The sequence below is a fragment of the Scardinius erythrophthalmus genome, assembly GCF_964197995.2.
Source record: "Scardinius erythrophthalmus genome assembly, chromosome: 16".
Lineage (NCBI taxonomy): Eukaryota > Metazoa > Chordata > Actinopteri > Cypriniformes > Leuciscidae > Scardinius > Scardinius erythrophthalmus.
The window spans coordinates 27,466,745-27,532,483 of NC_138236.1; the positions used below are offsets into that span (position 1 = coordinate 27,466,745).

General features: G+C 42.4%; 1 protein-coding gene and 1 long non-coding RNA gene across 4 annotated transcripts; one reads left to right on the forward strand and one right to left on the reverse strand.

The window, feature by feature from the left end:
* The first annotated feature begins 49,645 nt into the window (after positions 1–49,645).
* LOC308704300 (uncharacterized protein) lies at positions 49,646–59,566 on the forward strand. Of its 3 annotated transcripts, XM_081388496.1 has the most exons (9): positions 49,646–51,653; positions 52,181–52,660; positions 53,573–53,738; positions 54,495–54,977; positions 55,856–55,900; positions 57,786–57,827; positions 58,733–58,800; positions 59,079–59,122; positions 59,378–59,566. In XM_081388496.1, the coding sequence occupies exons 2-9, from the start codon at positions 52,448–52,450 to the stop codon at positions 59,439–59,441; spliced, it is 1,125 nt and encodes a 374-aa protein (XP_081244622.1). In that variant the 5' UTR covers positions 49,646–51,653; positions 52,181–52,447; the 3' UTR covers positions 59,442–59,566. The 3 variants fall into 3 exon arrangements, with proteins under 3 accessions (XP_081244622.1, XP_081244621.1, XP_081244623.1); XM_081388495.1 differs by having other exon boundaries at positions 49,646–52,660; XM_081388497.1 differs by lacking the exon at positions 58,733–58,800 and having other exon boundaries at positions 59,378–59,460.
* Positions 59,567–63,811: 4,245 nt separating this feature from the next.
* On the reverse strand, positions 63,812–65,737 carry LOC308704075. Its single transcript, XR_014031764.1, has 2 exons — positions 65,609–65,737; positions 63,812–65,460 (listed from the first exon to the last, which is right to left on the reverse strand). It is a non-coding gene; the product is annotated as an uncharacterized lncRNA (long non-coding RNA).
* Positions 65,738–65,739: the final 2 nt, after the last annotated feature.

A 65,739-nucleotide genomic window follows, 5' to 3' on the forward strand; every position in this document is an offset into this window, starting at 1 on the left:
TTTACAGTGGTCTTGAATATATTTTGAATATATTAACTTCAATAATCGACATGGATTAAATAAACATCAAAATACTGATGAAAATTAAATAAATTACACAAACCTTAATCAAAATCAAACTTTGCATAAAATATGCTTCTTTCACTTCTTCTACCTGTAGATGTCTTCACCAGTAGATACGTTGATCCTCAATCCCTTGGAAAATGAGTAATGAATTTCTTTGTGTATACATTTTAAATAGAAGTCAGAGCCCACATAACCGGATTGGAAATGAGCACACCCCATTGAATGAAAGTGAAAGTGACATGTTAAGGTCAAGTATGGCCATACTCGGAATTGGTCCTCTGCAAATTCGCCAGCAGCCATATCAGACTGTAGCCCAAGACTGGTTGCCCACTGAAGCTAAGCAGGGTTGAGCCTGGTTAGTACCTGGATGGGAGACCTCCTGGGAATGGCCCATGACCCCTCCAAGTCCCTATCCTGGGTCCTGATCACCTTGGGAAAAAACAAAGTAAACAGATCAGCAGGAGAGAGGGGAGGGGCCAAATGGAAAGAGAGACCAATGTTTTCACACTTCAAGACATCAATACCAAGTCTTGTTTACCTCTGAAATGGTTTACTGTTCTTTTTTATGTTTTTGTGAATAAGACCGGGAAGACTAGAATCTCTGACTTGAATGTTTTATTAAGTATAATGCTTCAATTAAAACAATAAAAAACAAGTAATGTAACAAATGTGTTTGCTCATATCTGTTTGAAGTATGAATGGATGCACTTTACAAATAAACTTGAGACTTTTAGTTACAATGTTTGCAAGATCGCTGAAAAAATATAAGAAACTATATTAGGCTACTTGAACAAAGTGTAATTTGCTCATATCTGAGATATTATTCACTCTATAGGCCCTATTCGCCCTGTAGGGAGCATGTAAAATGTACACATAAAAGGGCCTTAATGGAATTTTAGAAAAAGACTTTATCTTTGCCTTACTGGTAAGTAATTCAGCCTCTCTTATACTCAGTACAGTTTCATGTGACAGCCTTTACCTCTATCAAGTGGACAAATGGGGAAACAGCAGTGAGAGGAATCATACAGTATATTTGGAAACATTCTTTTTTTTTTCAACAATATATATCTATATATCAGAAATAAATAAACAACACAACAATAATAACAATAACACAGGTAACAAGGTAAACAGAATAGAATTAACATTAATTATTAGGTCATTTAGCAGAAAATATAGCAAAATATGTACTAATATGTTGGGTACATGCATGGGCACAGGTGCTGTTTTTGGTGGCTGCACAGCTGCTGTTTCAGTGAGAAGCTTTTCCCACACATGTTCCTTTGGACCAGGTTCCTGCTGAAAGAGGTGTTAGTGAGGCCAGTAGAGGACACTCTGTGGTCTGTGTGGGTCCTAACGCCCCAGTATAGTGATGGAGACACTATACTGTCAAAGAGCACCATCCTTCGGATGAGACGTTAAACCGAGGTCAAACTTGAACCAAGGATGTCCTTCGGAAATAGAGTAGGGGTTAACCCCGGCATCCTGGCCAAATCTGCCCATTGGCCTCTGTCCGGCAGGGTCAGGTCCTGCGGCTTCTCAACAAGAAACTAGAAGGGGCCGCACGACAGCAAAAGGCCAACCGCCTGCTAATCAGGGTAACAAAGATGGTGGCTCCTCAGCTGAACAGTCCAGTCTGGTACAGGCTGTGACTGATAATTTAAGCGCCTTCCTGTACGAGAAATTTGCTCGTTTCGAGTCGACGTTGGACACAATTACAACCTGATTAGAGGATAACACGAAGCGTATCACGGAGGCGGAGAGCTGTGTTTCCCAGACGGAGGACAAAGTGGCGGAACTTCACAACAAGATAGCGGTGTTGGAAAAAACTGTACAGTGCTTCGGATGAGACGTTAGACTCTCTCTGGTCATTAAAAATCCCTGGATGCCCTTCGAAAAAGAGTAGGGGCGTAACCCCGGCATCCTGGCCAAATTTGCCCCTTGGCCTCTGTCCATCATACATTCCTTCTCCGAGAGAACAGAGGATACTGAAAATCGCAGCCAGCGGGACAAAATTCATATTATTGGTCTGAAGGAGGGTGCGGAGGGTTGCCAACCTGTTAAGTTTTTTTCAAACCTGGCTGCCTAAGCTGCTGGAGATTGAAACAGATAGTTAAACTCAACGCTATCTCACGACCAATTCGTACGAATTCGTACGAATGATAAAAGTTGGCTAATTCGTACTAATTCGTACGACCTAGCTCGTACGAATTTGTACGATTTGTCTAAACCCACGTGATGGGTAGGTTTAGGGGCGGGGTCAGGGGTAGGTCATTCGTATGAATTCACACGAATTGGCCAATTCGTAAAATATGTACGATTTTGCAAAAATCGTACTAATTCATACGAATAAGCCACCTCGTAGAATTTGTACGTTTTCCCGTGAGATCGGGCTCGTTAAACTCCGTCTTTCGGTGTAATGTGGCTGCTTTTTTTCACATCCTGCACACTTTTGTTTTCAAGCTTGGTTGGGGGGAGGGATGTGCTTATCATGCAAGGTTTGCAATCTTTTTTGATAATGGGGCAGGGATGTTTGGGTTTTGTTTGGTGTGCTGTTTTGTTTATTATTATGACCATTCTTCGTGCTGTTTTAACACCCCAGAGCTCTTTTATACCTGGATTTTGGTTTTATCAAGACTATTTCAACGTTATGGTAAAATTTGTCTATGAGAAAATTAGTGATCTTAAAGGGGCATTACACCCATTTGAACATTGTTTTTTTATTTAAAGTGTGTCATATATGTAGTCGAAATGTAAAATAAATTTTGAATTTGGTGCCTTCGTGACCGAGGAAAGACAAAAAATAACTTCAGGATGCATTTGTATGAAAGACAACAACTCCCACAATGCACCACATTGCACAGCTCCGCAAGCCACTCCCACTACGCAAATCACTCTTCCGTCTACAAGGCTAGCTACCACCAGAGCTTGAAATTCATTTCACATTCACACAAAATGTGTAGTTAGTTGGCGAACTCATTAGTGCATTACTCCTCGTTTGTATTTCTTTCGAAAAGGTGAATTATTGCATGATACCTGGATGTTCAGTCAGAACATATGCGGTGGGAAACTAGGATAGTTCTCAACACAAACGTCTGTGTCCTCGTCTGATTCAGAGATTTCGTCCAGGAGAAATTGTCATCGTTGAAATTCTTTGCCGCAGACGGACTCTATCTCTATGTTCGTAGCGGTTCGTAGTTGCATAGTGAGATCACCGGCGCCACCAGTCCGCCCTAACTCGAGCCAGTCCGGGCTCCTCGTCCGCGGCAGGCAGGTCTTCTGCCTCGGCTGCTCTTCGCTATAATGCGGCTTGTAAAGGTAGCCACAAATACCTGATTCAAGCATCAGACTTCCGAAATCCTCTTCTTCTATATCATATTGAGTACTCTCCTCCGCTATTGTCATAACTTTACATCTGTCTCCACAGCGCCTGTTAGCTTAGCTTCAAACAAGATGGAGGATTTTGCTTTCAGTTTCAGAGAGTAAAGTCCCACCCACTGATCTGTAATAGGTCTGTAGCGTGAGCGGGTCCCGCCTCCTGGGTAAGATGAGTGTAACGGGGTTCAGATGTTACGGGAAGAAGGAGGCGGGAACCGGCGGACATTCAAACATATTTAATAAATAAATACACAAATACAAAAATGAAAGTAAAAGCCAGCAGCCCCTCACGGACGACTGCTGGCAACACAAACCAAAAACAAAACATCAACTAAAACACAGGCCTGTCCTCTCTCGCTCTTCACTGTCGTCGCTCCTCCTTTATGCCTCCGCTCCTCCGTGAGAGATGCGAGACCGGTGCGTCTCACAGGTGTAGCTCATCATAATTACGCCACCGGCCTCGCGCCGTCCTCCCACGGCCCTCGGCCTCGTCCTGCTCGCCACATACCCCCATCGCCCCTCGCAGGCCGGCGCCTACCCCCCCCCCCCCCCCCCTCCCCGGGGGGACCGATCACGGCGGCTGCGGTACCTGGGGGTATGGACAGACGAGGCGAGAGTACAGGAGACGGAAGCATGAGGAGCGACAGAGACGAGAGAGGGGAGAGAGAGAAAAAAAAAAAAAAAAAAAACCTTGATCCGGTTCCCACAACGCGCTGCCATCCGGCCCGCCACCCGCTGGGCGATCTTCTCCGCGGTGCCTGGCGGTGACGCTGGATAGACCTCGGTGGACGGCACGACACTCCTCTGCCGCCTGGTGGACGGCGACGGCTCCTCCAGGTTCGGGCAGTCGGCAGGAGTCCCCCGTTCCCTGCTCCTCCCCGTCATGGCGGATGGCAGCAGGCTCCGGCCCACGGCGAACGGCGACGACTCCTCCGCTCCCTACCGGACGGCAGCCGCCCCTCCAGCACCCAGGCGGCCAGCAGCGAGCTCGTCCGTCCCCCCGGCAACTCACTCCAGCGCACCGCCTCGAGCGTCCATGGCGACGGAAACTGCCCTCCATGCTCGATGGCACCGCGGATTCCCAACAGCGGCAAGGGCTCTTTGACAGCGCGTTCCTCCTCCTTCCCGGGTTTCGGCACCAATGTAACGGGGTTCAGATGTTACGGGAAGAAGGAGGCGGGAACCGGCGGACATTCAAACATATTTAATAAATAAATACACAAATACAAAAATGAAAGTAAAAGCCAGCAGCCCCTCACGGACGACTGCTGGCAACACAAACCAAAAACAAAACATCAACTAAAACACAGGCCTGTCCTCTCTCGCTCTTCACTGTCGTCGCTCCTCCTTTATGCCTCCGCTCCTCCGTGAGAGATGCGAGACCGGTGCGTCTCACAGGTGTAGCTCATCATAATTACGCCACCGGCCTCGCGCCGTCCTCCCACGGCCCTCGGCCTCGTCCTGCTCGCCACAATGAGGAACTAGTGTCTGTAGTCTCAACAGAAATCCCCCCCTCTTACACTTCCTCCGACAATGACGCAAAATTACGATTTTTACGTCATTGTAGGAGGAAGTGTAAGAGGTAAATAACGGATTTCTCCCGTCTCAGGGGAAAATGAGAGAGTGTTGCACGACCATTCAATAGTATGACTGGGTTTCTAACAATGCAAAGCTTAATGCAAATGGGTGGAGTGTCCCTTTAAATTAATTAGCCTCAATGTGAAAGGCATTAGCCATGTTGTCAAAAGGCAAAAACTTCTCTCTTTTTTTCAGATGGAGAAATGTCAGATTGTGTTGCTTCAAGAAACCCATCTTCCTGACATAGAGCACATGAAGCTGCATAGAAACTGCCTCTTATTAGTCCAATAGCAGGGGAGTTGCAAATTCTTCTTCATAAAAATCTCTCCTTTAAATTAGAAAAAGGTCGCTATGTACTTCTTTCGGGTTTTTTTTATATGGGGAACTGATTGGCTGCATTTACGCCCCCACAGCATATAAGCCTACATTTTTTCCCAAATTACTTGATGACATCTCTTCATTCTCATGCTCTCTCATACTCTTGGGAGGGGATTTTAACTACGAACTGAACCCATCCATAGACCAGTCTCCTCCAAGAGGTACCAAACCAAGCAAAAAGTCTATACTTTTAGATTTTTGCAAGGATCTGGAACTGTTTTATGTTTGGAGGTCAGTTCATATGAGGGGGGAAAGATTATCCTTTTTTCTCCCAGCCTCACCAAACGTTTCCGCGTATAGATATATTCTTGTCATCACAAAGGATATTGGACAGAACGATGGATTGCTCCATTGGAATATGGACTTAATCTGACCACTCTTCCATTACAATAATAGTTCAACCCCCGTATAGAGATCCGTACAGTAGACAGTGGCGACTGAATCCTTCATTACTGAGCTGTTCTAAATTTATGAAATATCTTAAACAGCAGTGGAAATACTTTATTGACATCAATAAATCTCCTGAAGGAATCTTATACCTCAGCTAAAAAAAAGAGGCTATGAGAATATAACAGAGCTCGAGAAGAACATTCAGACTTTGGAGATAGATTTTAAAGTGTCACCCTCCAGAGGCTTATCCCAGCAGTTTAATGCAGCCCGTTCTGCTTTAGGCTTGTTACTAGGAAGGCAGAATCTTCTTTTTTCTTTGCCAAACAAAGACTTTATGAATTAGGGAATAAACCAGGCCGTCTTCTTGCGCAGTTGGCAAGGGGGAGGGCAGAGGCCAATGTAATTTTATCTTTAAAGGATAACTCTGGGGCTAAAAGATTTGAAAACAAATACATTAATAAAATTTGGAAAGAATTTGATCAAAATCTTTATTCTTTCTAGTGGGGGTATCTGTTTGAGGCTTTGCAGAGATTTGGTATAGATGGTGACCTTCTGAAATGGATTCAAACTATCTACCATTCCCCTACATCCTACTACGGTTTACGGTCAGATCCCTTCCCACTTGCTAGGGGCACCAGACAGGGTTGCCCGCTGAGCCCGCTCTTGTTCACGCTGGTTCTGGAACCTCTAGTGGAGGCTGTCAGACAGCATAGAGGTATAAGGGCTATTTCAATAATGGTTGCAGAGCACAAAATAGCATTGTATGCAGATGACATTCTGTTGTTTATATCATCACCCAAATTATCTCTACCAACAATGCTGTCTTTATTTGATGAGTTTGGTTTAATCTCAGGGTACAAAATTAACTTTAGTAAATTGGAAACCTTTAGAATTAGGACTTTTAATACTGAATCTTTGATTAACTTCCCCTTTAAATGGTCTAAATCTGGATTTGTTTACCATGTGTCAACTGACCTGGGGCCCGTTCTTCGTACGTTGCTTATTACATCCGAGATCAAATGACACATCCAAGATGATATCATCGTGCGAATCATGATCTGGCTAACTCGGTTCTTCGAACACACTTGCCGGATATGATTAGTATCGCTGGATTGTGTTATCTGAGATAATTGCGCGTTCATGCGCTGGTTAAAAGGGGATATGTATCGATAGTAGCAACATTGATCAGCAACGCTGCTATTGGCTGCTCAGCGTGGCCAAAGAGCGCGCACAGTTTTTCTCCTCAGCAGAGCAAGAACTAATAGTCGGGGTTTATTCGGAATTTTAATGTTTAATCAAAACGCCAGGGAACACCTCAAAGTCTGCAAAAGCCAGGAGAGAGGGCTGGCAAAAAGTAGCAGACAATTGAAATCCGTTAGAAGTGGCCATGTTAGATGTTTTTATCACTTATTAGCCTATATTTTTGTATTTTAAAAATTGTATAATTACTTTGTTCATTGTAATGTCAGTCACCACACATGGGAACAAATAAAAGTGAAGTACAAATAATATATTTGTTATATTATCGTCTCTTTTATAAAAGGCACTGTTAAATAAATGGTTGTCTGTTTATAAAAGCAACCAAGAAAAAGGCTGAGAAAAAAATAGAAAAGATCTTAGTAGCCTACACTGTAAAATAATTTTTTCTGCGTTAAATTAAGGCTGTATAGTCATTTCAACTGTTAAATCTTGAGTAATGATGAATTGCTTTGACTTGTGAAAGTGAAAACTGATAAACTTATGTTAATGTAAAAATATTTTGCCACGAGTTCACATTTTTTCCCCAGTGTAGTTCATTGTAATGACATTGTGTTTTCCTCTTTTGTGCACTTTTACACAATACACCAACACTTTTATCTGTTCCCAAGGAAGTGGTGGCTGAAATATGTGCAGTAAGTGGACATTTTCTAACTTTCCAAAGGAAAGAAAGTAGGCTATAAGACTTTGTAATGTCCATTTGTTTCCATTGCACTGAACAGTGAATAAAGCCTCTCAGATAACTGTCATATGGAGGAACTAGCCTACCTGCAAGTGCATAAATAACTTTACTTAATTTTTACTTGTATGCTTTATGGCTGCAATATAAGTTGCAGGATTCCACATTTACAGAAAGGCCTACAGAAGAGTCTGCACAGACAGAGGAGACATACAGTAGGCCTACAGGTGGGCAGTGTGTATAGCCAACTTTTCCTTTTTATTTGTTGCATGAGGCATGTGTCTAATATCTCTTGTTGCAGGCACTTGACCACTGGCTTTTCTTTACAAAGAACAATTGAAGTAAAACTCAAGGCAACTAAGCATATTTGTCTTTTATTAAACATTTAATGAAAAGTGTTTTTTTTTGGGGCAATGTTGTGTAATATGGCACATGCAACAATGTCACAGGCCCTGTCAGGTGTGCAACCCCTCAGACTTTTCAGACACTGAAATCTTCTCTTTAGTTAGCCAAAGTTCATTTCATTGTGTGCCCTTGTCCTGGCTAGAGCTGGATTGTAACTGGTTTGGATCAGGGAATGGGGTCATAAAACACCTGTCTGCAGGCAGGAACATGTCATAATCACCTATGAAAAAATGCAGTTCTGTTAGGATCAGCATAAGTGTATGTAATACAGTGAGCTTGATATTTAATTGTGGAACTTTCCTTACCACTTTCAAATAATGTGCATAAATGTGAATCTCTGAAAATTCTCAAGTCATGCACAGATCCTGGCCATTTTGCTTTCACATTTGGAAGATTTTAGTCAACTGCCTTTTTTTTATTTGATATAATATTACTAATCTGGAATATTAAGAATCACAATAGTAACTGGGCTGCACATTTACATTGTGAACCCCCTTTCTGTTCACATAATCCCCTTCATTGAGGCCTTGATGGCAGTCTATTCTATGGTACCAATCACGTTAGTGAACCCTGAGTGACATATCTGTAATCGGCATGGTCATGATTGTATGATCTTCATAAAAAAATTATGATAGCCTAAAAAAAAAAAAATCTTTACAACATTGTGTCTTAAGTGGCTTGGAAATGACACAAAAAAACTAAAACTGTTTTTTAAACCTAAAAGCGACAAAAAACGACAATCTCACGAATCAAGAGAAAAAATATATATCTCAGAAAGTGCTCTATCGCACTGTGCTGGACTTCCCGTATCAGCTCCGCTTATGAAGCCGGGATCTAATCCTGTTAACGTGAAATAAGCCTGCTCACAAGCAGGTTTAAGTTTGCGCACATGTTGCTATGACAGCAAGTCCAGGATGAGCGTTGAAGAACCAAACAATCCAAGATCATGCCAAATCGCCAACAATCAAATCCAGCTAAGTGAGTTAGCGACGTACGAAGAACGGACCCCTGAATAAATTTTGGAAACTTAATTGTGCCCCAATTATTCATACTGTAAAAAAAAGATTTAAACCGCTGGCAAGCTCTTCCTCTTTCGCTGCTCGGTAGGATAAGTTTAATCAAAATGAATATATTTTTCCTCGATTATTGTACCCTCTTCAGATGCTGCCCTTATGGTTAAGCAGAAAAGTCTCTGCAGAGCTGGAAAGTGCTTTTTCTAGATTTGCATGGAATGGCAGGAAGCCTAGACAAAAGATTAAATCTTTGCAGTTGCTAGTAGAACTGGGTGGTTTAGCTATGCCTAATATTTTATATTATAATTAGGCCTGCCATGCCAGACTCATTTAGGAGTGGTACAGGTATTACTGTGATCTGTGTACTAGTGTGGATTCCTGCTTGTTTCCCATTCTCTATTTGGAGCCTATTTGCTTGCCCCTACAAGCGTGTTGATATAGTGAGGAAAAATCCAATACTTTACAATTCGGTTCAAGTTTGGCAACAGATCTAAAGGTTCTTTGGGAGAGGTGAAATTATGTTTATGCTGAGTCCAGTTTACTTGAATCAGGACTTTGCCGCGGGCTTAGGTTCGCCTATCTTTGAAGCATGGCACATGAAGGGGATTCGTGTACTGCGGGACTTGTTCCAGGATTGCTCCCTAATGTCCTTCCAACAACTGATCTCCCAAAGCAACACCACTTTGTTTTTTTTTACAAATTCAGCATTATGTTTTTTCAAAGAAAATATCTGTGCTGGATTCGCCAGCACTTAGCAATTTGGAGAGTTTCCTCTTCAACACAACTAATGCTGCTCATTTTTTATCTAGATTTTATTCTTTTATATGGCTCTGGGTTCTTGAATACAGTGGCTCACAAATGGGAGGAAGAACTGTGCAATGAATATATAGACATACATTGATCATGCTAACACTGAATAAACATCTTAAAAAAACAACAACAAACATCACACAGTCATAGTTAAAATAGGTTCATACGGTCAAGTATGGCCATACTCGGAATTTGTCCTCTGCATTTAACCCATGCAAGGGTATGTTTACACAACAACGATGTACCTACTAAAAACGGACACAATTTATCTGGTTACCATGAATATAGTGTCATGTGCTGGACGCTCACTGCACACGGTAGAAATGTCTAAATGACAGTCTCTGATACTGAGCCGCAGCTCTGGGAAAATGTGACCTTCATTATTTCTATTAGTTTTATTTCAATATTTTATTTATTTCAACACACGACTAACCAAATCAAATTCCTAGAAGTTTGTGTTTTGTTGTGGCTACGTGCAATATCTGCTAACTCGCATGCCGACAAACTTAGAGAGCTGTTCAGTTTTCTCCCTGAATGATGATGTGAGTTACAACGGCAAATCTGATACAGCATGAATGACCTACAATTGCAACATTTTTCACAATCATGACAGAAAATCAAAACACTGCCTTAAACTCACTAGCGGTAATCCAGCGTGATCTTCCTAAAATGCAGTCTAAACAAGACAGTTACTTTAGTGTATCTCTTGAAAAGTTTTCATTAAGATATGTTTTACAGTCTGTAGTGTAAAACTCAGGGAAGGCCTCAGGTCACATAGTTCACCATGTCTCACTTGAGCAGACACCAGCACAGCTATACCAACCACTATGGAACATCAGATGTTTTAATATGAAGATCCATATATCAAGCGCACTGATGCAAATTACAGTTTTCTATAAGTTGCTTTGATGATAAACCAGGTGACGGCTCTGCACTGATCCAGGCGAGAGATGATTTATTGGGGAGGATGGGTGAACAATAATTAAAAATGACCTAATGAATGCTTATTGGCTGAGCAAATTGGGGGCTGGGATGTAAGAAACTGTATAAAATTGAGGGTCTTGACTGAGGTTGTTAGATGTTCTGGAGGCATTTCAGCTTTATTGTCTCCACCAATAAAGACTGTGTTTTTGGCATCTGGAACTCTGTGACTCGAGTGATTTCTTAGAAAATGAGACGACTTTTTCCACGACATTACCCAGAACTCAACAGGGCGTGACATGCCATTCTGTGGCCTGAAATGGTGCAAAAGTTGATTCTTTCCCAAACATTGTGTCTTTCTGAGAATCATCTTCACTGAACTTATGAACTTACAAAAGAATGTTGTGCATTTATATACAAAATCTTCATTTTGGGTTAATTCCTGAGCTACTGAACCCCGGCAAGCAAGGTGAAAGTGTGTCTTCAGAGTGGTGAGCAGCGATAAGCAACAAGCATATGATCTATGTGATGTATTTATTTATTTATTTTTTTTCATAGAAGTCAAAGGTAACCAAAATGTTTTGGTTACCAACATTCTTCAAAATATCTTCTTTTGTGTTTCACAGAAGAAAAAGTTTTTTTTTTTCGGGGTTACGAAACTCTGCTCCCGAGCAGGGTAAGTACTGCTTTTACAGTGTTAACCCCACATTAGAGTGCCAAATCTTGTAAAGTGAGAAATGATGCAGTAAATGATACAGCTAAATGCTAATAGCAACCGGCAACCATATTCACATGCTTTGGACAGCCACAGAAACATTGTACATAACAGTATAGTTTCAGCATTTTAAGAAGAGACTATTTCATTCATACCTTTATAGTCCATTATGGATATACTTGTGTGATAAAAAGAGTGTTTGGGATATAAATTATTCAATTTGAAAACTACACAACACAAGATAAGTTTATTCATTGTTGTTTTTCCACAGATCAAAGTCACATGGAAGGTGCACATTCCAGTGTGACTAGTGTTTATTATTCTCTGTATCTGTGGTCTGTAAACAAGAAATCATCAATTGCAAGTAGACAAACAGTGCTTTGTTTAATAATAATGATTTTATTTTGTCTTACCTTCTCCTCTGAGATTTCTAATAGGAGCGGCCCGCAAACAGGAAGCCACATATATACTGTCCTGAGGTGGAGGAGTTGAATTGAGAATGTTTTTGCATGAGTTTTTAAATGCTTATGGGTTTTTGTAGTTGAAATAGAACATGATGAAGATGCTTGTATTGATGCTTGTAGAAAAAAGTGGAAATGTTCCTAATATCAATGTTAAACTAGAATATCCAGTTTGTGATTGACTGAGGGTTGTCATTTGACTGTTTGAAATAAGTGATGTATGTTGAGCGATGCATAGTTGTCAACAGAACTCAACTACTCGATCATAAGAGAAATAGTAAAGGTGAATGCATATACGGACAAGTTCTCCGTTTAGGATTAGAACTTGACAATACAGCGAACAAATCTTATTGCAACCCAAGCGTTCTTTGGTGACGTGGATAATTACGTTACTGTTGATCATCTGTCCAGCATCGTATAAAACCCGCCCTGACAATTTGATTGGTCCGAACAGCTCTGGTTCAAGCATAGTTGCTCTACAACAGATCAAGTCCAGACCGAACTTCCCGACCTCAAATGTTGTGGGCGGGGTTAAGTTCGGCTGGCATCCAGGCTAGGTGGCCATGGTCCCTGTTACCTAATTTTTTTTTGGAGCATGCCTTAACAGAAATTAAAGCCAATTCAAGATACTTAAGAGTTTTTGCTTTTCTTCCTGCCTGCCTAGCCACTTTCAAAACCTCCTTACAACAACTACAATTTGAATAACTCATATGCACGCACACATGACGTCGCATGCGTGTACAGTTGCGCAAGCGTAATTTTAGCACACGTGTGGCATTTTTTTTATTTCTTTTAAGGTAAAGGGCCCTATTTTAACGATCTGAAACGCAAGTGTCAAAGCGCAAAGCGCAAGTAAATTTGTGGGTGGGTCTTGGCGCTGTTGCTATTTTCCCGGCGGGATAAATGACTCTTGCGCCAGGCGCAAATCTAAAATGGGTTGGTCTAAAGTAGCTTCATTATTCATAGATGTGGTTTGGGCGTAACATGAAATAAACCAATCAGAGCGTCATCTCACATTCCCTTTAAGAGCAGGCGCGATCTATCTATCTATCTATCTATCTATCTATCTATCTATCTATCTATCTATCTATCTATCTATCTATCTATCTATCTATCTATCTATCTATCGTAATAATGTATGATTTGCAAAAATGAAAACTGCTGCTTCTGTGTAGATGAGAGAATCAAAGTGTATGCGCGTTAATTGTGCACATGCTACATTGATTATGACCAAGCATGCGCCCTTAAAATAGCATATGAATAACATGCGCACCGCGCCACTGACTTTAAACTATTTTTTCCTGGTTAGTGGCGCAATTGTTTTCTAAACCTGCAAAATAGCATGAAGGAACGTTTGCGCCGGAACACGCCTCCTTTTTTTGCGCTGAACCGCCCAGGGAGCGCAAGTTCATTCCCTAGTTTAGCGACGTGCTTCTGTGGAGGGAAAAGCGCGCTTTGCGTGGGTGCAAAATAGGAATGATACATGCGTCGGTGTACAAAGTCAATTGCGCTGGGTGCAAGATAGGGCCCAAAGTCTTTTTTTTTTCTTTTTTTAAGAATCATGTTCGCATTTGCCCAGAGTTAATTGCTTACTAGTCATGGCACATCACAACACAGCTAAAAGTATTCCTAATATCTTGGACATTTGAAAGTATTCTACTTTTACCTGTTGAGAAATCTAAGAAGTATCTGTATGAGGTGTATAAGTGGATGGCCACTCGTAGCTTCGCCACTCGTCCAATTTATCCTCCCTTTAGCCTTTTTGCTCACATTTTGGACAGAAACATTGACTGGGTTCCATTAGACTGTAAGTAAAAATTAGCCTTGTGAAGTGGATGCTTTTGCAATTAGCTTACGTGCTATGATGAATGATGAAAATTTTACATGAATAATTCCACGGATTGTAATAATAATTATAATAACTGTTCAGAAAGAATAAATCTTATATGTATTAAAGGTCCCATGACATGGATTATTTTATTATTTTATAATGTTTCCTGGGGTGCCCTTATAATGGTAGTACCGTATGTTTTTAAGATCAAAATTTTTAATAATTTAGACATAAAAGGCATTTTTCCTAGCCTGATTTTAGCCTCTGATTTGAACGCTCTGTTTGAAGGGGCGTGTCTGCTGTGAGACTTCAGTGTAAACATTCACTGCTGTGACTGGCTGACATGCTTGCATATTAAATAGCTAGCATTACATGTGGAACTCTCTTGAAAACTTTTACTATTACAGCTATTATACGTTTTTATCGAGATTAACAAATCGTGAGAAGTTTTTAAAGTATTTACATCTATTCCCATCACATAAAACACTGTTAGACTTTTCAAGGGTTTTTTACAGTAACTTACTGGCAACACTGTTATTCTGGACAAAGTTTGGCGCGTAATGCGCCCCGCACCGTTTGTCACAGACCCCTGAGTAAAGTGTCAAATCGACCGGCTCATTGAGGAGAGGTGTGCTATGACTTTTCTAAGCGATCGGGTGTACGATGTTCGCACAGCGGACGAAAAAGCGGCCAAAAAAGTCCCCATTGACTTTACATTGGGCATTCTAAAAATATTTGAATCCCAACCGACGTTTTCACACACACACCACTCCAAAGGGCCTGACAGCCCTGCGTCTCTCCCTCTCTCTCTCCCTCAGAGGATTTATATTATCAAGCAGCCAATAAGTAATGGCCTAAAATCTTCATAGCCACACCCTAGCAACCAGTTTTAGCACCCTAGCAACCACTAAGAGCTCCCTAGCAACCACCCTAAACCAAAAAAAAATTTTTTTTACATTTTTTTGTATTTTTTAACGCAATATTACACTCGTGGCCTTGCGATATTGCTCCATGCTTGTGCCTATTCAGCCATAGGCACGAGGCCGCAGGCCGAGTGCCGTACTGAAGGCACTCGTTATTAAAGATTTTAATAACTCTATAAAAACTCCATAGTAACCATCTTTGACAACTACCAACCACCTAGTAACAAAATAGCAACTACCAAAAATACCTTAGCAACCATCCTGAACACCCTAGCAACGTCTAGAAACGCTCTAGTAGATCATAGAAACACCAAGGTGGTCTCGTTTCACTCAGGGCATCAAATGGCCAATCATGAATCACCTCAACACTTCCTAGCCCCTCCCTAGCAACCATTGTCGAGCACCTTAGCAACCAAAATCCTAGAGGGATATCTTCTATTCTGAATGTCACAGAGGCATGGAAGTTGGTTTATATCATTCATAGTAACAAAAAGCCTTTGCAGTTTCATCAATGGCAGCTGTCAAGCAACTCCATAGCAACCAAACAGATTACCCTAGCAACCAAAATTCAAAGAGGGATATCTTCCATTCTGAATGTCACAGAGGCATGGGAGTTTGTTTATGTCATTCATACTGAAAAGCAGCCTTTGGAGTTCATCATTAGCAGCTGCCAAGCCACTCCATAGCAACCAAACAGAGTACCCTAGCAACTATTTAGCAAGGCCTATATCTCTGTATCAGAGCATCGTATAGAGATGGGGGAAGGTTTATATAATTCAATATTGACAAGAAGCCTTTGGAGTTTCATGATTGGCAGCTGCCAAGCCACTCCCTAGCAACCAATCATAGTACCCTAGCAACCAAAATCCAAAGAGGGATATCTTCCAGTCTGAATGTCACAGAGGCATGGGAGTTGGTTTATATCCTTCATAGTAACAAAAAGCCGTTGCAGTTTCATCAATGGCAGCTGTCAAGCAACTCCATAGCAACCAAACAGATTACCCTAGCAACCAAAATTCAAAGAGGGATATCTTCCATTCTGAATGTCACAGAGGCATGGGAGTTGGTTTATGTCATTCATACTGACAAGAAGCCTTTGGTGTTTCATGATTGGCAGCTGCCAAGCAACTCCATAACAACCAAACAGAGTACCCTAGCAACCAAAATCCAAACAGGGATCTCTTCCATTCTGAATGTCACAGAGGCATGGGAGTTGGTTTATATCATTCATACTGACAAGAAACCTTTGGAATTTCATCATTGGCAGCTGCCAAGTAACTCCATAGCAACCAAACAGAGTACCCTAGTAACCAAAATCCAAAGAGGGATATCTTCCATTCTGAAAGTCACACAGGCATGGGAGTTGGTTTATATCATTCATTATGACAAGCAGCCTTTGGAGTTTTATGATTGGCACCTGCCAAGTCACTCCCTTGCAACCAAACAGAGGACCCTAGCAACCAAATTCCAAAGAGGGATATCTTCCATTCTGAATGTCACAGAGGCATGGGAGTTGGTTTAAATCATTTATACTGACAATCAGCCTTTGGAGTTTCATCATTGGCACCTGCCAAGTCACTCCCTGGCAACCAAACAGAGGACCCTAGCAACCGTTTATCATGACCCATGTCTCTGCATCAGAACATCACATAGAGATGGGGGTTGGCTCTTTTGTTTTGGTTGGGAAACTGTCTGTAACTATCACCATGGTAACTGATTTCACACCCTAGCAACCGTTTAGAGCCACCTAGCAACCATATTGCAACATATAGAAGCCATATTTCAGCTCCACAACATTGTACAGACATGGTTGTTGGCTCGAATGCAATCATGTACAACACCCTAGCAACCAAGTGGAGAGTTTTGCCACTGCAAGCACCACTTCACATTTTCTTCAGGAAATGTACATTCTAGTTCTTATTATTAGTGGTGCTTGCTGAAAGCAAGGCATCACTATTGTTATTGCTCATACTTATTATTCTTATTATTATTATTATTATTATTATTATTATTATTATTCTGGACAAAGTTTGGCGCGTAATGCGCCCCGCACCGTTTGTCACAGACCCCTGAGTAAAGTGTCAAATCGACCGGCTCATTGAGGAGAGGTGTGCTATGACTTTTCTAAGCGATCGGGTGTACGATGTTCGCACAGCGGACGAAAAAGCGGCCAAAAAAGTCCCCATTGACTTTACATTGGGCATTCTAAAAATATTTGAATCCCAACCGACGTTTTCACACACACACCACTCCAAAGGGCCTGACAGCCCTGCGTCTCTCCCTCTCTCTCTCCCTCAGAGGATTTATATTATCAAGCAGCCAATAAGTAATGGCCTAAAATCTTCATAGCCACACCCTAGCAACCAGTTTTAGCACCCTAGCAACCACTAAGAGCTCCCTAGCAACCACCCTAAACCAAAAAAAAATTTTTTTTACATTTTTTTGTATTTTTTAACGCAATATTACACTCGTGGCCTTGCGATATTGCTCCATGCTTGTGCCTATTCAGCCATAGGCACGAGGCCGCAGGCCGAGTGCCGTACTGAAGGCACTCGTTATTAAAGATTTTAATAACTCTATAAAAACTCCATAGTAACCATCTTTGACAACTACCAACCACCTAGTAACAAAATAGCAACTACCAAAAATACCTTAGCAACCATCCTGAACACCCTAGCAACGTCTAGAAACGCTCTAGTAGATCATAGAAACACCAAGGTGGTCTCGTTTCACTCAGGGCATCAAATGGCCAATCATGAATCACCTCAACACTTCCTAGCCCCTCCCTAGCAACCATTGTCGAGCACCTTAGCAACCAAAATCCTAGAGGGATATCTTCTATTCTGAATGTCACAGAGGCATGGAAGTTGGTTTATATCATTCATAGTAACAAAAAGCCTTTGCAGTTTCATCAATGGCAGCTGTCAAGCAACTCCATAGCAACCAAACAGATTACCCTAGCAACCAAAATTCAAAGAGGGATATCTTCCATTCTGAATGTCACAGAGGCATGGGAGTTTGTTTATGTCATTCATACTGAAAAGCAGCCTTTGGAGTTCATCATTAGCAGCTGCCAAGCCACTCCATAGCAACCAAACAGAGTACCCTAGCAACTATTTAGCAAGGCCTATATCTCTGTATCAGAGCATCGTATAGAGATGGGGGAAGGTTTATATAATTCAATATTGACAAGAAGCCTTTGGAGTTTCATGATTGGCAGCTGCCAAGCCACTCCCTAGCAACCAATCATAGTACCCTAGCAACCAAAATCCAAAGAGGGATATCTTCCAGTCTGAATGTCACAGAGGCATGGGAGTTGGTTTATATCCTTCATAGTAACAAAAAGCCGTTGCAGTTTCATCAATGGCAGCTGTCAAGCAACTCCATAGCAACCAAACAGATTACCCTAGCAACCAAAATTCAAAGAGGGATATCTTCCATTCTGAATGTCACAGAGGCATGGGAGTTGGTTTATGTCATTCATACTGACAAGAAGCCTTTGGTGTTTCATGATTGGCAGCTGCCAAGCAACTCCATAACAACCAAACAGAGTACCCTAGCAACCAAAATCCAAACAGGGATCTCTTCCATTCTGAATGTCACAGAGGCATGGGAGTTGGTTTATATCATTCATACTGACAAGAAACCTTTGGAATTTCATCATTGGCAGCTGCCAAGTAACTCCATAGCAACCAAACAGAGTACCCTAGTAACCAAAATCCAAAGAGGGATATCTTCCATTCTGAAAGTCACACAGGCATGGGAGTTGGTTTATATCATTCATTATGACAAGCAGCCTTTGGAGTTTTATGATTGGCACCTGCCAAGTCACTCCCTTGCAACCAAACAGAGGACCCTAGCAACCAAATTCCAAAGAGGGATATCTTCCATTCTGAATGTCACAGAGGCATGGGAGTTGGTTTAAATCATTTATACTGACAATCAGCCTTTGGAGTTTCATCATTGGCACCTGCCAAGTCACTCCCTGGCAACCAAACAGAGGACCCTAGCAACCGTTTATCATGACCCATGTCTCTGCATCAGAACATCACATAGAGATGGGGGTTGGCTCTTTTGTTTTGGTTGGGAAACTGTCTGTAACTATCACCATGGTAACTGATTTCACACCCTAGCAACCGTTTAGAGCCACCTAGCAACCATATTGCAACATATAGAAGCCATATTTCAGCTCCACAACATTGTACAGACATGGTTGTTGGCTCGAATGCAATCATGTACAACACCCTAGCAACCAAGTGGAGAGTTTTGCCACTGCAAGCACCACTTCACATTTTCTTCAGGAAATGTACATTCTAGTTATTATTATTATTATTATTCTGGACAAAGTTTGGCGCGAAACTCGCCCCGCATCGTTTGTCACAGACCCCTGAGTGAAGTGTCAAATCGACCGGCTCATTGAGGAGAGGTGTGCTATGACTTTTCTAAGCGATCGGGTGTACGATGTTCGCACAGCGGACGAAAAAGCGGCCAAAAAAGTCCCCATTGACTTTACATTGGGCATTCTAAAAAAATTCAAATCCCAACCGACGTTTTCACACACACACCACTCCAAAGGGCCTGACACCCCTGCGTCTCTCCCTCTCTCTCTCCCTCAGAGGATTTATATTATCAAGCAGCCAATAAGTTATGGCCTAAAATCTTCATAGCCACACCCTAGCAACCAGTTTCAGCACCCTAGCAACCACTAAGAGCTCCCTAGCAACCACCCTAAACCAAAAAAAAACATTTTTTTATTTTTTTTATATTTTTTAAAGCAATTTTACTCTCGTGGCCTTGCGATATCGCTCCATGCTTGTGCCTATTCGGCCATAGGCACGAGGCCGCAGGCCGAGTGCCGTACTGAAGGCACTCGTTATTAAAGATTTTAATAACTCTATAAAAACTCCATAGTAACCATATTTGACAACTACCAACCACCTAGTAACACCATAGCAACTAACAAAAACACCTTAGCAACCACCCTGAACACCCTAGCAACGTCTAGAAATGCTCTAGTAACCACAAAAAACTCTAGCAAGCACCCAGAACACCCTAGCAACTGCCTAGCAACCACCTAGAACACCTAGCAACTGCCTAGCAACCACCCAGAACACCTAGCAACCACCCAGAACACCCTAGCAACTGCCTAGCAATGCCCTAGTATCCACCCAGAATACCATAGCAACTGCCTAGCAACACCATAGCAACCACCCAGAACACCCTAGCAACCATCTAGCAACTGCCTAGCAACCCCCCAGAATACCCTAGCAACCGCCTAGCAACACCATAGCAACCACCCAGAATACCCTAGCAACTGCCTAGCAACGCCCTAGCGACCACCCAGAATACCATAGCAACCGCCTAGCAACACCATAGCAACCACCCAGAATACCCTAGCAACTGCCTAGCAACGCCCTAGCAACCACCCAGAACACCCTAGCAACCACCTAGTAAAGCCCTAGCAACCACACAGAACACCCTAGCAAAACCCTAGCAACCACCTGAACAACATGAATAAGCCATATCTCAGCACCAGAACATCGTACAGACATGTTTGTTGGCTTGTATGCAATCATGTACCACACTCTAGCAACCGAGTGGCGAGTTTTGCCACTGCAAGCACCACTTCACATTTTCTTCAGGAAATGTACATTCTAGTTATTATTATTATTATTCTGGACAAAGTTTGGCGCGTAATGCGCCCCGCACCGTTTGTCACAGACCCCTGAGTAAAGTGTCAAATCGACCGGCTCATTGAGGAGAGGTGTGCTATGACTTTTCTAAGCGATCGGGTGTACGATGTTCGCACAGCGGACGAAAAAGCGGCCAAAAAAGTCCCCATTGACTTTACATTGGGCATTCTAAAAATATTTGAATCCCAACCGACGTTTTCACACACACACCACTCCAAAGGGCCTGACAGCCCTGCGTCTCTCCCTCTCTCTCTCCCTCAGAGGATTTATATTATCAAGCAGCCAATAAGTAATGGCCTAAAATCTTCATAGCCACACCCTAGCAACCAGTTTTAGCACCCTAGCAACCACTAAGAGCTCCCTAGCAACCACCCTAAACCAAAAAAAAATTTTTTTTACATTTTTTTGTATTTTTTAACGCAATATTACACTCGTGGCCTTGCGATATTGCTCCATGCTTGTGCCTATTCAGCCATAGGCACGAGGCCGCAGGCCGAGTGCCGTACTGAAGGCACTCGTTATTAAAGATTTTAATAACTCTATAAAAACTCCATAGTAACCATCTTTGACAACTACCAACCACCTAGTAACAAAATAGCAACTACCAAAAATACCTTAGCAACCATCCTGAACACCCTAGCAACGTCTAGAAACGCTCTAGTAGATCATAGAAACACCAAGGTGGTCTCGTTTCACTCAGGGCATCAAATGGCCAATCATGAATCACCTCAACACTTCCTAGCCCCTCCCTAGCAACCATTGTCGAGCACCTTAGCAACCAAAATCCTAGAGGGATATCTTCTATTCTGAATGTCACAGAGGCATGGAAGTTGGTTTATATCATTCATAGTAACAAAAAGCCTTTGCAGTTTCATCAATGGCAGCTGTCAAGCAACTCCATAGCAACCAAACAGATTACCCTAGCAACCAAAATTCAAAGAGGGATATCTTCCATTCTGAATGTCACAGAGGCATGGGAGTTTGTTTATGTCATTCATACTGAAAAGCAGCCTTTGGAGTTCATCATTAGCAGCTGCCAAGCCACTCCATAGCAACCAAACAGAGTACCCTAGCAACTATTTAGCAAGGCCTATATCTCTGTATCAGAGCATCGTATAGAGATGGGGGAAGGTTTATATAATTCAATATTGACAAGAAGCCTTTGGAGTTTCATGATTGGCAGCTGCCAAGCCACTCCCTAGCAACCAATCATAGTACCCTAGCAACCAAAATCCAAAGAGGGATATCTTCCAGTCTGAATGTCACAGAGGCATGGGAGTTGGTTTATATCCTTCATAGTAACAAAAAGCCGTTGCAGTTTCATCAATGGCAGCTGTCAAGCAACTCCATAGCAACCAAACAGATTACCCTAGCAACCAAAATTCAAAGAGGGATATCTTCCATTCTGAATGTCACAGAGGCATGGGAGTTGGTTTATGTCATTCATACTGACAAGAAGCCTTTGGTGTTTCATGATTGGCAGCTGCCAAGCAACTCCATAACAACCAAACAGAGTACCCTAGCAACCAAAATCCAAACAGGGATCTCTTCCATTCTGAATGTCACAGAGGCATGGGAGTTGGTTTATATCATTCATACTGACAAGAAACCTTTGGAATTTCATCATTGGCAGCTGCCAAGTAACTCCATAGCAACCAAACAGAGTACCCTAGTAACCAAAATCCAAAGAGGGATATCTTCCATTCTGAAAGTCACACAGGCATGGGAGTTGGTTTATATCATTCATTATGACAAGCAGCCTTTGGAGTTTTATGATTGGCACCTGCCAAGTCACTCCCTTGCAACCAAACAGAGGACCCTAGCAACCAAATTCCAAAGAGGGATATCTTCCATTCTGAATGTCACAGAGGCATGGGAGTTGGTTTAAATCATTTATACTGACAATCAGCCTTTGGAGTTTCATCATTGGCACCTGCCAAGTCACTCCCTGGCAACCAAACAGAGGACCCTAGCAACCGTTTATCATGACCCATGTCTCTGCATCAGAACATCACATAGAGATGGGGGTTGGCTCTTTTGTTTTGGTTGGGAAACTGTCTGTAACTATCACCATGGTAACTGATTTCACACCCTAGCAACCGTTTAGAGCCACCTAGCAACCATATTGCAACATATAGAAGCCATATTTCAGCTCCACAACATTGTACAGACATGGTTGTTGGCTCGAATGCAATCATGTACAACACCCTAGCAACCAAGTGGAGAGTTTTGCCACTGCAAGCACCACTTCACATTTTCTTCAGGAAATGTACATTCTAGTTCTTATTATTATTATTATTATTATTATTCTGGACAAAGTTTGGCGCGAAACTCGCCCCGCATCGTTTGTCACAGACCCCTGAGTGAAGTGTCAAATCGACCGGCTCATTGAGGAGAGGTGTGCTATGACTTTTCTAAGCGATCGGGTGTACGATGTTCGCACAGCGGACGAAAAAGCGGCCAAAAAAGTCCCCATTGACTTTACATTGGGCATTCTAAAAAAATTCAAATCCCAACCGACGTTTTCACACACACACCACTCCAAAGGGCCTGACACCCCTGCGTCTCTCCCTCTCTCTCTCCCTCAGAGGATTTATATTATCAAGCAGCCAATAAGTTATGGCCTAAAATCTTCATAGCCACACCCTAGCAACCAGTTTCAGCACCCTAGCAACCACTAAGAGCTCCCTAGCAACCACCCTAAACCAAAAAAAAACATTTTTTTATTTTTTTTATATTTTTTAAAGCAATTTTACTCTCGTGGCCTTGCGATATCGCTCCATGCTTGTGCCTATTCGGCCATAGGCACGAGGCCGCAGGCCGAGTGCCGTACTGAAGGCACTCGTTATTAAAGATTTTAATAACTCTATAAAAACTCCATAGTAACCATATTTGACAACTACCAACCACCTAGTAACACCATAGCAACTAACAAAAACACCTTAGCAACCACCCTGAACACCCTAGCAACGTCTAGAAATGCTCTAGTAACCACAAAAAACTCTAGCAAGCACCCAGAACACCCTAGCAACTGCCTAGCAACCACCTAGAACACCTAGCAACTGCCTAGCAACCACCCAGAACACCTAGCAACCACCCAGAACACCCTAGCAACTGCCTAGCAATGCCCTAGTATCCACCCAGAATACCATAGCAACTGCCTAGCAACACCATAGCAACCACCCAGAACACCCTAGCAACCATCTAGCAACTGCCTAGCAACCCCCCAGAATACCCTAGCAACCGCCTAGCAACACCATAGCAACCACCCAGAATACCCTAGCAACTGCCTAGCAACGCCCTAGCGACCACCCAGAATACCATAGCAACCGCCTAGCAACACCATAGCAACCACCCAGAATACCCTAGCAACTGCCTAGCAACGCCCTAGCAACCACCCAGAACACCCTAGCAACCACCTAGTAAAGCCCTAGCAACCACACAGAACACCCTAGCAAAACCCTAGCAACCACCTGAACAACATGAATAAGCCATATCTCAGCACCAGAACATCGTACAGACATGTTTGTTGGCTTGTATGCAATCATGTACCACACTCTAGCAACCGAGTGGCGAGTTTTGCCACTGCAAGCACCACTTCACATTTTCTTCAGGAAATGTACATTCTAGTTTGATATAAAGTTTATAGAGATTTTATAAGATATTGTAAGCTACCTAGTCTGCACCAGTGGCTCAAAGCAATTTTCACATAGCGTATGCTAATCATTTCAGCAAACTTATCTCAAAATATATCACAAATCTGGGCTGGCCTAACTTACCTCTGGAATCTTGCTAGAAGTCTGGCGCGAATTGGCGCTTTGTTGCAGTTGCCTTTAAACACAAAAATGGAAGTAAATATTAAATTCCATTAAAAAAAAACTATAATATGGTATAGTTTGAAAAATAATGCTAAAACTATAAAGGTTCTCATCAGTAGGCCAACATTAGGCTATAAACAGAATTTCACATTAGTTTATTCACATTTATTGTTTATGTAAACGCGTTGCTCGTTGGCATATTCACAATTCAATCTAACAAAGTGTGTAAAATTGAACGTTAGCTCAGTTTACCATGGTAAAGTTCGTTACCGCCATGTTGACGACGGGTAACGTTAGGCTAACGTTAACGTTATATCATAGGTTAAACTGGGCACAATCCTGTCAACACACACAGAAGGTTTTTTTTTTTTTTTTTTTTTACCTTGCTTGCTGATCTCTCTCTCGGTGAAGTGAATTCCGTCTCTTCCCCGGGCCAGACACGAACGTCGCGATCCAACAAAACACAGACCCCATTACCTACACTGGATGCTCTGACGCGACACGACAAATCCCAGACAGATGCGCCGCGGCCGTTATATTTCTGACGTAGTCCGATACGAGTCCAAGCGCTCGCGCTATTTCTGACAAGGGACAAACAGGTTTGCATTTAAAGGTCCAGTCGCTTCAATGTGTCCAATATAGACAGCCTCCGGCTATTAAAGCGTTGTAGACACGAGGTGTAAGGCAAAAATTAGGAAATAAAAAGCACGATGGAATGTTGCCAGCCAGAGAGGCAGTTACGTCAAATACAGTAGTATACAGCAAATTTAAAAAATACAGTAAGTCTCTGTATGTGGTGTTAGACGTCACAGAAAATTCCCATGATGCAATGGGAATCACAGTTATTTACTGTAAAGAGAAATAGCAGTATAATACTGGGGGATTTAAAGTAAATAACTGTAGAAATTACAGAAAAGTCTAACAGTGAAGGTTGCAGTGATGAGCATTGAGCAGATGAAAGTCTGTTGATTGCGTGAATGAAGATCGTATCATTGCAACGCAGTTTCTAAACTCTCACTAATGATTTCACCAATGCAAACATGAGGTAAGTACAGTAAGAGCTTCGTTGTGCAGCGTAACGGCGTCATTGATTTCATAACGAGTTTTGGCAAGTGTCCAGATAAACTCACGCTATGTGATTGACAGCTTGGGGATTGGAACGGGATTGTTCTTTGATCGCTTTCTGTATATATTTCTTATGTACAGTTTAAATAAGATTATTTTGAACCTACCAAGAGAAACAACGTGAAGTTGATATTTTAGTCACTGGCTTGATTTACTGATGCATAAACAGTATTGAACTATTTTGAGAGAAAGATTATCTGTCTGAACTTGAACAATTACACATCAGAAATTCACATAACCCACTGATTCTTCAGAGGCTCGGATGAAGGAACTAAAAAAATACTTTTGTGTTCATTTGTACATCCAAACACTGAGCGACTGTCACGCTTCGCTCGTTTGCAAGCCATGGTGTCTCTCGAGGAAAAACCAATATCGCGCTCGCGTAGCTCATTTTCTCATGGGCGGGCCAAATTATCTTTGCGGGCAAAGCAGAGAAAGGGGAGGTAACCTTTCCCCTTATGACGACATAAGGGGAAGATTCCAGATTCGCCCATCTGAGCTTTCATTTTCTCAAAAATACCCAGGGCTTGGTTTACACCTATCAAAATGTCTAGCCACTGGGGGACCGTAGGCAGGCTAGGGGAACTCATATTAATGTTAAAAAACCTCATAAAGTGAAATTCATCTTGACTTCAGGTGTGCCTGCGGTGCCAATGAGTGATTCGAATTTTAGTTGCTATAGTGAGTTACGAATTCTGACTGCTTATCTACAATCTAACCGATCGCCACCTGTTGGTTGAGAGACGAGGCGAATTAAGAGACTTTTGCAGAGTATTTTGAGATTTTGAAGCTGTTCGGAGGAGATCAGAGGATATTTTCATCACAGGGTTTTACTTTTGAAAGAGTTCATATTTTATTTGAAAATATCCAAAACTTTTATTTGATTGTTCTTTTCTCATTTTAAAAGGAGTTTTGAGTTTTATGTAATTTTTTTATTTATTTTATACTTTTTTTTTTTTTTGAGGAGTATTTCTGGCGAGATCTGTATTGTTTTTATTGTAGGTTGGAGGAGGAATATCATGGCTCACATTGGTGACAAATGAGGTGATTATTATTATTATTATTGGTATGATACAACGATAGACTAATTTAATGTTGAATAAACTTGTGTGTGAGAACCCATTTGATCCTTAAATGTTCCCAGCTAAGTGACCACATGTATTCAATTCCTTGCATATGAAATAAACTTTTCTATTTGAGTAACTAGTAACAATTTTTAATTGACCACTGATATTGATTATTGATTATAATTCAAACTACTATGTGATGTCTGAAATATTCCAGCCTCAGGCCGCTCCAGATCCAGGCAGAGCTGCTTCCACTCAGACGGCTGGTCAGGAGAGACTCGGTTCTGATGATCGCGATCAGGATCCGCTGCCAGACCCGACACAGACACTGAGCCAGGAGCTTCCTGGATATTTAGCACCTCTTTCTTCTGTGTCCAAACCGCTGGTCAAATGTGGCTACATCTTGATTATTAAATTGTTTAACTAAGGTTTATTGCTAGTTTCCATGACAGAGTTCAGGATAAATATTTTCAGTTGCCAGATTGCTAAGTTTAAAATGATTATTAAACAACAAACACTATGCAAAAGTGGCAGCCCTTCCAGTGCACTCAGTCATTTTCATTCAAGTGGACTATATTAGAGTAGTAATGTAGGGAATAGTAGCCACGGCTCGTCTGTATGGGCTGGTGGGGCAGAGCAAAGGGACATTGCACCCTCAGATCTGATTTGTGTCCCCTCAGGTTCAGTTTGTCTACTCTCCACCCCTGAAAGGCGATCGACCCATTTATGTCGGATCCCTCCGATGAACGTCTCCGTTCCCTCTTTCAGGGAACGTGGGTTACTGTACGTAACCGAGATGTTTTCTGTGTTTTTTTTTAAGTATGGAGGTGCTTTTGAAAGCACGTGTTAGAGGCACGGAACTACTTTTAGCTTTAGGTAAGTGTCTATTTCCAACGTGTGTGTGTGTGTGTGTGTGTGTTTGCGCACGTGATATCAGAAAGATTACAGGGTGGTGATGGTGGTGCATAAATCGAGTAACACCACCCACTTCTTCTAGTTTTACTGAGACTGCTTATCTCGTGTGAATTGGCCATTAATATTATAGACATCGTGTGGTAAAATTACATTACTACATCTACCCTATAGGGTGACCATATTTTATTTTTCAGAAAAGAGGACTTGGGCGTGGTTGATGGGTGGGGCGTGGTTTGGGGGTGAATGCATCAAAAAATACCTGACAAATGCATATAGGCTATAAAAAATAGTTTAGCTTTTAACACCTTTTACATGACACTGTTTCTTTTCATGGCCATAGGTTCAAATAAAATAAAAAATCTACTACACTAGATCAGAAAAAAATTATTTCAATCTTCCTGATGTTTTCTTGTATACTTTATGTGGGCTTCTAGGTCACTAGCACCTTTATTTGACACTGACACGTGCCAGCTTTGCAGGTGCATTCTGCTTTACACGGATCCCAACCGAAACGAAAACACGGAAATTTTCTCTGTAAATCATCTGTGAATTTACATTTGGGCTTTTTTTTTTATGCTGTTAGCTACTTACATCTTATCTCGCACTTGACCGTATGGTGCACTCCGCCTCCCACAGTATGTGGGAATTTTTTTTTTTGCAGGTCAACCGTGAAGCTGCACTTACGCTTCTGCATTTTGTCTGCTCTGCCTCCTGTGTATGTGCGCGTCGCAGAGCCACCCACAAGGCAGCCTCTCGGGAATTACGTCACGCAACAAAGTATCGTAATGTGTGCAAAGGCAAGCGCCAGTCAATTTAAAATACACGCTTAAAGCAACATCAAGGAACTTTTCCTCTGCGGTCGCCCTACAGGTTGGAAGCGGAATTGTCCATTACCGCTGTCGTAAATAATTTAGCCTACCACATCCTACTGTCGCACACACACGCTCGCTGTTTATCCAGCACCGGCTTTGGAATCTATTGTAACGCTTGCCATAAAGCAAGTCAAATTTGTAGTTCCCTTTCGTCAGCAGGGAACTCCGACGCCTCGTCGGGGGAGTTCCCCTGACGAATTGGGATCACGCTAGGGAGACCAATTGCCTTCGAGTGAATTAAAACGAGCCAATGAACATTGGCATGCAAGGTTTGCATTCCGCGGCCCGCCTACCAGTGCGGGTATAAGGCGGAATCAAGCGCATACACAAACGCTTTCTGCTTCGGAGCCGACCGGTTGTGTCCTCTCTGAGTGAATGAGTTTTAAGATTGTATTTATCTTACGCTCTACGAGTCTGCTGTTTCGGGAAGGGACCTCTCTGTGTTGGTGAGACGGCGTTTCAGCGACCGCACGATTTCCTGTCTGCCGGCTGCGTCTACACGCTGTTAATTCAAAAGCTGTTTTTACAGCTTGTAAACAGTTGAGTGCGCACAGCGGGCTTGCAGTTTCCCCGCTGTGTCGCCGCGTTGGGTCCCTGTGTGCTTCAGCACAATAAAGAGAGTAATTTCTTCCTGAAAGAGCAACACGAGTGAAGATCGCGTTTCAGGATGACGTTTCACTCGTGTGTTTCTGGATGCGATCGTTCCTGTCCTTATTTGACGGCCACGTTCATTGTTTCACGTGCCTAATCAGTGTGTGACACTGCGTTCGTGGGTGGTTCATGTTCTCTCATGAGTGCATGACCACGTCGGCACGTTGTTCGTCACCCCTTTTTAAAGGCTCGAGCCGCTCAGCATGCCGTGTGCCGTCGAGCGCCGGTTGACAGCGTGGGTTGTCACGGCAACCCAACGCGCGTCATTCGGCGCTCAAGATGCGTGGTCAAGATCAAGACTCGCGTGCCTCTATGAGGTGAGTCCCTTTGCTTGTTTCCCGATCTAGTTTCTCTTCTGGTGCACCAGGAGAGGGCTACTTTGGCAAATAACATTGGTTATCTGAGGGTTACAGTGCGGAATGTCTCGCCAGGTGAAAGACCCTCACGAGCTTCCCACTCCTCTAGCGCATCACAAACACGTTGTTCGTCTTGCCTGAGGGCTTGAACGCTCAGCGTGCCGTGTGCCAGCGATGGCCACGTTCACTGTCTTGCATGCCTGGTTGACGGCCATGATCGCTGTTTCACATGCCTAATCAGTGTGTTGAGACGGCGTTCATGGGTGGTTCATGTTCTCTCATGAGTGCATAACCACGTCGGCACGTTGTTCGCCTCCCCTTTCTCGTAAAGGCTTGAGCCGCTCAGCGTGCCGTGTGCCGTCGAGGCTTTGAGTGGGATTTTGGTCCTTATCATGAGGGACCAAGCATTTCATTCGGGGCCCCAGGGGAGGACAGATGTCGATTGCTACATCGGAGAGAGGGCTGTTATACTCTGAAAATGATGCTGAGTTCCTACTGTAATGGTGTGTTCTCATGCTGAAGGTTCAGACTTGACAGCCACACTTCCTGGGTCTAAAGTGCCTAGATGTGTGTGAAAAATTTTGGCAGTATGGAAGTATTTTGGTGCCAATATGGCAAGCCAAACATGCCTAAATCTGCAGAAGTTTTTCCTCTCTCACTACCCCTGCACATTCAGTGCACGTGGGTAGTTCTGACTCGGAGTAGAGCTGCGCTTTATGACTGACCGTGATTAGTCACTGCGCTGGCCTTCGGTCAGACGATGTCCACACTGTGGTCCAGAAGCGCCTTAAAACCAGCCCGCTCGGAGTTCGTTTCCCCCCCAGCAAAAGGAGGGGAAATGACCCTGAGAGGAGCGACCCAGAGAGTGTGACGAAAACTGCTCTTTGGGAGTGTGTGTCATCACCACTCCTTCTCCCGGAGGAGGGCCGGGTGGAGAATCCTTTGTTAAATTTTTCTAGTTTCTGTTCCGCCGCCGACCAGCTGGTCGGTGGTACCCAAAACCTAAAAAAGAGCAGTTTCTTCCCCCTCTGGGTCATTCACGGTTGGGACTGCCGAACATGCAGTCTCTCCCGCTCAAGAGTAGGACGTCAGTGTGCGCCACCCTCGGGTCTCGCCACTCTCAGTCCTCTCTCCCCAGCTCTCAGATAGCAGTGGCGCCACCTCGGTCACGCCACTCCTGTCTGTCGCTGGGCGGGAAGGCGAGCCGCCCTCGGGCCTTGCTCCTTGTCTCCTCCGCTTCCCTCGCCAGGCGACAGACCGCAGCAGAACACTCTCGGGTCTTCTCTGCCGTCTGTCCCCCGGTGGAGGCAGGTAGGTGTTGTTCAAATACACACCTAGACCCCGCTCTCGGCCGCCACAATGCCACCAGAGCCGTGTCCCTGCCCTCCACCTCGCTGCCCCTCCGCGGGTACGCCGGTCGTGCGGGTGGGCTCGTTGCGGCGGTTTCTCGGAGCCTGGTTAGAGCTCCCGAGTCCGTCTCGCTGGCTCATCCGCACCAACCGGCTCGGCTATGCAATTCAATTTGCACGCCGGCCTCCCAAGTTCAGGGGCGTCCACTTCACCCATGTGCGTCCAGTGGATGCCCCGGTCTTGCGGAAAGAGATCGACGTCCTACTGGCGAAGGACGCGATCGAGCCGGTCCCTCCAGCCGATATGAGGTCAGGGTTTTACAGCCCTTACTTCATTGTACCAAAGAAAGGCGGTGGGTTACGGCCAATCCTGGATCTGCGAGTATTGAATCGGGCCCTGCACAAGCTCCCGTTCAAGATGCTCATGCAGAAACGCATTTTCGAGTGCATCCGTCCCCAGGATTGGTTTGCAGCGATCGACCTGAAGGACGCGTACTTTCATGTCTCGATTCTTCCTCGACACAGACCGTTCCTTCGGTTTGCTTTCGAGGGTCGAGCATATCAGTACAAGGTCCTACCCTTCGGGCTGGCCCTGTCGCCCCGTGTCTTCACGAAAGTCGCGGAGGCGGCCATTGTTCCCATGAGAGAACAAGGCGTTCGCATTCTCAACTACCTCGACGACTGGCTCATTCTGGCACACTCGCGAGATGTGTTGTGCGATCACAGGGACATGGTGCTCCGGCACCTCAGTCAGTTGGGGCTTCAGGTCAACTTGGACAAGAGCAAACTCTCCCCTGTGCAGAGGATCTCTTATCTCGGTATGGAGCTGGACTCGGTCGCCCAGACTGCGCGCCTCACGGAGGAACGCGTCCAGTCAGTGCTCAACTGCCTCAAGTCTTTTCGAGGCAAGTCAGCGGTTCCACTGAAACAATTTCAGAGGCTCCTGGGGCATATGGCAGCCGCAGCCGCAGTAACGCCGCTCGGTCTGTTGCATATGAGACCGCTCCAGCACTGGCTTCGCGATCGAGTCCCGAGGTGGGCGTGGCAGAGCGGCAAGTTCCGGGTCAAAGTCACCCCGAGCTGTCGCCAAACCTTCTCCCCTTGGTTGGATCCTGGGTTTCTACGGGCCGGAGTGCCCCTAGTCCAGGTTTCCAGGCATGCTGTGGTTTTCACAGATGCTTCTGCCAAGGGCTGGGGGGCCACGTACAGAGGGCATGCAGTCTCGGGTCTGTGGACGGGGCCCCAGCTGCATTGGCACATCAACTGCCTAGAGTTGCAAGCAGTACACCTAGCTTTGTGTCGCCTCAAGGGGTTTCTCAGACACAAACACGTACTGGTCCGTACGGACAGCACTGCGACCGTTGCGTACATCAACAGACAAGGTGGTCTACACTCCCGTCGTATGTCGCGACTCGCCTCCCACCTCCTCCTATGGAGTCAGAAGCATCTGAGGTCGCTTCGTGCCGTTCATGTCCCCGGGGAGCTCAATCGTGTGGCCGACAAACTTTCACGTCGGTCCCCCCTTCCGGGAGAATGGCGACTTCATCCCCAGGTGGTCCAGCTGATCTGGCGAATCTTCGGAGCCGCACAGGTAGACCTGTTTGCCTCTCCGGACACGACCCATTGCCAGTGGTATTACTCCCTGACCGAAGGGACTCTCGGCACAGATGCCCTGGCACACAGCTGGCCCCGGGACCTACGCAAATATGCGTTTCCCCCAGTGAGCCTTCTTGCACAAACTCTGTGCAAGGTCAGGGAGGACGAGGAGCAAGTCCTTTTGGTGGCCCCGTATTGGCCAACCCGGACTTGGTTCCCAGAACTCATGCTCCTCGCGACAGCCTCTCCTTGGCCGATTCCTCTGAGGAACGACCTTCTTTCTCAGAGACGGGGCACCCTATGGCACCCGCGTCCAGACCTCTGGAAACTCCATGTCTGGTCCCTGGACGGGACGCGGAGGTCCTAGATGGCCTACCACAGGCAGTGGTAGATACCATCTCTTTAGCTAGAGCCCCCTCTACGAGGCGCCTCTATGCTCTGAAGTGGAACCTGTTCGTCGGCTGGTGTTCTTCCCACGGGGAGAAACCACGAACTTGCCCGATCGGTGTAGTGCTCTCCTTCCTACAACAGGGGTTGGAGCGAAGGCTGTCTCCCTCCACCCTCAAAGTGTATGTTTCCGCAATAGCCGCGCATCACGATGTAGTTGAAGGTAAGTCCGTGGGGAAGCACAACCTGGTCATCAGATTCCTCAAGGGTGCTAGGAGGCTAAATCCACCTCGCTACTTGCACCCGGTACCCTCTTGGGACTTAACTTTAGTGCTCAAAGCGCTCCAAAGTCCTCCTTTTGAGCCTTTGCTGACAGTCGAGCTTAATATCCTGTCCATTAAGACAGCACTCCTTTTTTTTCTTCATTTTATTATTTTGTTTCTCTCTTTTTTTTTTACTTTATGTGGGCTTCTAGGTCACTAGCACCTTTATTTGACACTGACACGTGCCAGCTTTGCAGGTGCATTCTGCTTTACACGGATCCCAACCGAAACGAAAACACGGAAATTTTCTCTGTAAATCATCTGTGAATTTACATTTGGGCTTTTTTTTTTATGCTGTTAGCTACTTACATCTTATCTCGCACTTGACCGTATGGTGCACTCCGCCTCCCACAGTATGTGGGAATTTTTTTTTTTGCAGGTCAACTGTGAAGCTGCACTTACGCTTCTGCATTTTGTCTGCTCTGCCTCCTGTGTATGTGCGCGTCGCAGAGCCACCCACAAGGCAGCCTCTCGGGAATTACGTCACGCAACAAAGTATCGTAATGTGTGCAAAGGCAAGCGCCAGTCAATTTAAAATACACGCTTAAAGCAACATCAAGGAACTTTTCCTCTGCGGTCGCCCTACAGGTTGGAAGCGGAATTGTCCATTACCGCTGTCGTAAATAATTTAGCCTACCACATCCTACTGTCGCACACACACGCTCGCTGTTTATCCAGCACCGGCTTTGGAATCTATTGTAACGCTTGCCATAAAGCAAGTCAAATTTGTAGTTCCCTTTCGTCAGCAGGGAACTCCGACGCCTCGTCGGGGGAGTTCCCCTGACGAATTGGGATCACGCTAGGGAGACCAATTGCCTTCGAGTGAATTAAAACGAGCCAATGAACATTGGCATGCAAGGTTTGCATTCCGCGGCCCGCCTACCAGTGCGGGTATAAGGCGGAATCAAGCGCATACACAAACGCTTTCTGCTTCGGAGCCGACCGGTTGTGTCCTCTCTGAGTGAATGAGTTTTAAGATTGTATTTATCTTACGCTCTACGAGTCTGCTGTTTCGGGAAGGGACCTCTCTGTGTTGGTGAGACGGCGTTTCAGCGACCGCACGATTTCCTGTCTGCCGGCTGCGTCTACACGCTGTTAATTCAAAAGCTGTTTTTACAGCTTGTAAACAGTTGAGTGCGCACAGCGGGCTTGCAGTTTCCCCGCTGTGTCGCCGCGTTGGGTCCCTGTGTGCTTCAGCACAATAAAGAGAGTAATTTCTTCCTGAAAGAGCAACACGAGTGAAGATCGCGTTTCAGGATGACGTTTCACTCGTGTGTTTCTGGATGCGATCGTTCCTGTCCTTATTTGACGGCCACGTTCATTGTTTCACGTGCCTAATCAGTGTGTGACACTGCGTTCGTGGGTGGTTCATGTTCTCTCATGAGTGCATGACCACGTCGGCACGTTGTTCGTCACCCCTTTTTAAAGGCTCGAGCCGCTCAGCATGCCGTGTGCCGTCGAGCGCCGGTTGACAGCGTGGGTTGTCACGGCAACCCAACGCGCGTCATTCGGCGCTCAAGATGCGTGGTCAAGATCAAGACTCGCGTGCCTCTATGAGGTGAGTCCCTTTGCTTGTTTCCCGATCTAGTTTCTCTTCTGGTGCACCAGGAGAGGGCTACTTTGGCAAATAACATTGGTTATCTGAGGGTTACAGTGCGGAATGTCTCGCCAGGTGAAAGACCCTCACGAGCTTCCCACTCCTCTAGCGCATCACAAACACGTTGTTCGTCTTGCCTGAGGGCTTGAACGCTCAGCGTGCCGTGTGCCAGCGATGGCCACGTTCACTGTCTTGCATGCCTGGTTGACGGCCATGATCGCTGTTTCACATGCCTAATCAGTGTGTTGAGACGGCGTTCATGGGTGGTTCATGTTCTCTCATGAGTGCATAACCACGTCGGCACGTTGTTCGCCTCCCCTTTCTCGTAAAGGCTTGAGCCGCTCAGCGTGCCGTGTGCCGTCGAGGCTTTGAGTGGGATTTTGGTCCTTATCATGAGGGACCAAGCATTTCATTCGGGGCCCCAGGGGAGGACAGATGTCGATTGCTACATCGGAGAGAGGGCTGTTATACTCTGAAAATGATGCTGAGTTCCTACTGTAATGGTGTGTTCTCATGCTGAAGGTTCAGACTTGACAGCCACACTTCCTGGGTCTAAAGTGCCTAGATGTGTGTGAAAAATTTTGGCAGTATGGAAGTATTTTGGTGCCAATATGGCAAGCCAAACATGCCTAAATCTGCAGAAGTTTTTCCTCTCTCACTACCCCTGCACATTCAGTGCACGTGGGTAGTTCTGACTCGGAGTAGAGCTGCGCTTTATGACTGACCGTGATTAGTCACTGCGCTGGCCTTCGGTCAGACGATGTCCACACTGTGGTCCAGAAGCGCCTTAAAACCAGCCCGCTCGGAGTTCGTTTCCCCCCCAGCAAAAGGAGGGGAAATGACCCTGAGAGGAGCGACCCAGAGAGTGTGACGAAAACTGCTCTTTGGGAGTGTGTGTCATCACCACTCCTTCTCCCGGAGGAGGGCCGGGTGGAGAATCCTTTGTTAAATTTTTCTAGTTTCTGTTCCGCCGCCGACCAGCTGGTCGGTGGTACCCAAAACCTAAAAAAGAGCAGTTTCTTCCCCCTCTGGGTCATTCACGGTTGGGACTGCCGAACATGCAGTCTCTCCCGCTCAAGAGTAGGACGTCAGTGTGCGCCACCCTCGGGTCTCGCCACTCTCAGTCCTCTCTCCCCAGCTCTCAGATAGCAGTGGCGCCACCTCGGTCACGCCACTCCTGTCTGTCGCTGGGCGGGAAGGCGAGCCGCCCTCGGGCCTTGCTCCTTGTCTCCTCCGCTTCCCTCGCCAGGCGACAGACCGCAGCAGAACACTCTCGGGTCTTCTCTGCCGTCTGTCCCCCGGTGGAGGCAGGTAGGTGTTGTTCAAATACACACCTAGACCCCGCTCTCGGCCGCCACAATGCCACCAGAGCCGTGTCCCTGCCCTCCACCTCGCTGCCCCTCCGCGGGTACGCCGGTCGTGCGGGTGGGCTCGTTGCGGCGGTTTCTCGGAGCCTGGTTAGAGCTCCCGAGTCCGTCTCGCTGGCTCATCCGCACCAACCGGCTCGGCTATGCAATTCAATTTGCACGCCGGCCTCCCAAGTTCAGGGGCGTCCACTTCACCCATGTGCGTCCAGTGGATGCCCCGGTCTTGCGGAAAGAGATCGACGTCCTACTGGCGAAGGACGCGATCGAGCCGGTCCCTCCAGCCGATATGAGGTCAGGGTTTTACAGCCCTTACTTCATTGTACCAAAGAAAGGCGGTGGGTTACGGCCAATCCTGGATCTGCGAGTATTGAATCGGGCCCTGCACAAGCTCCCGTTCAAGATGCTCATGCAGAAACGCATTTTCGAGTGCATCCGTCCCCAGGATTGGTTTGCAGCGATCGACCTGAAGGACGCGTACTTTCATGTCTCGATTCTTCCTCGACACAGACCGTTCCTTCGGTTTGCTTTCGAGGGTCGAGCATATCAGTACAAGGTCCTACCCTTCGGGCTGGCCCTGTCGCCCCGTGTCTTCACGAAAGTCGCGGAGGCGGCCATTGTTCCCATGAGAGAACAAGGCGTTCGCATTCTCAACTACCTCGACGACTGGCTCATTCTGACACACTCGCGAGATGTGTTGTGCGATCACAGGGACATGGTGCTCCGGCACCTCAGTCAGTTGGGGCTTCAGGTCAACTTGGACAAGAGCAAACTCTCCCCTGTGCAGAGGATCTCTTATCTCGGTATGGAGCTGGACTCGGTCGCCCAGACTGCGCGCCTCACGGAGGAACGCGTCCAGTCAGTGCTCAACTGCCTCAAGTCTTTTCGAGGCAAGTCAGCGGTTCCACTGAAACAATTTCAGAGGCTCCTGGGGCATATGGCAGCCGCAGCCGCAGTAACGCCGCTCGGTCTGTTGCATATGAGACCGCTCCAGCACTGGCTTCGCGATCGAGTCCCGAGGTGGGCGTGGCAGAGCGGCAAGTTCCGGGTCAAAGTCACCCCGAGCTGTCGCCAAACCTTCTCCCCTTGGTTGGATCCTGGGTTTCTACGGGCCGGAGTGCCCCTAGTCCAGGTTTCCAGGCATGCTGTGGTTTTCACAGATGCTTCTGCCAAGGGCTGGGGGGCCACGTACAGAGGGCATGCAGTCTCGGGTCTGTGGACGGGGCCCCAGCTGCATTGGCACATCAACTGCCTAGAGTTGCAAGCAGTACACCTAGCTTTGTGTCGCCTCAAGGGGTTTCTCAGACACAAACACGTACTGGTCCGTACGGACAGCACTGCGACCGTTGCGTACATCAACAGACAAGTCGGTCTACACTCCCGTCGTATGTCGCGACTCGCCTCCCACCTCCTCCTATGGAGTCAGAAGCATCTGAGGTCGCTTCGTGCCGTTCATGTCCCCGGGGAGCTCAATCGTGTGGCCGACAAACTTTCACGTCGGTCCCCCCTTCCGGGAGAATGGCGACTTCATCCCCAGGTGGTCCAGCTGATCTGGCGAATCTTCGGAGCCGCACAGGTAGACCTGTTTGCCTCTCCGGACACGACCCATTGCCAGTGGTATTACTCCCTGACCGAAGGGACTCTCGGCACAGATGCCCTGGCACACAGCTGGCCCCGGGACCTACGCAAATATGCGTTTCCCCCAGTGAGCCTTCTTGCACAAACTCTGTGCAAGGTCAGGGAGGACGAGGAGCAAGTCCTTTTGGTGGCCCCGTATTGGCCAACCCGGACTTGGTTCCCAGAACTCATGCTCCTCGCGACAGCCTCTCCTTGGCCGATTCCTCTGAGGAACGACCTTCTTTCTCAGAGACGGGGCACCCTATGGCACCCGCGTCCAGACCTCTGGAAACTCCATGTCTGGTCCCTGGACGGGACGCGGAGGTCCTAGATGGCCTACCACAGGCAGTGGTAGATACCATCTCTTTAGCTAGAGCCCCCTCTACGAGGCGCCTCTATGCTCTGAAGTGGAACCTGTTCGTCGGCTGGTGTTCTTCCCACGGGGAGAAACCACGAACTTGCCCGATCGGTGTTGTGCTCTCCTTCCTACAACAGGGGTTGGAGCGAAGGCTGTCTCCCTCCACCCTCAAAGTGTATGTTGCCGCAATAGCCGCGCATCACGATGTAGTTGAAGGTAAGTCCGTGGGGAAGCACAACCTGGTCATCAGATTCCTCAAGGGTGCTAGGAGGCTAAATCCACCTCGCTACTTGCACCCGGTACCCTCTTGGGACTTAACTTTAGTGCTCAAAGCGCTCCAAAGTCCTCCTTTTGAGCCTTTGCTGACAGTCGAGCTTAATATCCTGTCCATTAAGACAGCACTCCTTTTTTTTCTTCATTTTATTATTTTGTTTCTCTCTTTTTTTTTCTATATATATATATAATTTTTTTTTTCTCCCACACCTCTGTTAACCTACAAATCTGTTAACCCAGCGTCTAAGTTCTGTGCTCACACTCGCTTTTCTTATTTGCATATCTGCCCTTTCTACATTTTTTTTCTCTTATTTTTGTTCAGTAGTAGTAGTCTCTCTCTCTCTCTCTCTCTTTTTTTTTTTTTTTTTCTCTTCTCTTTTCCTTTTTTTAGCAATCTCTCTCTCTCTCTCTCTAGCTCTTTCTCTCTCTCTCTAGCTCTTTCTCTCTCTCTCTAGCTCTTTCTCTCTCTCTCTAGCTCTTTCTCTCGCTCTCTCTCTCTCACTGTCTCTCCCTCCCTTTCAATCTCTAATAAGGCATACATGTGCCTTTCCTTGTATATTGAGTATTTATGTCTTGACTTTCTGTTTGTCTTTGTCTATATGTGTAAAGTTCTCTGGTCCAGTATCTGTTTGTTAGTTTTGTATTCACGTTCAACACCACTACTCCATCTCAGCTTAATCATAAACAAAAATGTTGGAAAACATGGTATGCGAGAAATGACACACATTCACCTAATACTGAGGATAAAAAACACTCCATATTACATATTACATCAACTAAACCCCTCTATCCCTCTCTCTCGCTCAACACTCTTTCTTTCTCTTTATCACTTCATATGTCTCTTCTTAAACCATATATACGTGCTAGCCCACAACTCTGATATACCTGACATACACACATGCAACCACTTAAATTGATAACATGGAATGTACGCGGCTTCCGTAACCAAACCAAAAGACTCAAAGTAATTAATCATCTAATAAAATTGGGGGCTGATGTTTGCTTCCTTCAAGAAACACACTTAACAGACCCAGAATTGCAACATCTTAACTTTAAACAATTTGACAAAATTTATTCTTCAACATATAACAACAAACAAAGAGGTGTCTCTATTTTAATAAATAAAGACATTCATTTCTCACTAAATCAATCTATCATGGACCCAGACGGTAGATTCATCATCATTAATGCAACTCTAAATCATACAACATTTACATTGGCAAACATTTATGGCCCTAACAATGATGACCCATCTTTCTTCCACAATCTCTTCTCCATACTATCAAATTCAAATAATCTCATCATAGCAGGAGATTTCAATACAGTCATCAATCCTACAATTGACCGCTCGAGCACCTCTGGCAACTTAAGAAACTGGCACTCCACTGACATAATAAAGCAATATATGGAGGACTATGGCCTTAGCGACAGTTGGAGAATGAGGAACCCTTTTTTAAGAGAATATTCATATTTTTCCACCGTCCACCAATGTTCATCTAGAATTGACTTATTTATCATCAGCAACTCGCTAATAACCAAGATATCAGATAACACAATTCACCCAATTGTAATCAGTGATCATGCCCCTATCTCTCTGTCTATAAATACTCAAACATATGCTAAAACTTCAACTACATGGCGCTTCAATACCTCACTATTAGAAGACTCCAACTTTACAACCCTTATAAGGCAAGAGTGGGCATTCTTTTTGGAAATGAACGACTCTCCAGACACCTCACCTTCACTGCTATGGGAAACTGGGAAGGCCGTAATCAGAGGAAAAATTATATCATACTCTTCATATAGGAAAAAACAGCAACAAGAATTGGAAAATAGATTAGAACAAAAAATCAAATTCCTCACAAATGAAATATCTCACCACCCCAGTGAATCAAATCAGAAAGAATTAAAGGAACTTAAAACTCAAATTGATGACATCATACAAAAAAAAAACACAATTTCAAATTCAACAACTGAAACTTAATGGTCTTCAATATAGTAATAAAGCAAACAGTAAACATTTAGCAAATCTACTCCAATACAAGAAAGAGAAATCAATCATCCCAGCCATCCTAGATGCTGCAGGAAATATTAATCAAAACCCACAGGATATAAATAACATATTTCGGAATTTTTACAGCAACCTCTATTCCCCCACTCACCAACCTACTCAATCAGAAATCGACACCTTCTTGAACAGTCTGACATTGCCAAAATTAACTGCAGAACAAACCAACATCTTAGACACACCCCTTAGCCTTAATGAACTTACTAAAGCACTCAATAACATTCCTAGCAATAAATCTCCCGGGCCAGATGGATTACCAGCTGAATTTTACAGACACTTCTGGGACATATTATCACCACTATTCAACAGAGTAATTATAGAAATTAAAACGTCATCTACCTTACCCACACACATGAATACAGCAGCCATGACATTACTGCTAAAACCCAACAAAGATCCATCTAACCCTTCTAGTTACCGACCTCTCTCACTATTGAATACTGACTTGAAAATTATTACCAAAGCACTAGCAACCAGAATAGAAACAGTCACCCCCACACTCATTCATCCAGATCAGACAGGCTTCATAAAAAATAGACACGCCACAGATAATGTCCGCAGACTTTTCAATCTATTTAATATATCACAAGAAAGACAACAGAAAACCATTATCATTTCACTTGATGCAGAAAAAGCTTTTGATAAGGTAAACTGGTCTTTTTTATTCAATACACTTCACAAGTTCGGTTATGGAGAGTCGTTCATCCACTGGATTAAAATACTGTACACATCACCCAGGGCCACCATCACCACTAACGGAATCACTTCACAGAGTTTCACACTGCATCAGGGCACCAGACAGGGATGCCCACTCTCGCCTTCCCTCTTCGCAATTTTCATTGAACCACTCGCAGTAGCAATAAGACAAAACACCATAATCAAAGGAATTCAGGTAGACAACGCACAACACAAAATCAGTTTATATGCAGATGATCTTCTACTTTATTTACAGAACCCACGAGTATCACTTCAAGAAACGTTCAACATTATCAGCAGATTCTCCCTTGTCTCACATTACACTATCAACTGGAACAAGTCAATTTTACTACCACTCTCAGATGATGCATGGGATTCTGGAGCTCAGGACACATCCCTCCACCTTCACACAGGCAACATCAAGTACCTAGGGATTCAGATTTCCCCCAGGCTGTCAGAGCTTTTCACCCTCAACTATACTCCACTCCTAAAGAAAATTGAAGATGAATATAAACGCTGGTCTAAACACCCACTCACACTCATCGGAAGAATAGCTGCTGTCAAAATGAAAACCCTACCCCAAATAAATTACCTTTTTTCTATGATCCCTATCACTCCTACAGATAAATGGTTCAAAACTCTTAATTCATTAACAACACAATTTTATTGGAAAAACAAAAAACCCAGGATATCACTCTCAACACTACAAAATAAAAAATCACATGGGGGGCTTGAGGCACCAAACTTTCATCACTACTTCCTGGCTAATCAATTACAATACCTAGCTAAATGGATCAATATACACAAGCATAATTATCCTTGGCTAGAACTGGAACAAAACAAATGCACAAATATCTCAGTTGCAGATCTCCCCTTCCTTTCACAATCAATCAAAAAATCCAAACTCTGCCAACACATTACCATCCATTCAACTCTGACAGCCTGGTGGAAAACGAACCAAATCACAAAATCATCACTAGAATTAAACAGGTACACCCCACTCTGGCACAACCCAGAATTCATGATACAGAACAAACCTCTTTATTTCCCCACATGGGCACAAAAAGGAATCACACATCTTCACCACTTATTTGAGAACCAACATTTCATGTCATTTAACACACTCACACAGAAATATGGGGTTGGGAGAGAACAATTCCTTCAATATCAACAAATTAGACTTCAAATTAAAGATAAAACCACACTTACCAACAATACATTACAACCTTCCCAGCTTATAGAAGAAATTTTGAAAATTAATAACTTCAAAAAATTAACCTCCCAACTATATACACTAATCTCCAACCAAAACACAACAATAACACTCCCAACAACCAAGTGGGAAACCGACCTGGCCGTCTCTTCCAACCCTGAATACTGGGAACAAATCTGTAGGAATACATTTTCCATGACCGATAACACAAACCTGCAGCTTATACAATATAAAGTCATTCATAGAACTCACATCACCCAAAGTAAAATGTTCAAAATGGGCCTACACAACACCGAAATCTGTTCACAATGCACTTTGGGTAGCACAGACGACTATTTGCACGCCATGTGGCACTGCCAACCAGTTCACTCTTTTTGGATTACAGTCACTGAAACACTGTCCACTATCCTGAGCCACAGAATCCCATCGTCACCAACACTTTGTCTCATAGGCGACTCTTCCGAAATCCATATCCCACAAAAATACAGGAATCCGTTGCTCATCTCTCTAGCTGTCGCTAAGAAAGTAGTTCTCCAAAACTGGAAATCAAAAAAATCTTGCCACATCAAACACTGGACAAATTTAATCTCAGAATACATTTCAATGGAAAAACACAATGCACACAGAAGGAAGCAAACATCAGCCTTTGAAGACAACTGGTCACCATTTTTGACATTTCTTAATACCACACAAACATAACTACAAGCCGTGTACATTACCAACTTTTGTTCTTGCACCCATCACTTCATACATACACATAGGCATACACTTATGCATAACACGTTTCCAAACCCTTTTCCCTTTCAAACACCCTAGCCATGACCAACTAATATAAATCTTAGATTAACAAATAAAATTTGCTTAAGATCATTCTACTTAATCAATAATAATACGTTTTTGTGTTTGTCAACTGTCCTTTCCCTCTGTTGTCTGTCTATCACCTTGTCATGTCCTACAGTATATGTTATGTTACACTCTGTTCGTGGTGTTATAATCCCCCCCCACCCCTCATGTACCCAGGGTCCTACTAAATTGGTTGAATGATCACGCACTGTATATAAATCTGTTGTCAGTATTGTAATATATTGTGTATATGATTTGCTTTATTAAACAATAAAGTTGTCCTCCGAAGAGGGGGGGTGGTGGCGGGCCAAAAAAAAAAAAAAAAAAAAAAAAAAAGACAGCACTCCTGTTAGCATTGGCTTCTTTCAAGAGGGTGGGGGATCTGCAGGCTTTTTCGGTCGACGAATCGTGCCTAGAGTTCGGGCCCGGCCTTTCTCACGTTGTGTTGAGACCCCGGCTCGGATATGTGCCCAAGGTTCCTACCACTCCCTTCGTGGACCAGGTAGTGAACCTGCAAGCACTGCCCCAGGAGGAGGCAGACCTAGCCCTAGCTTTTCTCTGTCCCGTCCGGGCCCTCCGGGTTATATAGACAGAACGCAAAGCTTTAGGACCTCAGATCAGCTCTTTGTTTGTTATGGAGTACAGTAATTAGAGGGAATAGGTGTGTCGGCTTGCAACGCCATTCCGTGAGCGGATACGTGTGTCTTTTTGCTCCGTTGGTTACCCAACAAACGGCTAACCTCGTGAGTTCCTCCATCACCCCCTCCGGTGCCAGGCGTTGCGGACCGCCCGGCACCAGGTCTGCTACCTTCAGTAAGGAGTTGCTAGTAGACTGGGTGTTTTCCAGTGGTCCCTGCGGCGACCCATGATTGCCATGTGCAGTTCAGCCGTGTCTTCCCCTTGACAGACTCATTCTGTCGTCCTTGTTGAGTATGCTCCTCACTCCTCCGGACTGGGACTACCTTCAAGGACTGCCATATGTTTCACTACCCTACGTGGTTAGTACATATGTGTATTGAGGGCCTTCCTCTAGGCTGCCTCAGCTTCCGCAGCGTTCCCCCCCCCCTATTATATCCTTGGGGTCGGACACGCTTTCCCAGTGTTATCCAATATCCACTGATTGGGTCTTGCGGAACAGCAGTGTGATTCCCTAGCTAGCTCCCGCAAAATTTCTGGAAACTGCTGCAGGGCTGTAGCTTAGCTGGGCGCTGGAAGGGGCCAGCACCATGGCGTTTTGGTAGGGATCCCAATTCGTCAGGGGAACTCCCCCGACGAGGCGTCAGAGTTCCCTGCTGACGAAAGGGAACGTCTCGGTTACGTATGGTAACCCTCGTTCCCTGAGTCCAGGGAACGGAGACGCCTCGTCCCGTCGCCATGCTGCTGTACCTTCGCGGAGGACTGGACACTGTTCGGCTCCTCAGCGAAAAGCGTTTGTGTATGCGCTTGATTCCGCCTTATACCCGCACTGGTAGGCGGGCCGCGGAATGCAAACCTTGCATGCCAATGTTCATTGGCTCGTTTTAATTCACTCGAAGGCAATTGGTCTCCCTAGCGTGATCCCAATTCGTCAGGGGAACTCCCCCGACGAGGCGTCTCCGTTCCCTGGACTCAGGGAACGAGGGTTACCATACGTAACCGAGATGTTTTCTTATGTCTCATTAGAACTACTGAAACGCGACCCGATCTGGCAATCTTACATAGCGTGGATATACCAGATAAAGGACCGCAAAGCGGTGGCATAAGTGCCTTTCACCCTGTCACGACTTGATGAACCACTGAAACGATTTTGGAAACATTATTTGAAGGTAAAAAATCCTACTTAGTGTTGCTTTAATGGTCCCATGAAAAACAGTTTATAAAACCCCCGGACGCCTCGGACAGTACGTCAATAGTGGACATGTCCGGGCAAAAGAGGACGTTTGGTTACCCTGATCTACTCAACCCGTCTGAATAGGGCTTTATAAATATATTTTGTAACTAATTAAAATGTAACCATAACCACCATCTGTAATGTAGTCCACTGAAGGCAAGTTTGTAGAGAACCCAAGTGCAGTTTATTTACAAAATGTGATCAAACATAAAAGGCATGGCATGGCAATAAACGTGGACATGACACTTACCTACATTAGTAACAGGAAACAATACTTGACCAAGACACATGGCAAACATGAGGGCCAAATACACACAAGTCTAATGACTAGACAAGGTACATGAATGACATGAAACATGACTGACATGAAACAAAAACAAAACCAGACATGACATGACACCATCATCGTTTTACACCATCATGCTGATGATGATTCTTTAGTCATTCGTCAATCCTGTAGCCTGAAAAACTGTTGTGAAACCACCCTTACATTATATGAAAAACTATGATGTATATTTTAGAGCCATTACAATATGCATTTTTATTTCCCTAAGGATAGTAAATACACATTTACAATCAAAATTATTTTAATTTAACAACATTGTATTTTTATCGTATTTATAATTATTTATGTATTATTTTAACATATTATTTTTAATGTAACTTCAAATCTCTTTCAAAATACAAGTGTACATTTCAGTAAAAATCAGTAAATAAAGTTAGAAGATCATTAAAACACCACAATAAAAAGTAGGCTTTTTATATGTGTCCAACATACCTAACACCATATATATGTCAAACACACATGGGTTTCTTATATGTTTGTGAATAATCTTATAGAAAGAATCAGATAAAGAAAGAAGCCAGTGGAAATAAGAATATTTTTGGAAAACATGCCAACATACTACATATCCATAATCCATATACTAATCTAAAGCATGATTAGTCCTCTGGTCTCTCTCGGGTCTCATCAGATCAGATACAAGCAGATACTGAGAAGGCAAATTGCAGCTGTAAGTCATAACAAGAAATGAGAGAGTTATTTGAACTGTTTGCATTGAGAAAAGAACATAAATGTTATTGTTGAATACATTGTGATTAACACAACATTGGAGAACTTTTGAGAAATGTATTTACCATGACTCAGTAGGCTGGTGAGTGAGACGCTGGCATTTGATTTAGCTGTGGTGCCAGCTGTGGTGCCAGCTGTAGTTCCAGCTGTAGTGCCAGCTGTGGTACTTACAACATTAGTAGAATTGACATTAGCTAGATTAACCAGAACAGGGGACTGAAGTACACTTTTTGGTGCTCCCAGCTCAGGTCCTTCAAAACAAATGGCAAAATGGCAGTATAATCAGCTCAGAGTTTATGCATGTACAGTTGGGATCAAAAGTCTGAGGCCAAAATAAAAAATTTAGCATTTTTTCATATGTATTATACATTTTCCCCACTGCATTTTATATTATATAAAAACAATTTAAGTGAAAGGAGAATAGAAACATTTACATATTTCATAATTATTAGCATTTGGTATGTCCACCTTTTGCTTTATTGACAGCAGCACTAATGATGACATAGATTCCTTACTGTAAGTAAAACTTAATGATCCATGCAAAAAAAAAAAAAAAACATGGATGTGAGGTTCATAAGGTATGTTAAATCTGTCTATTTGATTCGTGTCCTAGAGCTAAATCTGCAATATTTGATCAATTTTTAATGGATTGTTTTACAAAAATAAGGGAATGTTATTTCTACATTTTTAGGGATAGTTCACTTTGAAATTAAATTTTGGTATGTTTTAGCTTACCTCAAGGGCATCCAAGATGTAGGTGTCTTTGTTTACGCAGTAGTTTCAATTTTGATATTTTTAGGTCAAACCGTTCTTGTCTGTCAGTCATATAATGCAGGTCTATGGTCACTGTCTCAAAGAGCATGAACAGAGTCCAAATTAAAACATTTCCCCATCGTAAGTACACATTGATGGCCTAAAACACGAAACGAGCGGTTTGTGTGAGAAAACGAACAGTATTTATATCGTTTTTACCTCTTGTAAACAAACACATTCAACTGATCTGAAGGCGCGCGCGCTTCTGGCGCTTTCTTCTTCTTGTTTTTTTTTACGGCAGATCGCAAACAAATATGCATTACCGCCACCTATCTCAGAAATGGACCATTGACACTTTCCTATACTTCTTTAACCTATCAACCGACATAAATTCCCCTTATTTACCCGCAGAGGCTTCATAGAATTCCATCCGGCGCTGCGTGTTCAGCTCCTCCGTCCACTCTCAGCCCCCATGACAGGAAAAAAAAAACCCCACGTCCAAGTGATCTGAGGGCGCGCGTGCTTGAGTGACGAAGGCGCCGGTGTGGTGAACCTGTATTAAATGAGGTTTTTTTTTCTGTCATGGGGGGGAAATGGTCATTTTTCCGCAACGCTGGATGAAATTCTATGAAGCCTCTATGCGGGTAAATAAGAGGAATTTATGTCGGTTGATAGATTAAAGAAGTATAGGAAAGTGTCAATGGTCCATTTCTGAGATAGGTGGCGGTAATGCACATATTTGTTTGCCATCCGCCATAAAAAAACAAGAAGAAGAAGAAAGCGCCAGAAGCGCGAGCGCCCTCAGATCAGTTGGATGTGTTTGTTTACAAGAGGTAAAAACGATATAAATACTGTTAGTTTTTTCACACAAACCGCTCATTTCGTGTCATAGGCCATCAATGTGTACTTACGATGGGGAATTGTTTAATTTGGACTCTGTGCATGCTCTTTGAGACAGTGACCATAGACATGCATTATATGACTGACAGACAAGAACGGTTTGACCTAAAAATATCAAAATTGAAACTACTGCGGAAACAAAGACACCTACATCTTGGATGCCCTTGAGATAAGCTAAAACATACCAAAATTTAGTTTCAAAGTAAACTATCCCTTTAAACTCAGCCTACATTGACCAAAGTTCTACAAAAAGGACATAAACGATACCAGGGACACCGAAACACCGGAGAACATGAAATTTGGTGGGCATGTAGCCCCACTAGACTTCTACGGAAAAATATCGTTTGGTCCCCGGGGGCCACTCCAAACCCAAAAATGCAGTTTTTCCTAAATAACTACCTGAACCGTGGCACAGAGGATGAAGAATTTTTTATGGTATGTTGGTCTTAAGGGCCCACATCAACCTAGCCCATAATCGATTGTCAAAGTTTTTTTTTTTTCTTTTTTCTCGTCATCTACTGAATTTTTTCGTCAACGATACCAGGGACACCGAAACACAGGGGAACATGAAATTTGGTGGGCATGTAGCCCCACTAGACTTTTACAGAAAAATTTAGTTTGGTCCCCGGGGGCCACTCCCCCCCCCGCACTGGGCTCCCCCAAACCCAAAAAATGCAGTTTTTCCTAAATAACTACCTGAACCGTGGCACCGAGGATGAAGAAATTTTTATGGTATGTTGTTCTTAAGGGCCCACATCAACCTAGCCCATAATCACTCATTTGTGATTTGCACCCCTCCCATAAAAAATGAAAATGCAATATTATTCTGCTTTAATCGCCCCTATCTTCAGTTGAGATGTTCAGAACTGCACCATATTTCATGTGTATGATTAACTTGACATCCTCTGGGGGTATGCTAAGTTTCGTAGAATTTCATCCATGGGGGGTATAAAATAAATTCATTTATGTGCACATTTAGTGACTTTACACTCATCGGCCTGTAGATGGTGTTGTTGAGCGAAGGGTTGCTGGTTTAGGATGATACTGTCACTAAGGTTGCCAACTGTCCTGAATTAGACGTCCCGTATTTTGGGCCTAATTTATTTGTCCCGTGCGTGACCTCCCGTGTCCCGTTTTTTGACAAGCTGATAAACCACTGACTGATACAACAGCAACAGCAGCAGTGCTGACCACGACACTTGAGAATGATCACCGACACCTGTCATCATCCAATCACAGCTTTTTTTAATCACTGTTTTGAGACAAATCATTGTTTGATTTGCGAACATCCTCTGCCGTCTGGTCGCTTCCGCTTCAAGCCGAACTCGTCTCGCGCTAATGGTAATTTCCTTTCACTGTCCACGTTTTGATTTCGGCTAATCAATTTTGGCGAATGCAATCAACGTGATTATTGTACATGAGTCTAACATCCATGTTAAAAAAGCTTGAAAAAAGCAAGAAAACATGTAATCTACCTGAGGGAATAATATGCTCAAAAAACATTTCTGATTATTATTAATGTTTTAAAGCTTTTAGAAAGTACATAGAAAGCTTTTGTAACATTATCTTAACTGTCACCTTTGATTAATGTAATGCATCCTTGCTGAATAAAAGTAGGCAATTACTTTCTTTATTTTTTTTCCCAAAAAATAATCTTACTAACCCCAAACTTTTGAACTGTAAGCCTAGTGTATAATGTTAAAAAAGCTTTCTATTTTAGATAAATGCTGTTATTTTGAACTATGGTTTGTTTGTAATGTGACTTTTTTCAGACATTAAAATTATTTTTAGAATTAAATGCATAAATAGGTTAAGCAATACAAATGTGTTTATGTCTGATAACCTTTTAAACACAAACTTAACTGCAGACACTGAAATGACGTACATTGTGTGATACAGTACAAATATTTTGAGTGTCCCTCATTTTCCTATAAATAACCACGATTGTCCCGCATTTTCCTTTTCTGAAGTTGGCAACCCTAACTGTCACAAACACACATGCAGGAATACAAACAAACGCAAGCATGCACACACACTGACATCCACATGCACAGACACCAACCCATACACCAACCCAGTCTCACGGCAGTTCGTGACATAGTCACGAAATTTAATCTATTGATTCGTGTTCGTGGACACGATTTTCCCCATTTTTTCGTGTCACTCAGCACGACTTTCAATCTAATGTATTTCAATGGGACGTATTTTTCGTGCCTGCACCACGTTTTTCTTTCGAGAGCACAGTATTGTTTTTTTTCTCAATTGTTATTCATTTTGCAAACTTTAAGAGCTACATTACTCAATATTTAATCAATAGATTTTAATCCTCGTTTTTATTGCTTTATATTCGGTAGGCTACTCAACATTAATCTATTTATTCGTGTCCAAGGGCACAAATATCCTTATTTTTTTCGTGTCACTCAGCACGACATTCAATGTATTTCAATGGGACGTATTTTTCGTGCTTGCACGTCTTTCTTTCGAGAACACACTATTTTTTTTCTCAAATGTTTGGCTATTCCTTTTGCAAAATTTAAGGGCTACATTGCTCAACATTTAATCAGGAGATTTTAATCCTCGTTGTATTGTAGCCTATTCGGTAGGCTACTCAACACGAATTTATTCGTGTCCAAAGGCATTTCATTTTTTTCGTGTCACTCAGCACGACTTTCAATCTAATGTATTTCAATGGGGCGTATTTTTCGTGCTTGCACCACGTTTTTCTTTCGAGAGTTGTTTTTTCTCAATTGGTATTCATTTTGCCAACTTTAAGGGCTACATTACACAACATTTAATCAGGAGATTTTAATCCTTGTTTTTATTGCTTTATATTCGGTATAGGCTACTCAACATGAATCTATTTATTAGTGTCCATGGGCTCAAATTTTCTTCTTTTTTTCGTGTCATTCAGCACGACTTTCAATCCAATGTATTTCAATGGGACGTATTTTTCGTGCCTGCACCACGTTTTTTTTTCGAGAGCACCGTATTGTTTTTTCTCAATTGTTATTAATTTTGCAGACTTTAAGGGCTACATTACACAACATTTAATCAGGTGATTTTAATCCTCGTTTTTATTGCTTTATATTCGGTATAGGCTACTCAACATGAATCTATTGATTCGTGTTCATAGGCACGAATTTCCTTCTTTTTTTCGTGTCACTCAGCACGACTTTCAATCTAATGTATTTCAATGGGACGTATTTTTCGTGCCTGCACCACGTTTTTTTTCGAGAGCACGGTAGGCTATTGTTTTTTCTCAATTGTTATTAATTTTGCAGACTTTAAGGGCTACATTACTCAACATTTAATCAGGTGATTTCAATCCTCGTTTTTATTACTTTATATTCGGTATAGGCTACTCAACACAAATTGATTCGTGTCCATGGGCACGAATTTCCTTCCTTTTTTCGTGTCACTCAGCACGACTTTCAATCTAATGTATTTCAATGGGACGTCTTTTTCGTGCCTGCACCACGTTTTTCTTTCAAAACACAGTATTGTTATTTTTATTTTTTTTTGTGATTCATTTAGAAAACTTTAGGGGCTACTTTGCCCATCATTTAATCAGGAGATTTTAATCCTTGTTTTATTGCTTTTTAAATTATAATCGGTAGGCTACTCAACATTGTAAACCATCGTCAGTGCTTCCTTACATTAAAAAAATATGTATATTATTCCTGAATGCGAGTGCAAAGTTGAGTTACGGCTATTGCTTCTAAATATTCCTGTTTCTTTGCTGAAAAATACCGGTTTTCCATCGGTTTGGCGTGTCAAATCTAACAGTAACTACATTTCCCACGAGCCTTATCGACCGTTACTATGGATGACGACAGATAAAACTGAGGACCCGCCACCGATTCTCTTTTAATGATATCCTCATCTTTTTTCAACACACACGCGAAAGTGTGCTTGATAATTCAACAATACTATGTGTTATGGCCATCAGTTTTATTTGTTTCCAGTATTACCCATGATCATCAGCTTCCGTTGCTATGGAGACGGAGCCAGCCCGCCCTGTAATTGGGTGATTTCTTCAGTGATTTCTCATTGCGCTCAAACCACTTTCCAGGTAAGTTGCTAGGCTCATTCGTACGTAACGATCACGTTTTGCTATAAATAATTGATGCATTTGCCATATTAGATTCACATGATTTACACGTTAGGGCAACGAATTAAAGCCCGTCCAAGGTTTGCTCATTATCAGAAAAAAATCCTGTGAAATTAGGCTTGCTAAATGGATAGCCAACTTCAACATGCTAACTCTAACGTTAGTTATCTAAAATATGTAATTTTCTCTCGATCATCGTGGTTCACCCACAGTGTCACTGTAATGTGTCAGTAATAACAATATTATCACTTGGTCTAAACTTATACTGCACATAACGCTGCCTTTTAATCTGGGATGTCGAACCCCAGGCACATGTTACGCGCGCGCGCCTTTAAAAAAAAATTACGCGCACAGGAAATAGGAGCAACGTGAATCTGTATTTATTTATTTTAAGTATTTATAAGAAAATGGGAATCACTCACTATTAGGGTCATTAATAGGGTACATAAACACTACATAATCAACATTTTCTGTTGTTCTCCATGCAGATCCTGTCAAACACATCACCTGTCCGAACCTATAGCCACACCTGATTTCAAAACCCAAAGGCACTTTTAAGAGCCAACCTCAATCTCTTCTTTATTTTCTATATCTCACATTCTCTCTGTTCTCAATATCTATATTTCTCTCTCCATCTATCTCACAGTCTTTATCTATTGCTCGTTCTTTTCTCTCTGTCTGTCTTTGTCTACTTGTCTCTTATCCATCTTTGTCTGTCTGTCTGTCTGTCTGTCTGTCTGTATCTGACTGTTATAATGCCGGGGGGGTCTACAAAAAAGAACTGCCCTTTTTGTCAGGGCATTTTATTTTGTGCACAAAAGGTCTGTTCACACTGTAAAAAGGAGCAACCTCAGAAGCAGCGCCTCAAGAAGAAGCTTCAGAGGTTTGATGAGAAGCGAGATGAATGGGTGGTTGGTCGTAAGAAAAACCACAACATTGCATCCATCAAGGATGAAGCCAATATCCTGGTACGTACAATTTCATACATGACATTAAACTTTCCAGATCATCTAGGAAGTACATTCAGTGGTACCATTTGTTATTAAGTGAGCATGCCAGCGCAAGGTCAGAAAGACAGTATTTTTTGCCAATATAGATAAAGTTAAATTATTTTTTTCTAATGATACTTTGTCCTCCCTGTGTCATCAGAACTAATTTAAAAGTACAATTTAACTATCAAATTTGAAGGTAGATGTAATTGTGATTTTTAGTTTTTATTTTAGTGGTAGGCTAATACCCTAAAGTAAACACATCTTCACCATAACACATCACAGACCTTAATGATCTACCAGAGCAAAATTTGAACACACAGCAAATATAATTGATACTCAGGAATTCTTGAGTTCATAACAAATACAGGCATGTATTGTGACAGAATTGCAATATAATAATCAAACTTTCTTATCGAGTGGATGAGAAATAACAAATGAACTGCATTCATACTGTACTACTCAAAACAACAATGTGCACGTGTCTACTGTAAATATGTGCAGCATTCACCCATTTGGTCATGTTATCACTAAGGTTCTGCCTTTTTAAAATAAATCTTTAGATTGTCATTGTCCAGTTGCACAATGGCTACATAATCTTATCAACGTAGGTGCAAAACCCAAGCTCCTAATATTACAAAAAGTTATATTTTAACCTTATTTTCTATATATATTTGTTTTTTTTGCTTCTACTGTATGAGCCTTCCTGTTTGCACATACTTGGTTTTACAAAAGCAAAACTCACTATTAGGTTAAAAATCCTGAATGGCAGTAACCTGGATGCTGTCATTAATAATGTTATATTTTCTTAATAATTAATATTCCTAGTTATTTTTTATGTTGTTTTTCTATTTCATTAAACAGCAAAAATACACAATGTTGTCATTGCAGCTTGAGAAACTCCATGCCATTGGATACAAGCCAGTTCTGCTTCTTGGAAAGGAGACCAAAAAAAAAGAAATGAAGTGTGAAATATTAACCCCTCGCTGCACCCTCTCCGCCTATGCCCAGGACTACCTTCAGAAGATAGGTTCATTTTATGAATACCTTTGTGAAGGTGAGATGCATGCACTGTATCTTAAAGTCACAGTTCACAATTTGTGTTGAGAGCGCAAAAGATTTTATTATCTTAAAGGAGATTTAACATTGAGCTTAATTTTTTGTAAATCACAAAAATCTGGACATACTAATTGAACACATGAAATTCGCAAAGACACGTTTTGGTTACTGGGTCAATGAATTAAATGATATATATATATATATATATATATATATATATATATATATATATATATATATATATATATATATATATATATATATATATATATATATATATATATATATATATATATATATTCAATAAAACAATATCAAGGACGGCGCTAAAATGTAGAGCATTACCAGAAATAACACAAAGAAAAAGAAAACAATCAAATGTTGGCTGGATACACCAAAAACTTACACTGCTACTAACTTTGAGGCATAACCCAGACTGTAAACAAACATTATACTTGTCATTTTTTGAATAGATATTATGAGCAGTTTGGGTTTTATTTTCCCGACTTAAAGATATATTGTATTGGTTATAGTCATTGGAAATCAATCAAATATATTGCAGATATCTAATACATCCAGTTGACACTCAATAGTTCTCCTGCAATCAAAAGTGCCTTCAAATCTGGTTGGGCAAAATTTGGACTAGGCCTATATGATTCAAACAGATTAAAACTTAAAACAGGTACAGATCAAGCTTATGGTTAACCTCTATGTTTTAAATAAGCAAAACACAACACTTGTTTAACTTGCACAGGTTGGACCCAGGATTCCAGTGGCAATGATGATCAGCTGATTACGCTGCATCTCACACCCTGTGACCCATTGGAGAACAAGCAACCGGAAGAAGGTGAGCAGGCGAGCCCCGTGGAGGGGCAGGTGGATCAGGCGAGCCCCGTGGAGGGGCAGGTGGAGCAGGCGAGCCCCGTGGAGGGGCAGGTGGAGCAGGCGAGCCCCGTGGAGGGGCAGGTGGAGCAGGCGAGCCCCGTGGAGGGGCAGGTGGAGCAGGCGAGCCCCGTGGAGGGGCAGGTGGAGCAGGCGAGCCCCGTGGAGGGGCAGGTGGAGCAGACGAGCCCCGTGGAGGGGCAGGTGGAGCAGACGAGCCCTGTGGAGGGGCAGGTGGAGCAGACGAGCCCTGTGGAGGGGCAGGTGGAGCAGACGAGCCCTGTGGAGGGGCAGGTGGAGCAGACGAGCCCTGTGGAGGGGCAGGTGGAGCAGACGAGCCCAATGGAGGGGCAAGGTAATTAGAACAAATTTAAAGAGTTACAGTTTATATTTGTAAAGGCCTAAAGTGTTTGACCAATGGGTTACCTTGAATTTACTTGACTTCCAGTTTATTTCCCCCATAGAGCTTGATGCAGGTTAGGGCTCTTTTCAGCATCGACATTGCAATGTGTGCATGTGAAATAGTCACAATGCAGGATGCATGATGTCAAGTAGGGGAAATGAACTCAAACACACCATGCTATAACTTTTTTGCTGGTTGATAAATTAAAACTCACAAGGTTCTCATTTTCCATGGATAATCTGCTAGAAAAGTTGATCTGATATTACATAATTAGATGGTCTATCCGATTCTGTACTAGGGCTTTTGGAAGGAATTTTGTGAGTCTATTATAAATCTAAAAGTAAAAAAAAATGCTACTAATCGAATGCTGAAATTACTTGGCCAAAATTAAAGATTAAAGATATTAGGATAATTTGAATATTCAAAATAATTGGGAATGTCAGTGTCCCATGCACACTAAACTTGAAGGCAACATATCTCAATTTATCAGATTGCTATGAAATTTGATGAGCACATTTCATGCTCACAACCACACCACCATTTTCCCACCCCTTGCGTTCCTTGATCAAGTCAGCGAAGGATCAGCTCTTGTTGAAACAAATTAGGATTATCACAAACAGGATGGACATAAGCGAGAAAGTGAAACACGTGGAGTAAATGGAGCAACCTTAATTCAATCGCAATAAGACTACATGTACTTTACACCTATTAATACATGTACTGCCACACTTGTGCGACGTTGTGGTCTTTCAGTATTTTAAATAATAAGTTAAAGATTTATTTGGTATATGAGTAATTTTCTTTCTCCAAACCCATTGCTGTCTTCACAGGGTCAGCCAGGGGCACAGTTGCAAGTCGCAAAAAGAAAAAGTCAGGTATGTAAATAATGTTTGTTGGGTAATTATTGGTGGTTCTGATAACTGTTACCATAGCTCATTAGTCAAGCAGATTCTCTTAAAGGGTTAGTTCACCCAAAAATGAAAATTCTGTCAGTAATTACTCTCCCTCATGTTGTTCCAACATTCATGTTTACCTCGAAGCTAATACTCCCGCTAGCATACAATAGCCACATTAGCAGTTAGCTGCTGTTTGTTACACACAGTAGAGCAATAAAAACACAGTCTTAAGGCCCGTTCACACCAAGGATGATAACTATAAAGATAACGATAAAGATATAATTCTAAAAATCGTTCTCCATATTAAAGAATAACAGAGTTCACACCACAACTATAACGATAAAGATATGAGGAACGATATCATAGGGATCACTTTCAGAACGATTTTTTTCCAGCTGTCGAACGATAAAACACTGACAGCCAATCAGAATCCATTCTAATTTAAAGGTCTCGCGCATTTAAAATGGATCTGGATCATCCGGGCGCGCGCGTGCTTAGAATAAAAAGTCCGTTATCGGTCGCTGGTGTGGACACATATATAGTTATCTTTATCGTTATCTTTATAGTTATCGTGCTTGGTGTGAACGGGCCTTTACCGTTTCAATTGCAGGCAAGTCTCTGATTGTTGAAAATGGCCCCTTTTTCCCGAGCTTCGATGCCAACTTCGCCTGATATTGCCCCAAATTTGTGAAGGATTCCGGCGTAAAATGTTTAGTTAGCACAGACACCAAACGTTAAGCCAGTGGGAAGGGTTGTAGGAACCGCGTCATTAAAAATGAATTTAATCCACTGGTCCCTGATAGCTAGGTCCGTTCTTGGTAGAGAAAACACATTTACATGTTGATTCTGGCAGTCAACAACAGAGCAACTCACGTGTGCACTACGTTTCTGCATCTTTCGCGACTGAATTGAATATGAGGGGGTAAGGGGCAGGGCAGGCTTCCCGCGGCATAGGTCTGCGGTGTCCATATATGGTATATCCTGCCCCGTCATGACGTCAAGTCGGGGCTGAAATTAAAATCTCGTATTTGAGTGCGCGTGCACGCTTGCTGGTTGATGAATCCTGGGGTAAACAAACGCTTCACTTTTAAATATCGGCTTCCCGGCCAGTGTATAATCGTTAGGCAATCATAACATACATTGATTCTCGTGGAAAAGTGAAAATTACAGGTTATGACTCCTTTAAGATTGAGCAACTGGAGTCACTTGGACTATATTAACAATCTCTTTAATACATTTTCTGGGCCAGCAAGTTTCAATCCCTTAGTAGCCTATGGAAATGTGATCCAGCTCTCAGATTTAATCAAAAATATCTTAATTTGTGATCCGAAGATGAACGAAGGTCTTACGGGGTTGGAAGAACAACATGAGGGTGAGTAATTACTGACAGAATTTTCATATTTGGGTGAACTAACCCTTTAAGTAAATAAATGAATTACGCAAATAGAATTTAAAGGGGACCTATTATGCTAATTTCCAGTTCTATATTTTTGTTCTGATAGTCCACTAGAGTAGCTTTGCATTATCCTTAAAAAAAAATCCTTATTTATCTTGAACTGGTCCTTTATGCAGACCCTGTCTGAAACGAGTCGTTTTAGATGGAGTATTCTATAAGCCTACTATGATTACTATTCTAATGAGCCTCAGCCTGCATGTCATGTAAAATGTGGAGCCAAATATAAACAGCGTGTTTGCAGACACATTAACTGAAATAGAGGATGGTCTTTTTCCATATTTCAGGGGTCTCTACTCTCTAGACACACCAGGGAGTCAGGGACACATATTTATGTTGAAAAGACATTACAAAGTGCATTTTGTCTAATTAATGTAAATGTGTTTTTTTGTTTTTTGTTTTTTCTCACAGGGGGACCAAGGCATATGCCGGAAAGGAAAAGGTCACAAAAGAGTAAGTGCATTGCATGTAAATGCAATGATTGATACTTTGCTATACATTGCAACTTTTACCCCGGTTTATTTGCTATAGTTCCATTGCTTTTTTTTAACTACTTAAAACAGACAATTAGTCAAAATTTTATTTATTTATTTAATCATTTAGCAAAAGCTTTTATCCAAAGCGACTTAGCGACCCGCAACAGGGCAACAATATGTAAATGTCTTGACCAGTCCAGCTAGTCCAGCGTAGCACACATAACCATGATTATTCATAATAGATATAGAATAGTAATAATAATAATAATAATAATAATAGTAGTACATAATAGTAATAGTGAGATTAGTACAATTGACAACCTATAAAATCCAACAGGCTTAATTAGTCTAATTTGACCAAAATGCATTGTAGTAGTAGAAGCAGCAGCAGTGGAGTATTCTCAGTTGTGAGCTGTGGCTTAGCAGTAGTATGGTTATTCAAGCAAGCATACCACATTGGAAATTAGTGATTTGGTTCCATGGTACATGTTTTGATTAGTGATAAACATCACTTGTTGTCATCCTTGCAAGTCTGCTCCCTACTTAAAGGGATACTCCACTTTTTTTGGAAATAGGCTCATTTTACAACTCCCCCATAGTTGTACAGTCAAAATACAGTAATATGTAGCAGCGCCTGAAAATGGTCGACCCTAGTCTACCGAGCTGGGGACTATTTTCAGGCGCTGCGTCATATCATTACGTCTGCTGGACTCATGGTACGGCAGCAAAGTTTCTTGATTATTACGCAGGAATGAGAGTATAGTTCCTAGCCATATCAGCCTAGAAAATCACAAAGTGATTCATAGTTGTAAGTCTTCATAGTTGTGTTTATTTTGTTCCTAAACTAACTAATAAGTATTTGAAACGTGTTTTTGTTCACAGATTGCTCCTACCACACTCGCCTAGAGGCTTTCCCCATCAGGAGTGTAGTAAGAGAAAGAGTGAGAAAGGTTAGACAGTCATAAAGGAACTGCAGAGTGTAGGCAGTATGCAGAGTGCAATATAGGATTTAGAAACTTCCTTGTGAGTTGGCAAATACATATTACAGTATACATACCATAATTGTTAGGTAGATGCTTTTTATGTGTTTGGTCTTTTTTGAATTACAGTTTAGAAAGGAGTGTCTACTGAAAATAATGACCCATTGTATCAATGAAACTCAGTGCCTATAACCAGACATAATAGCCTTATGCTAAGAATGGAATTATTTATTTATTTTTCTTGATAGGGCAAAGCAGAAATGTTGGTTGACTGGGAGCCCTGTCCAGTATGGTAAGTATTTCTCTGTTCTTCTGCTTTATGAATTAGAGATAGGGGGGTTGGCTACAATACTTTTTCTATTAATCCGTTCTGTTTCAGATTAAACAAGCATTATAACAAGTGTAAAGCACACATCATTACAGAACTATAACAGTTTCATTTTCCATCTATGAAGGACCACCACCATTAATGCATGCATGAAGGTGGTGGTCCTTCATAGATGGAAAATTAAACTGTTATTCCCTAAAAATTCCCTTCTGTTTTTAGTGGTGAGCAGTGGGCCCAGTCCTGGCAGCCAAAGGATTCTCTCCGAAATAATGAAAATAAATAAAATGTATGTTTTGAACTCCATTTTGGTTTCAGCGTATTTATTCAATTGTTTCTGTTTTGCATTTGAAGTCGTATCTCATCTTTCTGTAGTAATGAAAAGGTGAAAATCTCCAAGAATGTGACCTGGAGTTTAATCTCGAGAGGGCTGTACTAGAAATGTACTTAATCCAACTGAATTTTCTTCTTCAGATGTTATTCAAAAGCATGTTTTCATATTTCATGATTATACATTGCACTTTTATTTTATTACAGTTGACGCGTAACTTGATTTCATGTTCTGTTGTCTGTGCTTTTCAAAGTTCACTTAACCTCACTGTGCACTGTTAAGAAATACAGCCTTATGGCTTGTTTGACATGAAGCTTAAATATGAAGTTCAACAAATAAGACTGACCTTCTTTATACTCACTCATTACTTTATATCTTTTACATTCTCTCTCACTCTCTTCTACTCCAAACTCATCAGCTGACTGGGCGTTTTACGTCTTAAACCAAATGTATTTTCTTCTCAACCCTCTTGAGCCAATCGTGTCATAGGTCCCTCCGCTGTGCTCATCAGGAGAAGAGCTCCACATTCATCCAGATCTCAGCATTGCTACTCACCCCTTCACCACCACCAGTGTCGGCTCCATGTAGGGGATATCCCTCTTCATATCATGCATTTCTCTACAGTACACCTTTAAAAGAACGATGTTTCGATGTGTTCCAATTGCCAAAGACTATATAGTTTCTACTTGTCATGCACCTTGTCAATAAATTTGTTTGATCACCCTTTAAGCCTCTTGTGAGTAATAAAGCAATACATAAGCATTTGGTGTATTTTCACTTATATTTTTGTGAAAGACCACAAATACACTATGATAACACTTGCAAAAGATGATAATTTTTGTTTTTACTTTTCCATACATCAAATTCAAAACAATATGATGATGTGGTTGAGACAAAAGAAACAACCTTCATTGAGTATATTTATATGTGGAATTTGTTTAACTTTACAAGTGGATTCTTTTTAAATGAAAATGTAGCCTATATATAATTTAATCAGGGCCTTCAAGTTTTATAAAAAAATTGGAGTGAGGTTACATTTGTTTGGGGAGGAGCCCCTCAAATATTTGAAACAGTGACCCCTCGGCCCCAAGTTTTTGCTTGCAGTTCAGTTTTATCTATTGTTCATAATTGACCAGCACAAACAAATTATAACAATTGGTAAATCTGATGAAAAAAACATGCATATTTAATCCAAATAAAATAAATGGTTTTATATATTTCAAAAGATAAAGCATAGAACTGTGCGGAGCCGCTTGTTGGCTGAAGTACCAGTTCCATCTGTCACACTTTGATCTCTCTCACACACGTGATCTCTCTCTCTCTCTCTCTCTCTCTCTCTCTCTCTCTCTCTCTCTCTCTCTCTCTCTCTCTCTCTCACACACACACACACACACTGATTTAATTATAAAGATACATGGATCACCATGATTTTAGCTTCTAGAATAGAACAGTTTTTGTCACTAGTTAAAAGACAAATATTGATTTATTGTGAAGGTCTTGATCTGGACAGTATATCGCACATTTTGTCTCCTAATGCTGACATATTTATACACAGCAGTTTATTACATTCATCAGGGCAGGGGGCAAAACAAACACGTGGAGGCCATAATTAAATAATAATAATAAAAAATTAAAGGTCGCTCTTTGAAGGACTAAACTCCCGCCGACAAACTCGAATTCATTTCTACTGTAGGCTACAGCCTATAGCCTACCAGCTAAAACCACAGATGTTAAATCCTGGCGATTTTGTTTCACCCTGATCATCTAAATGCAGCATAATGTATGTTTTGGCTGTATAATGTATGTTTCTTGATATATATAATAGTAAAGACACATTTTTATAACCCTGGTCGGGAAACCAGAAGAACTACAAGTATGGTGGCTGATTTGTACACTTTGTAAGAAGTTCTATGGCGCGTCTCTTGTGGGAATTGTAGTTTATAAATAGCGTACATTGGAGATGGCCCTGATGGTTGTCCTACAACTACAATATCAGTTAAATATACTTAATGACCTGAGATCCTAGCGATTTTTTTTTATTTTGATCATTACTATCACTATATACACAAACTGTAGTTTTTTTAGGAGCCATGTAGAATCTCAAAAACAAACACACTCTACAATACACACTGGTGAGATAGGCTACATGCAAACCAATACTACAAAAACTAATGCGGTAATACGCAAGCGATGTTGGTTGTGGTTCTCTCCTTCAAAAACGTTTTCACATGATGAACACAACAAAAATTCAAAAATTCAAAAATTCAAACACAACAAAAATTTTTTTTTTTTCATTCCTTAATACAAAACAATACACCAAATAACACCAATAAAGATGATTCTGCTCCAGCATCCCATCTTTGGTCCTAACCAGTCATTGGGGGTAAAATCCCCTGGGACGCATGAAATGAAATGTGCAGGCAGACTTCTTCCAATCCATCGTGTCCTACAAAATTAGAAGCACTGATAATGCATCCTTTTTATAAAATGGAAGCATATATCTGTATGTGAGGCAATTTGATGCATTTCTTTTCATTAAAGTAGTATAGTGCAACAGCCACCATACATGTACAGTATGTGTAGTCACAGCACAGAGTACAGCACTCAAAAGTTACAGTAGAGAGCAGTCTGACCCCTACTGTACCTTTTTTCCTCCCTGAAGTTTCTGATACAGTTTTTCTTGATTGTTTACACACATTTTCTGAAAGCATGCCTCATATTCTCAGAACTCTACACACAAATCAAAAAACACACACACAATGGGCAAAACCCCTCAATTCTCCTGCAAAATGAAACTTTACATTCAAAACAATGTTATTTCTTCTCAAAATGGTATTTTGTTTTCAAATGACACACACAAACCATCATATGAATAGACATTTATAAGAACCAGTTGAACACTGATGTGTTCAGTGTAAAACACTATGATGAATGGAAAACACTTCTTCTCCATCCATCATAATGACTTAGGTATTTTCTTGTTCAGTGTTACACTTACTACAGACAGTACATACATAAATGTTGTAAAATATCTGAGAATATTGTTTTTATACTCAGAACACACAAATACACGGTAACAAATACATTTTATTGTTCCCACAAAAACAATGTACACAGTGTACATCCCAACCAATTAAAAAGTTGTACATAGAGTTGTCTACATACAAAACAACAGAAGAATTGCCTGTGTACATTTACAGTAAAAAATGTTGGCATCCATTGCCCCATTGAAGAGCTGACCTGTTGCTCTTTTATGCTAAAGCTCTGATTGTTAATTGTAAAACTGTGTGACGGGTGTTTGCCCATATGAAGAGTCAGTGTGCATATTTGAATGGCAGTGTGTTCCTTGTGAAAACAAGAGATTTTCTGCATGAAAATTGTGCCATAAGCAGAGAATTGTGTGTAGTGTTTTGAAAATGGTTTTAGAACTGCAATTTGAGTGTAAAGCAGGAATTGTCCTTGTAGTTTCGCAGAATTGGTTCAGGGGGTTCGTGAATGCGTTACATGTTGTGCTCATTGTGTCTCAAGTACCAGTATTTGTGTGTAAACAATTGAGAAAAACTGTAATGGAAGCGACGGTGAAGTGACTCTCAAGTTTGGCTGTACTCGTCGCCCAGCCTCCTTAGTCATAGCCTACCATGGACAAGAACATGGTCAACTAAAAAGGCACAAATCTCATCTGAGACTGCTTGTCTTTTTGCCCTCCCCCTTCTCCTCCCCCTCTCATCTTATCCCTTTCATCGATATATTGAAGGTTCTCGATTGCTGTGTGACCAGTTTTGACTCTTTGTGTTTCCTCCTGGGTGATTGTGTGCTAATTGAGCTGAAGCTGTGCTGAATGCTAGTGCTTTCTAAATTACAACATTGTGTACGGCAATGATAAATGAAGGGATATGTGTGTAAAGTTTTGCAGTGAAAGTTCAAGAAATCTTACTCATGTGTCAAAACTGGGGAATAGTGTTTATAGTTTGGGGAAAAGGGTGTGCTTTTTGATGAATGGTGTTATGGTTTTGAAATTTTAGGGTTAGGGTTAGTGTTTCAGCAATCGAGTAAAACTGTAACATGCCTTAACACACCTTAGATACACATTACTTATTATACTAGATCGATCTTGTTTAATTACAAGCCAGGTTGGTTTGAAAATAAGTAAAAAGACATGCATTAAAGTAATGAATTAATAATGCAGTGTGATGTTAAATTAAAAAAAATTCCACATATAAATACGTGATGTTTTTTTTCTCCAGCTATTGACTTTTATCAACCATAAAAATATAAAATCTTATTTTTCAATAATAATGGATGAAAAAGAAAAAAACATAAAATGCTCATCTTTGGAAATACTTTATTTCTTGTCTTTTACAACAATACTACTGAAAATACACCAAATGCATATTTGTCAAACAAGCCATAAGGCTGTATTTAAAAAACACTGGACTGTGAGGTTAAGTTCACTTGAAAAGCTCCAGCAGAAAAGAGAATCAAGTCATCTGTAATAATATACAATAAAGAATAATCATAACAAAAAAACAGTGTATTTTTCTGTTACATACTATAATGCATCTGTGCAGTAATATAAAATTACACAACAGTTATATCCTACAGTATAATACACTCAATCAAATAGCGATCCATAGGCAGCCTCTGAAAAAAAAAATGACATAGACAGACACAGACACTGCTGCTGCACCGCAGAATAAGTAAATGTGGAGAAATGCAAGTAATCAAGAATGAGTTTTTACATCATGGCCTAAATGTGATGATAAAGGAATGGTCATGAGGTCACCAAAGTCATCATGTGCTTACAAGATTTCATGGCAATCTGCACAATTAGACAATATCAAATACAATGTCAAATTTTACATTCTGGTCTAATGGTTGTGCTACAGGGAATGTCATGAGGTCAACAAAAATGACATGATTCATTGCTCAGCAAAATACAAAAATTGGTTCATAACATTTGTTGTATGCAAGTCAAAAGTTTGGCCTGATGTTGGTGCAAAAGGAAAGGTCACAGGGTCACCACAATCAAGGGGAGTCTCTCTTAAAAGAGTATGAATACACTACCCAAATATCATGTGAGCCCAGTAATTACATCTGGTAATATCATACATGCTAAGTTGACATTTTTGGCTAAGATTGGTGCACCTATACTGGTAGGTTTGTGCATCTTCATTGAACTGTGCAATGTGCTTACTAAATTTAGGACATACTAGCTTTGGGACATACTACTTTGTCATCTTAATGGACAGATCTGTCGCGTGCATCATGTCACCGTTAACTGCCCTGTCAATCATCTTGTTAAAATTCTCCATTCAATCTAATTTTATTTTCTACCGTTTCGGAGAGAAATGTAGTTGCACGTTGATCTGCCAGTCGTGGGTCTTTCATGCGGAGACTCTCCTCATGTGTTTGCAATTTGAATATAATGATGTAAAAGTTAATGGCTAAAACGTATCTTTACAAAAGTCCACAATGCATCTGCAGATGCAATATAATGTAGACAACACTGAATAAATACATTTTCGTCAGGTTAGATACTGATAATTAATCACTCTAACCCCTTTATCTAAACCTCTCTACATAACCGCTGGATTCACGCGTCCTCCATGTCTGTAGTTTTTTAACACTTTTCACTCGTGTTTGTAGTTCTAACCGAATCCTCGTCCAACGCGCGATGGGTTGTGGGCAATATTAGCCGTTATAGTGTGCATCGATCTGCACTTCGGATTCTGACCGGAAATAGTAGACCATCCGGGTATATTTGGAACACTCATTTCAACGATTTGGGACGTACTAATTCTATTTTCGAATGCTATTTAGGATGGATAGTATGCGAATTGGGACGCACCTACAGTTTGAATTTTCAACAAGATATAATGCACACAGATTTTGATGAGGTAAATCAGCATACTAATAATACACAGATATAGGGCAAGTCCATTTCCTTCAACACAGTCCTTCGTTCAGCTTCCATCTGGGGAAATACAGAAAACAATAATAAGAGGCTGAATTTCAGCTGTTTTAGCATAAATAAAATACACAAATAAATTACTAAGAATAACAGTATTAGGGGGTTATTCCAAAAACTAACAAACATACATATTAATAAATAAATAAATGACCTAAATTGTGTTTTCCTCTTCATCCTCACTGGTGTCTGGACTACTGAGGCCACTTTGATCTTCCTCTTCAACATGTAGAAGGACAGAGGCCTCAGGACCTAAGGCAGTCTTATACTGTTGGAGGACCACTT

What these genes read in the sequence shown, in the direction of transcription:
- LOC308704300 (XM_081388495.1), top strand. Translation starts at nt 52,448, where the DNA reads ATGCCGGGGGGGTCTACAAAAAAGAACTGCCCTTTTTGTCAGGGCATT. An exon ending in GAGCCCAATGGAGGGGCAAG is followed by an intron (nt 54,978 to 55,855) that starts GTAATTAGAACA and finishes CTGTCTTCACAG; the next exon opens with GGTCAGCCAGGGGCACAGTT. An exon ending in AAGGAAAAGGTCACAAAAGA is followed by an intron (nt 57,828 to 58,732) that starts GTAAGTGCATTG and finishes TTTTGTTCACAG; the next exon opens with ATTGCTCCTACCACACTCGC.